The sequence below is a fragment of the Barbus barbus genome (assembly GCF_936440315.1).
Source record: "Barbus barbus genome assembly, chromosome: 30".
Classification (NCBI taxonomy): domain Eukaryota; kingdom Metazoa; phylum Chordata; class Actinopteri; order Cypriniformes; family Cyprinidae; genus Barbus; species Barbus barbus.
In genome coordinates, this window is record NC_136758.1 from 6,264,318 (window position 1) to 6,336,406 (window position 72,089).

At 37.6% G+C, this 72,089-nt stretch overlaps 3 protein-coding genes across 4 annotated transcripts; 2 read left to right on the plus strand and 1 right to left on the minus strand.

The window, feature by feature from the left end:
* Nucleotides 1–1,439: 1,439 nt before the first annotated feature.
* On the plus strand, nt 1,440–28,433 carry LOC306850307 (uncharacterized protein). The gene is made up of 5 exons (XM_079385873.1): nt 1,440–2,053; nt 15,273–15,354; nt 18,213–18,688; nt 20,952–21,005; nt 26,672–28,433. Exons 1-5 carry the CDS (start codon nt 1,985–1,987, stop codon nt 26,795–26,797), a joined length of 807 nt encoding a protein of 268 aa, XP_079241999.1. The 5' UTR covers nt 1,440–1,984; the 3' UTR covers nt 26,798–28,433.
* Nucleotides 28,434–33,795: 5,362 nt separating this feature from the next.
* LOC306850158 (kanadaptin-like) lies at nt 33,796–42,578 on the minus strand. 2 transcript variants are annotated; one of them, XM_079385623.1, is made up of 14 exons: nt 41,791–42,578; nt 41,043–41,238; nt 40,829–40,957; nt 40,694–40,754; nt 40,284–40,423; nt 39,773–39,933; nt 39,613–39,682; nt 39,328–39,520; nt 37,721–37,820; nt 37,422–37,611; nt 37,068–37,166; nt 36,800–36,870; nt 36,208–36,277; nt 33,796–34,819 (listed from the first exon to the last, which is right to left on the minus strand). In XM_079385623.1, exons 1-14 carry the CDS (start codon nt 42,547–42,549, stop codon nt 34,770–34,772), a joined length of 2,289 nt encoding a protein of 762 aa, XP_079241749.1. In that variant the 5' UTR covers nt 42,550–42,578; the 3' UTR covers nt 33,796–34,769. The 2 variants fall into 2 exon arrangements, with proteins under 2 accessions (XP_079241749.1, XP_079241748.1); XM_079385622.1 differs by having other exon boundaries at nt 37,721–37,823.
* Nucleotides 42,579–42,752: 174 nt separating this feature from the next.
* Nucleotides 42,753–50,801, plus strand: LOC306850159 (STAGA complex 65 subunit gamma-like). Its single transcript, XM_079385624.1, has 5 exons — nt 42,753–42,884; nt 43,369–43,836; nt 44,794–45,118; nt 45,234–45,465; nt 49,879–50,801. The coding sequence occupies exons 2-5, from the start codon at nt 43,406–43,408 to the stop codon at nt 50,139–50,141; spliced, it is 1,251 nt and encodes a 416-aa protein (XP_079241750.1). The 5' UTR covers nt 42,753–42,884; nt 43,369–43,405; the 3' UTR covers nt 50,142–50,801.
* The last annotated feature ends 21,288 nt before the right edge of the window (nt 50,802–72,089 follow it).

Genomic DNA, 72,089 nt, shown 5'->3' on the forward strand with positions numbered 1-72,089 from the left:
GGCGCTGCGCAGAATGATCAGTGTTTGACATCAAAGCACCGCGAGAGCGATTGAAAGCATAAGGATCCATCGGCTCTCTTATCGCTCTTGCGGTGCTTTGATGATCTTTCTGCGCAGCGCCGCTTCAAGTCGAACACACCTAATAGCTCTTCTAACTAACAAGATGACAAAAGCCACGTGCAACGCATTCATTTTTAAAAAGACAGTGCTCTCTAGTGGCCATATTGTGCTCCTACATTTTCTTCTTCATGTGGAACTGACACAGAAGCCTTATAACAAAACATGGCATGAACGAGTGAATGAATGAATGAACAACAAACCAATAATAATAATAAAAATAAATAAAAAATAAATATATATATCTATTGAGTTATTATATATATATATATATATATATATATATATATATATATATATATATATATATATATATATATATATTTATTTATTTATTTATTTATATATAATAACTTCTGAATAGGGTTCCTTGCATTTTTATTTATTTATTTATTTTTGTTGATATGTCATATAACATCTTTTAACAGCAGACCTATACACTTCAGGCAAAATATAATATTTACAAAAGTCATAAATGCAAGAAGCAGACTATAACAAAGCATAACTATAGAGACAAAAAGCAAATACACAATGCTAAGAGAGACACAATGCTTAGCATATTACTATTTTAACTATTATTTATTATTATTATTATCTTTACTGTTTACATCTTCATTTACATTCAAACAACATTTCCAAAAATACTCTATATGTATTTATGTATTTTCCAATTCACCAATGGCAATGCAAATTCCTTGCAAGAGTGACTTACTCAGTCAATAAGTGAATTTAGATTTATATCTGAATTTTGATTCTTACTTGTCTAATTAATTCATATCTGTGTGTGTTGTAGGTGGAGTTAAAGCAGCTGTCATTTAATAATAAAAGGTGATGCGACATGAACTTTCTCAGCATGTTTTATACTGTCAATACTGTTAATGATGTGATAACATCTAGCTTATGTGAATATTATATAAGGCTAAATTATATATAATAGGCTAAAACAGCTATGACATAATATCTGTATGTAGCTTTATCAAAACTGGTTTGTCTTATAAATTAAACTAAATCTGTGTGAATTTTAGAGATAATTTAGCTTCTAACAACACAATAGAACAGCTTCACATCAAGAAAATTATTCGTATTTGTACAGTACGATGCACAATTATGAAAATAAATAAAAAATAATATGAAAAAAATAAATAAAACCTCACTTAAAATAAAATATCCATTCAATTAGGTATGCTCTATTTGTGTTTCCTAGGAAAAGCGTCGCACTTGACCCCAAACCATTGAAACTCTTCATATCCCTTTAAGATGTTACTGTCCCGCCTCCTTTTAGAACGCAATGACATCATCGGTTTAAGCAGCCAATAGGAGTCGAGCATGAGCTAGAGCGAGTAGTATGTGTAATGCGCAAACGTATGTGTGTATCCGTGAGTGTGTGCGTGTATGAGTGCGATTGAGATTCTATAGACTTTTTTTTATTATTATATACACTTCAGCTTCATCGTCCATCTGTCGTTTGGAGTAAGGTTAACATTGATTTTACCCATCTGGATTTTAAAAACGTTTTTTGAGGAAGAATGTCACTGTCGCTGATCAATTCAACACAATGCAGGAATTAAATAGTTCTATTTAATTAAATTACCTTCATCAGAGTAATAGAGCAAGTTATGAGACTTTTCTTATATGAACTTGTTCCTTCTGCACGGAGATCTGCTGTTGTTTAGGCACTGGGAACTCATGATCGTTGTTTATTTGTGTTTTAGCATGAGTTTGTTTGCATGGAGCTGAACATCTCAGAATAGACTCCTTGACTGTTCTTAGAAAGACTTGATCAATCCAGAGTTTGTGTATCAGATATGAATCTGTAATCTGAAGAAGTGATCTTAAACAAAGCTGAGAACAACCAAGGAAAGACAGAATGCTTAAGACCCTTACTAAAAAACTAAGAAGACACTCTCTAAATGAGATTCATCCTTTTCAACTAAAGGTAAGTCAGTATATAACTATATCACATAAAACATGCATGTGTTAAAAAAAGACTTGACTGGATGAACAGTAATGCTAAATATTTGTAGGCCATTAAATATGCATATTTATACAATATAACTATATCACGTTCAAATAAAAGTAGATTTATAAAAAAAGAAACAAAAACTGGTCATACTTTGATACAGTGTTAATGTTACACAAAGAAGTACTGAATGAAATCACACATTATTCTTACCTTTGTCATAATTTACAGTAACATACAGTATATTACAGTATGTAACAATATCTTTATTGTAATGTGAAAGTGTTACCATAAAGCACTTTGTCTTATGACTGCCGTATTGTCCTACATTGGATTGCAGACGGTATTTAGCATGCACATGTCTCAGTGTACTACTATATATTTGTTTAAGCTCAAGCTGGATTTGTTGCATGGAATAGGTTTCAAACCTTCCCACTCTTTCAGACTCCTGTGCATATTTATTCAAGTGATCACACACACATACACTTGAAACTGGATGAAAAATATCCTCAGAGACTATTCAAAAACTATATGTGAATGAAAAACCTTTATTTGAAGGAATAAACTAAAGAGCCAGATGACCTCGTGAGTTAAAAGTTTTAGCAGGAGAAAGCATGATGGCATCTGGCTTACGCCATCTTGAAGAACCGTCTTAAAGTAATACAACACCTTTCTGGAATCCATAATTACTTCACATACTGGACCTAATGCTGGTTCTCTGTTAATGCCACATTGTTACAAAGTCATAAATGCATCACGTAAGCCTTTTGTAGAAGCATTTGTCCGTATGCTCCTTGTTTGAGCACATGGTGTGATGTTCCACAAAGATGTAGCCTAAAGCTTGTATGAGTTTATTTCAAGAAAGAGTCCACTCCATGGATCACCACATGGTAGTTTCCACATTTTCCCTATTACACTTTCAGTTGATTGATGTGTACGACTGCTTGTTCCAGTTTCATTATTTGTCATGAGAGGTGTACCCTACAGACATTGTTTGAGCTCTTTGCTGGCAGATGAGTTGTTATCTCTTCAAAGGGAGGTAATGTGGCAGGAGCAAGATGGAAATTTACTTTAACACTGATGATGAATGAAATTGGAGAGGCCACTACAAAGGTGTGACCATTTAGGACAATTGAAAAAGTGGGAATATACATTTAATGTTGTAGACATGTTGTTACAAATCTGTATGATTTACTTTCTGAGGCCATATTGTTGTGTAAGCTATACCTTTAACTTAAGCTCCTGGTGTTATTGTGCAAGATTCATTAGTCCCGGTTATTCCAGACACAAAAAAATAATTAGTTCTGCCTTTGAAATGATTTTTCGCACCGTGGGAACCTTTTCATAGTACCCGAACTAATTGTGGAACTACCCACTTTTTGGCGTGTTCGCACCACAGGAACTAGGAACGGTTTTAGTTCTAGGAAGGGTCGCTAACAGTGACGTAAGTGTACGCTGATTTCCCAAACGCACGCGAAACACCGGATACCCGTCAGGTTTAAAAAGCCATGTAAACATATTTACTCCACGAACATGGAAAACAACGATAACAGCATTTGTCTGCAGTGTTGTGTTCTTTTCTCAGCTTCGATGATATTTAACACTGCAAGTTGTCATCGAAATTTGAACTCTTAGCCCAACTTTTTCCTCTTGCAATTGCGTAAATTGTGTTTACATTCCATCTTATCACGAAGCCCACGACACACCACTAAAACAGCTCTGATCACCACGTCCTCCATTCACCGGTTATTGACATTTGTTAATGCCACGACATGGTACAAAAAGACATCGCTGTCGGCCGCTTCTGCTACCGCCAACGCAACCAGGAAAACAGCCCGAGGGAGAAACTGGTTCTCTAGGAACTACGCTGCTGACTAAAGTTCTAAATCAGGAACTAAGTTCTGGAACTACGTGGTGTGAAAGCCCCTATATAGGCCACATGGGCTTGTTATTGAGAAATGGCTGTTTAGGTGTAGTTTTAGTCTACTAATAATAGAAGTAGTAGAGACCAGACATGAAACTCTCACATAAAGGAAGATGGGAAGTCGTTTTGACTACTCTGTGCCAAAGACTGTTATTCCTGTATCAATGGACACATGTCCTGATCTCAGCTTGACCCTTTGGCTTACACTAATAAATACAATTACGGTGGTTGGAGTGTGGCCTTCTGCTAGAAACATTTTTGGCATTGCTGGGTTGCTGAAGGAAGCCGTGTGTGTATAATTGTCTGTATTTGTCATGTTTGAGTAGATCTAGTAGACCACTGAGAAGCTTTGGAAGAAATTTGAGGATCTTCATGGCAGTGTTCCCCAGATACAAGCCAGAGGAAGAATGACCTTTTCACAAGAATGACCGTTATGATTTCAGTATTTAAATTTTGAGCACTGTGTTGCAACTTTTGACCTGCACACAACTCGCTGTCCACTGTAACACTTTAGCATGATACTCCATGATATGGAGAGGCTTTATTAAATTAAAAATACAGAAGTAGAATTCAAATGTTAGTTAAATGAAACAACACTGTACAAGAAGGACATAAACAGATCTATACTAACCCAGAAGCTAGAGTTGCCCAGAAATCTCCTTCATGCATGAACAGACACACACACAGAGCTGCAGTCATGGCCCCCGAGGGCTGGTGTGTTTGTTTGAGTCTTGAAACACTGTTTATTGTGTGTCTTCCTGTGTTTGAGTGTGTCCTGTGTCATAGCCTTTCACTTGATCCCCTTTTGATTGGCTTGTTCTTGTCCGCTTGTGTAAAAATTTAAAAACGCAGCTGTGAGTGTGGCTATTTTATTTTTTTTCCTTGTGTGATTTTAAATTGACCACAGAGGACTTGGCCTAAACACTCCCATGGTTAGCAGACTGCTTTATGTTACAAAAGTGCCTTTGCAAGTCTTGCAAGACTCTGTTGGAACTTTATCAGCACTTTATCAGATTCGTTTATTCATTCATTTGCATCTACAAAACATTAGATTTCCGACCTACATAAATTTGTTGTGTTTGCACACAAGCCAAAAAGGTCATTGACTTTATGTCAGTTGTGCAGGCTTAATGTAAATTGTCATGAAATGTAAGGACAATTGGCTGGATTCACACGTTCACCTAAATCTTACTGCCAAACCATGAAGAGTTTGTCAAATGTTTGCGTTTCTATAAGCCAGGAGGGGAAAGACTGGAAATGCTAGCTCAATGCCATTTACATGTTGGCCAAACACTTATTCTAGCAGCCAGGCTAAAGAAAGTTGTATACTTGGCATGGTTTTAGAGAAAAAAAAAGTATTTGGCAACACTAAGTAAATGTGACGTTATGAATTTGTACCACATTTATGCTGTAATAGCATTTTTAGCTTCCTGCTCGAGGAATTTCCACTTACTCAGTATGTAGTATGGTTAGCCAAAGGCAGAAATGCAAATGCACTTTGGCTTCTTGGGCTGCAGTAAATTTTATAGTCCTTTAACATAATTGGTAGCTTATGTCTGCAAAGCATGCATGTCATTGTAATTAAAAAAACATTATCAGATATTTTCACCAAGCAGTTGTATTATTGCCTCATTGATTCCTGCTGTTAGTTTTGTTTTTTAATTGCAGCAAAGCTTATTTCAACATTGATAGTTCTGCTATTGCACTGGGTGCAAATGTGAAACATGCACGGTTGTGGCTGGTAGTGATTAGGCACTTTCTGCTGGACATTGTTAGCAAGTTGGTCAGAATTCAGCTGTGCTTGGTTATAAATATTATCAGGGAATGCTGAGACTTGTGAAACCCTCAGTGTTATAGTAGAAAGCACATGAAACATGCATAAAAAGCTGTTTGTTACATGTTTTTATAGTTGAAGTTGAAAATTAAACATTGTGAAAAGATTTGTTAAAGTGGTCACCCAAAAATGAAAATAGCAAAATACCTTCAAGGAACAAGACCTTTACTTAATATCCTAATGATTTTTGGCATAAAAGAAAAATTGATAATTTTGACCCATACAATGTATTTTTTTTGCTATTGCGACAAACATACATGTGCTACTTAAGACCAGGGTCCAGGGTCATATATAAGATATATTGAGAAATATCTATTTGTCCATACATTGAAAATCAGTGGGCTCCAATATTGTTTGGTTCCCAGCATTCTTCAAAATATTTCTGCATAAGAAAGAAAGTTCTGTAGCTTTGGATTGACATGAAGGTAGGTAATGCAAATTTTTCAACTATCTCGTTTAAGTTTGGCTGATGTAATGAAAATGTCAGTCAACTGAGGGCAAGCAGACATTATTATTATTTTAATGTACTGAAATGGAATCTGATTTTGTGTTGCTTTATGAGACTCCGGTATGTCTGCATGCATATGAGTGTTAAGTACAGTACGGAAGGAGCGGGGTGGTGCGTTACAATGGTTACACTTAGTCATTTGCTGTCTGTGGAACACGTACGATCTACACCCATAGATGTGCACACAAACACACAGAATGGCCATGATTACAGGACCAATCACCATCCTAAAGTGTTTAGCAGATGGCTTAGTTAGAACTCATGGCTGTGACACACATGCTGACGCCCAGTATGCAACTCTCACCTACCGCCCACTACACAGCATACTGCTTTGACATCACAGACATCATTAAAACCCTCAGAGGGACTCTCTCTTTGAGAACTCTGAAGGAAAACGGGCCAGGACCATTAATTTAGCTATCAACATTAAAAGGTTTTCATGGTTTAAAACATTTTAGGTGCATAGTGAGAGAATTGGGCCCTGTTCCAAACCTTGTGAAGTCCAAGAGGCTGTAGGGTGTCCCATTTGTCATTTGATTATTCAGAAGGGTGATCAGAAGCACCATCTTTTATGCTGCACTGCATTCTTTTCTGATGTCTGCACAGTTGCAGACATCATGGTGGACTACACCCAACAGTGTAGTCCACAAGGGCAATTTAGGGCAAGTTGTGGTCTCCATGGGTTGTGGACCCTACGTACTTACTATACTACTCATTAGGTCATTCAAAGTAACACTTGCATATTTTCTGGGTGAAATATATTTTAATATCTATCTGAGACATCTCTGGACTGCTGTTGATTACCATAGGAAATGCCTTGTTTATGAAGATAAATAAAAAATGTGTTTACAGCAATGCACTTGGAATAGAATCAGTGGAAGCCTAGCAGGCAAATACGTGGGGGATTTATAAACACAAATGTGACCCTTATATTTTTGCTGACACCGATTAATACTTTGGTTAAGGCAATTGAGCTATAAAGTTAATTTAGTTGACTTGGAGCAATTTCTGGTTATGCCTTAATAGCTTTATCAATTCCAGATGACCTTGTCAGGATATCAATGAACGGTTAACACTCTCTTTTCCTGATACAAATATAGTCCCACCCCAAATTCATTTCATTGCTTGAGCCAATATTGCTGTGTTGGGCTGAGCCAACCCTAACCTCAAACCTAAACATAACTGTGACTGGGGCATATGCAGATCATATGAAAATGTACAAATGACATTGTTAGAATTCGTAGGGTTTTGCCACCAATTCGCCAAAACTTAAAATAGTTACAAACTGCCATTAGATGATTTTGCCATCTGGTTTGTTTTGATAGAGTTTTTGGTCTACAAATGGTTTACTTGTAGTTTTATCTGCATTTTAAGCTGTGATGGTGAAAGTATTTTATTAAAATTACACATTTCACCTTTAGCAGCTGAAATAAAGGTCAACGGTAACCAATCAGAGCACCTCTCATTACGGGCCACGGCAAAATCAGGACCTATTGACGTGTTCCAGGACACACAATGAATGGAATTTACAGCATTGTTACTTTATTGCGCTGGTATGTGCATTGTTTTTTTCTGTTTTAGGACATGCCTAGGTGCCCTCATAATGACGTTAAGACTGTCATGTCATTGACCTTTGAGCATTATCACACTAACAGCTCATTTGTGCGCCAACAGCTTTCTGAGGTGATATCATATTCATACACACCCTCTGCAAAGCTTGTAATCCATGACCGTCGTCACTGACCCTAATCTACCCCACACATTCAAATGCGAATAGCCAATGCTAATCCAGAAGGCCATGACAGCGGTGGCACCTCCCTGCCTCTCTCATTCCCAGACTGTTTTGCAGGATGGTACTGTAGACCCTGAGGCTACAGGGCAGCTGATTATGTTACATATACAAACACATTGACAACCCTACAATTTATGAGCTCAAACAGGGCCGGAGGATACAGAGAGTAAACCATAAACTATGCAAACAGCTCTGCCTGCAAGAGCAGTGCATTGTGGTCAGCATCAAACCCTCATGCAAATGCGGTTTTGTTGCATATGTTAATGCAAAAGGATTGTGCTGGTTTATGCTGCAGGAAATGTATGGGATCAATTTTAAACCAGATAACCCGCCTGTCAGGGATTCCAAAAACACTTTATGTATTAAATCATACAGTTTTAAATCATATACTTCTCTATAATGAGGGATTATTGAATTCAAAGCCAAGGAAAGCATGCCTTAAAGGGATAGTTCACCCAAAAATGAAAATTTGATGTTTATATGCTTACCCCCAAAGGCATCCAAGATGTAGGTGAACACACAGTAGAACACAAACAAAGATTTTTAACAAACTGTTGCAGTCTGTCAGCCCTATAATGGCAGTCAATGGGCCTCTCCGGTTTGAGAAAAAAAACATACACAGACAAAACCAAATTAAACCCAGCGGCTCGTGACGATATATTGAGGTCTAAAGACATGAAACGATCTGTCTGTGCAAGAAACTGAACAATATGGTGTTTTACCTCTGATCCACCACACTGTCCAACTGTCCTGAGCGCGTTCACAACAGCCGGTGCGTGACCCGTCTTTATCTTCTTGCTTTATGGCGGATCGCAGACTTATTACCGCCACCTATCTCTCAAATGGATCATTGACACTCCTAATTGAGATTGTAGATAGAGTGTCACTGGTCCATTTGAAAGATTGGTTCACGGTAATGCACTTATGAGATAAAAAACTTTGTTTGTATTCTACTGAAGAAACAAAGTCACCTACATCTTGGATGTCCTTGGGGTAAGCAAAACATCAAATTTTCATTTTTGGGTGAACTATCCCTTTAAGGGAAATTTCCATGCTAAATTCATTACAACGAATGGAGTTAATGTTTCTTGGAATGTTTTTAGCTTTTTTGTCATTTTTTATATGTTTAATATTAGACTACAGTCTGTTATCCCTGACAACAACATTACTAAACATATGGGTTTTTTTTGGGACATGGTACCATTCTATTCTTTAAAGTATATTTCAGTGTTATGTCAATTCCATGAATATGGTAAACATTCAGCACCATGAGTTAAGTACCATCACCATGGCACTGTCAAACTTTGTAGTATTGATATGAAGTATAACTTTTCATCTTTTTTTTCAAATTGTACTTCATATTGATAAAAGTTATGTATTCCCACAGATGAAGGAAAGGTATAATCCATGTGTAAGCAAATCAGTTCAGGTCCACTGCTTAAGACATGCAAATGCAGAGAGAACCGTCACCCGTGTGATTCACACCTACATGAGTACAGCTCCCCTGCAGAAAGGCATGCATTTTTGTTAATGTTGGTTTGATTTAACATACTTATGTTTCAACATGTACATTGAAAAGAACTGCTACAAATGGGTGTTTACCAACCTCATGTCACCCCAAACAAAAATGTGGCCCTGTACTGTGGTGCTCATATCATATAAAGTTACAAAGAAAATCATTCAAGCACATTAACATTCCTGTGTTATTCACCTGCCCTACCAAATTTGTATGTCAGTTGTTCAGATAAATAACCAGTCACTGGATGAATGTGCTACCTGTTGAAGTTTTAATTTATGCCATTGAGGCAAAGTTAAATAGTGACCATGATGGAGAACTGAAGTCTTTTCTATTCAACTTTATTTTCAGCGTGCTTAAGCGATATTACTTAATTGATATTTACGGCTCTAAAATCGAAACATTTAAAGTTAACGACTTCCATAAACATCCTGCTCTTATCCTAATCCTTAAGGTTAGAACTTGGTGAAAGCAATGTAATGGATGAGAGACATTCATTCAAACCTACTTCTTTTTAAATTTAAAATCATATTTTGAATAGCTTTTAAAGGTATTTAAAACATACTGTCGTAGTGTGAGGCAATATGCTATCTCATGTATCTTCAATCTTCAAAGCCAGTGGCATGTGAGCACTGGCCTCCTTTGAACTACATGTTGATACTGCCTAAACAATTATTTGAGAAAAAACAGGCTGTACTTTCATTTCGGTCCAAAACCATAGTGAATAGCTTAAATGGGTAATTTTACCCTGATGCTGATGATTTTGACAATAGCTCTGTTAACATATCTTTACTTAAACACATGCGTACCATAATCCCCTGTGAATATGTTGTCATCCCATCTGGGGGCAGTTCCCTGGGAAACAGGCCTCATGCAGTGCTGCAGTATTTAGTTCAGTCACTCCGCTGTGTGTATGCATGTTTGTTTGTATGTAGGGTTCCATTACTAGCCAAAATAATATGTCAGATCACCATTTAGGCTACCTTAAAAGACATTACCTTCTGCCTTAGACTCAGTATACATAGAGCCTGTTTTTTTCTGTTGAAAACACTACTGGAACTGCTTTTTCCTTTTTGAGCAGCTTTTTGTGTCTACACCCATGAGATCCTATCACAGCTATTCAGTGCAGGCAAAGAACCAGAAGTCGACTTAGTATCAGTAGTGTTTTCCCTCTTGACACTGAAGCGAGTTGAAACGAGGCTGGATGTATAAGAACGCTCCCAGGATCTATTGATTTGCTGCCACCATTAAGCCAAGGTCACTTGCCAGCTTCTTGTAGCGCTGGTATTGTGTCACCCTCTGCCTATTTGAGAGAGCTTCGACACAAGGAGGCCAGTGTGTACGGTTGAGGCTATGCTTTTTCAGTTCATAGTCATATTTGCTTTATTGGAATGGTAAAACGGCTTACATAACCAAACCATTAATAAACATTTGGTCATTATCACAAAGTAAACTCCTCCAGAGTGATGCAAGATCACAGTGTCAAGGTTGATTTCTCAATATTGACAGGCTGACTGCATTTATACACAAAAGAAGTCTGTATATACACTGAACAAAATTATAAACGCAACACTTTTGTTTTTGCCCCCATTGTTCATGAGCTGAGCTCAAAGATCTAAGACTTTTTCTATGTACACAAAAGGCTTATTTCTCTCAAATATTGTTCACAAATCTATCGAAATCTGTCTTAGTGGGCACTTATCCTTTGCCGAGATAATCCATCCACCTCACAGGTGTGGCATATCAAGATGCTGATTAGACAGCATTATTATTGCACAGGTGTGCCTTAGGCTGACCACAATAAAAGGCCACTCTAAAATGTGCAGTTTTATCACACAGCACAATGCCACAGATGTCACAAGTTTTGAGGGAGCGTGCAATTGGCATGCTGACTGCTGGAATGTCCGCCAGAGCTGTTGCCCGTGAATTGAATGTTCATTTCTCTACCATAAGCCGTCTCCAAAGGCGTTTCAGAGAATTTGGCAGTACATCCAACCGGCCTCACAACCGCAGACCACGTGTAACCACACTAGCCCAGGACCTCCACATCCAGCATCTTCACTTCCAAGATCGTCTGAGACCAGCCACCCAGACAGCTGCTGCAACAATCGGTTTGCATAACCAAAGAATTTCTGCACAAACTGTCAGAAACCGTCTCAGGGAAGCTCATCTGCATGCTTGTCATGCTCATCGGGGTCTCGACCTGACTGCAGTTCGTCGTCGTAACCGACTTTAGTGGGCAAATGCTCACATTCGATGGTGTCTGGCACTTTGGAGAGGTGTTCTCTTCACGAATGAATCCCGGTTTTCACTGTACAGGGCAGATGGCAGATGGGTTTGCTGATGTCATCGTTGTGGATCGAGTGGCCCATGGTGGCGGTGGGGTTATGGTATGGGCAGGCATACGTTATGGACAACGAACACAGGTGCATTTTATTGATGGCGTTTTGAATGCACAGAGATACTGTGACGAGATCCTGAGGCCCATTGTTGTGCCATTCATCCACGACCATCACCTCATGTTGCAGCATGATAATGCACAGCCCCATGTTGCAAGGATCTGTAAACAATTCCTGGAAGCTGAAAACATTCCAGTTCTTGCATGGCCAGCATACTCACTGGACATGTCACCCATTGAGCATGTTTGGGATGCTCTGGATCGGCGTATACGACATCGTGTTCCAGTTCCTGCAAATATCCAGCAACTTCGCACAGCCATTGAAGAGGAATTGACAACCTGATTAACTCTATGCAAAGGAGATGTGTTGCACTGCGAGAGGAAAATGGTGGTCACACCAGATACTGACTGGTTTTCGGACCTGCCCGGACCCCACAAATACAGTAAAACTGCACATTTTAGAGTGGCCTTTTATTGTGGTCAGCCTAAGGCACACGGGTGCAATAATCATGCTGTCTAATCAGCATCTTGATATGCCACACCTGTGAGGTGGATGGGTTATCTCGGCAAAGGAGAAGTGCTCACTAACACAGATTTAGACAAATTTGTGAACAATATTTGAGAGAAATAGGCCTTTTGTGTACATAGAAAAAGTCTTAGATCTTTGAGTTCAGCTCATGAAAAATGGGGGTAAAAACAAAAGTGTTGCGTTTATAATTTTGTTCAGTGTAATTGAAGTCTGTATATAAAAGAAGTCTTGTATATAATTACATTCAGAAACAGGTTTTCTGGTGTTGTTTACGTGCATTTCATTTTTTTTTTTTTGTTCCCGTGATTGCTCTTTTTTTGGGGAATGCAACCTTGCAGTAGGAAGAAGAATCTGCAAAGACATGGTCATGGAGATATTATATTAATAGCTATCTCACAATACAGTATTATTACTCTTGAGATGTATTATCATTCAAAACTTTGATATTTTGCAATCTTTACACAATTGTTTCTCATTCTCATTTCTCAAGGAGGCCTCTGCCTTCTTTGTAGATCGAGCCAGATAAATAGTTTTAGTTTTGACAATAGGCACCTCGGTATAAATTACTGTAGGGAATAGCATACCTTGGTTTAGCTCTTTTATCATAGCATGAAAACAGCAGTCTATTGTGCTGGATGGTGTCGTGAACTGTATAGGTAACGCAAGTTGTACACTCACAATGTGTCGTAACCATTTTTTTTTTTTTTTTTTTTAGAATAGATTGTGTTGCCTTTTCACATAGTGGTCAGTTACACTTTTCCAAAGAAAAATAGCTGGGATTTCACTTGAAAGGATAGGAGGATATCTTGTTTGGCGTCCACTAACAAAAAAAATAACAAATCCAACAACTTCAATAATAGATTTGAAAATACAGTACATTATTTAGCCTTTTTATTTGTTGAATATATGTCCGGTTATGTTATTGAAAGACTGCGCTTTAGTAACCATATATCGCAAAGAAACATGTCTGAGCAGTTATTACAGTAAACCAGCCTAGTTATGTATGGGTTTCCTGAACTAACCCACTAACTAATCAATTTGGAAAATACATTTTCTACTGCAGATTCTCTCCTCTCAGTGTGCAATACTCGTAATTCGATTCTGTACAAACAGAATTTTCAGGCATGATATTTATACAACCAAACTCATTCCAGGAAAGTTCTGGTTGCAACAAAACCAAACTAAACAGCTATTTTTTTCTCCTAGTGGGATTGATTTGTGTATTCTGTACATACATGGAACAATAAGGGCATTCACTCTGTATTTATTTGTATGGTTATCACCCCTAAAACTACTAATGGGCAGTAGTTACGTAATATTAAGTAATACGTAATACTAAATGAAAACCTAGAGTACTGCTTCTTACAACCGAGGATGGTGTCTGGCAGGGGTTTTGGTGGTGAGGAATGGTAATTTATGGTGAATTTGAGATTTGAGACAGACTGGATTTCACTGAGTGGAAATGGCTCTTCTGGGGGCCCTGAGCTGCCATGAGATCCTAGTGCATGTGAGAAAGAGTGACACATTTGAGTCATTCAGTTTCTCTCACTGTTTGCTTAGTGAAAGGCGAAAGAGATGAGAAGAGAAGTGGGGTGTGTGTGTGTGTGTGTGTGTGTGTACTTGAGAACAGATGGCAGCTGGTTAGCTGGGCTTGGACAAGGTAATTACCGTGCACTGTGTTACTTAACTCTTTACTGCTGCAGTCTGTTGGGTTTTCTCTCTGTTCCATTCTCTCATTTGCTGATAGACTTTTAATCAGTTTTGCTCTTAAAATAATCTTGTCGAAATGAATTTACAATGGGACACAGCTAAGCTGTCATAGCAATTGGTGTTGTGGTTTTGGGTGTGCCTCTTGTTTTTACTTCTCTTAACCTCATGCGCTGTTTCTTCTTTTTACACTTTCGGATCTTTATTCCAACTTTACTGAGAATGTATTTTTCCATTTTATCACACATTCTAATCTAATCACACCTCTCATCTCAGTTGAGGTGTAGATTAGTGAATGGTTAGTGCTGATTTCTAAGGCAAGCATTACTGAAAATATTGCTCATACTGGGTATTAAACTTTGATATATCACATTATTTGTGCTATGTGTGGCATGATTCATGTAGATTATAAAGGTGTTCTATTATAGTTTTAAACAATCAGTCTTCAGGTTTTCAGCAGGCAAATGACAAAACGGGACAAAAAAAAAAATCCCATAGACTTGCATATCAAGGGAGCAGACTTGGGAACATGCTAGCAACCGAAGCATAACATGCTAAAAACACTCAATACCTTAGCAACCACATTGCATTGCTCTGGCAAACATCCATATCGCTCTTGCATTATTGAAGGCATGGGTAATCATCACACTCAATTTCTTTAGAAATTGCAAGAAGTTTCTTTGGTAAATTGACAATCCCTTTTTTAGGTTGGATTGTTTGCAAGAAACATTCAGCACTTTCTCCATATGCTTGCTTCACCCTTTGTAATATTAAACGGTTTCCTAAGAAGTTGCCTAAGTGTTAGTCACTGGTCTTGTCATGATAGCAAATGATAAGCAATGCTTTTATGTTATTAAACTAGAATGCAGACGCTTGAAAAACTGCTTCCATTTGCCTGTGTGAGCCATAGGACATGACAGTATGAGTATTCTTGTTTGTATCATGGTGATTCAGGATTGTCTGACCTTTGCTTTGCTTTTGAAACAGATTTCCTACCATGGCAGTGAGGAAGGGGGGGAGAGTGAAGACTCAGAAGGCGAAAACCAAGAGCTGGCACAGATTGACAGAGGTATGTGCTTTTTGCCACATGCATATCAATATGCTTATGCTTATGCAATATGCATATGCTTCAACAACTAATTGTACATAGATAATACATAGAATAACACATTTACATAAGTTACTGTTATGTTTCTAAAAGCAAGGTTTTGAAACCTGAAAGTAAGTTACTAAAGTGTCCTACATTAAAAGGATACTCCACCCAAATATGAAATTTCTCTCATCATTTACTCACCCTCATCCTGTCTCAGATATATATGACTTTCTTTCTTAAGTGGATCACAAAATTAGATTTTTAGAAAAATAATTCACCTCTGCAAGTCCATAAAATGCAAGTGGAGGGGTCCCTCAAAGTTGACGCTTCAAATCCATGCAAAATGAGCATGACAATTATCCATAAGATCACTTTACAGTTGATCTGAAGTGAAAAGATAGGTGTTGGTATGTGTAAGAAAAATACTAATGTTTTAAGAGTAAATAATGAGAGAATTTTCATTTTGGGGTGGACTATCATGTCAATATGCATATCAGTCAAACTGACTGCAACAGAAGGTGAGCATCAATCATTAGCATCAAGCCTTTTCTAAATGAAACAAAATTAAAACCCTTAATGCAGTTCAACCAGTGCTAATTTTACGTCTATAGTAGTGGAATAACTAAAAAATGTGTACATGCATGGGATCAGCATTAGAAGAGAAGTAATGGTTAGAGTAGAGCCTTATTATGTCGAATAATCAACAGATTAAATGAGTATCAAAATAGTTATTAGTTCAACCCGATAGTCTGTCACATACATAAACTTTGAACTTGTAGGTTAAAAACCCCAAGGCATAAACTTTATTTGGAGTCTATAGAAAGACCACGTGCATTTTAATCATACTCTGCTTGTACCTGCTGTACTCTCTGCCAGCAAAGAACAATGAAAATTGGTTTGGTCTAATCTAGTATGGTTTGGTGTATCGTAGTTTGAATTTAATTCAACTGAGCAGTGACTCAATACAGTTGTGGTCAGAATTATTGGAACCCTTGGTAAATATGATCAAAGAAGACTGTGAAAATTAACCTGCTTTGTTAATCCTTTTGATCTTTTATTTAAAAAATTCACAAAAAGCTAACCTTTCATTGGATAATAAGAATTTAAAATGGGGGGAAATATCATTATGAAATAAATGTTTTTCTCTGATACACATTGGTCACAATTAACGACACCTTTTTATTCAATACTTTTTGAAACCTCCATTTGCCAGTTTAACAGCTCTAAATGTTCTCCTATAATGCCTGATGAGGTTAGAGAACACCTGACAAGAGATCAGAGACCATTCCTTCATCCAGAATCACTCCAGATCCTTTAGATTCACAGCTCCATGTTGGTGCTTCTTCTCTTCAGTTCACCTCACTCATTTTCTACAGAGTTCAGGTCAGAGGACTGGAATGGCCAGCAGAAGCTTGGTTGTGTGCTCAGTGACCCATTTTTGTGTTGTTTTTGAGGTTTGTGTTTGGATTATTGTACGGTTGGAAGATCCAAACATGGCCCATTATAAGATTTCTAATAGAATCAGTCACTTATTGATTTTTTATCTGTTGGTATTTGATAGAATCCATGATGCCATGTGTCTGAACAAGATGTCCAGGACCTCCAGCAGAAATATAGGCCCACAACATCACAAATACAGCAGTATATTTCATTGTACACATGGGGTACTTTTTATCCCTGTGTTCACCAAACCCATCTTGAGTGTTTGCTGCTAAAAAGCTCATTTTTTAGTTTCATCTGACCATAGAAGCCAGTCCCATTTGAAGTTCCAGTCCTGTCTGATAACTGAATATGCTGGAGATTGTTTTTGGATGAGCTAGGAGAATTTTTCTTGAAATCCTCCCAAACAACATGTGGTGATGTAGGGGCTGTTTGACAATTTTTTTTAAAGGTTTTCTGACCCCGAGACTCAACTATTTTCTGCAATTCTCCAGCTGTGATCCTTGAAGAGTCTTTAGCCACTCAAACGCTCCTTCTCACCGTGCATTAGGACGATATAGACACACGTCCTCTTCCATGCAGTTTCATTACATTTTCTGTTGATTGGAAATTCTTAATTATTGCCCTGATGGTGGAAATGGGGATTTTCACTGCTCTAGCTCTTTTCTTAAAGCCACTTCACTAATTTGTGAAGCTCAATTATCTTTTGCTGCACATCAGAAATATATTCTTTGTTTTTTCTCATTGTGATGGATGATTAAGGGAATTTGGGCTTTGTTTTCCCTCCTATTTATATTTCTGTGAAACAGGAAGCCATGGCTGGATAATTTCATGTTCATAATCACCCTAGAGTGCTCAAAATTGTGAATATGAATGGGAGTATACTTCAGAGATATTTTACTCTTAAGAATTTCTAGGGGTGCAATAATTGTGTCCAACGTGTGTTTGAGAAAAACATTTATTTCATAATGATATTTCCCCCCATTTTAAATTCTTATTATCCAATGAAAGGTTAGCTTTTTGTGAATTTTTTAAATAAAAGATCAAAAGGATTAACAAAGCAGGTTAATTTTCACAGTCTTCTTTGATCATATTTACCAAGGGTTTCAATAATTCTGACCACAACTGTATGGCATCTACCAAAGAAGCGAAGACAGTGGAGCTTAGGTGATCCACCTTGTGATGCAGTTTGATACTGCAGTTCAGTATTAATGCAGACTAGCAACTATCCTCTAGCAATTTCATGTTTATCAGTGTGAACAACTCCTTAAGGAACAAGACATTGTGCTCTTGAGCAAGACACGCAAAACCAAGATGCTTCATAGGATTATCCCTATATTAAGTTTATTTTAAGTGCTAAATGACATCCTTCTGCTATATTACACCCCTTGCAGAGCGTCGACGAAACTGCGCCTTGACTCCTCTAGCTACTAACCAGCAGCACAATCAGGGCATTCTTTCTCCCGCCCACTTACGCCGTCTCCGTTTACTCCTGGACCCAATCTTGGACCATCACAGTTCTGAAGAGGAGCTGGAGCGCATCGCAGGAGCCACTGGGGCTGAGGGGGGGCGAAAGTGGCACAGACATGGAGACATGAGCAGTGCCTCTAGTGACGAGGAGGTGAAGGACCTGTGTGGGCCAAATGAATCGTCGGCTGGACCTCGTTTGAGCGCCACATCTCCCAGCCCTGTTCTCTTCAGCTCCTCTCCTCCTCGAGCTCTCAAGCCTTCCCACACCCCTGCCCGCCTTCCTGTCCGGCCCATCATTCTCAGCCACTTTGAACCACCTTCCATGCCTTACTGGCGGCACCGGCCCACTTACACAGGGGAACCAGGTCGCCCCAGCTTGGACCTGGAGAAAATGCAGCAGGTAAGAGACACTCATTTTCCCTGAAGTTCTTACTTGGCCAACAAGAAACTTTGTGATTTTGCAAGAGATGACATCACCATCTTTTGTTGGTCCTTGAGCATCATATTCTATAAACAGTAGTAGTTTTAACCCTATATGCTCAACCTTCCCTTGAAGGAACACTCCACTTTTTTTTTGGAAATAGGCTCATTGTACAACTCCCCAAGAGTTAAACAGTTGAGTTTTACCATTTTTGTATCCATTCAGCCGATCTCTGTGTCTGGCGGTAGCACTTTTAGCTTAGCTTAGCATAGATCATTGAATCTGATCAGACTGCATTTTGCAGAAGTTTAGATTTTAAATGATAAAACAATAGTTACTTTTCTATTAAGGTGAAACTATGTGAACTCTTTTTGTTTCTCCAAAAGTATGGGAAACTCTGGTTACTCTGCTAGGAAACCCTTATGATTTTGAGGGGAATTGACTACATATAACCATCAAAAAGACCTTAGGACCAGTCACTGTTAAAGTTAGTTCTTCTTAAATACTTTAATTCCAAAGACCATCTTCTGATGTAAAATCTCTTCAGAATACTGTTTCAGAAAACAGTTCTTGTTGACTCAATGGCTGAGTTTGAAAACAATGCAGGACAAATGCACACAACTATACTTACTCAGACAACTCCATGTGCTCCAGGGCTTTGTGCCCGCCACCTCCAGAGAGAAAGAGAGGATGACAGATGTCAGCCCCCCTCCCTTAATTTAAACAAAGGCCCAATAGAGTGAATCTCCGAGTGAATGAAAGAGCAAAGTAGGACAAGTAAACCTAGTAGTTTTGTCTTCAGGTGTTCAAATATACAGGCCAGATTGTGTAGAGTGGAAAAAAAGATACTTGGAGACAGAAAGAGCAAAAAGGCGAGAACAGAGAGAGAGGAGCCGAATGAAGATGGCTGGGAGGACCATATGACTCTTGGAGAGCACTGTGTGTGTGTTTGGTCAAGTGGAATGGGAGGTGTTGATGGAAAAACAATATGGGAGACTATTCAAGTTAGCTGCTAAAAGACCATTTTGCTTTAATTTTTAAAATCAGATCTGTTTTTAACCACAGAATAGCAAGTCTTACTAAGCCTTATCAGCATCATTGCCTGAAGTTGTAAACGTGAAATAATCCACGTCCATCCTCACTCTTCTACGTATCGCACATTTAATGATATACGACAGCTGTTATGTTAATATGTTGTGCTACATTTGGCCAAGATTCGTGTTAGTTTTTCATTATTAATCCTTACTAGCTAATCCTTTCCTGCACATATGCAGTTACTTATATCTCAAATGTAGGGGTCCAGCTATTGTTTGAGTGAAATGAATGGTTTGTCTGACAGATGTCTAAATGCTGCCCTCCATGGTTGAGTGAGCTTGACAAACATTATCTCCTTATTTGGGAACTTTGAAATGAGGCCGAGCTCGTTTCAAACTCCACTTGGGCTTTAACCATGGCTGCCTTCCAGTCACGCAGATCTGGACAAATTTGACAATTCCTGGGTTGTTGTTTTTTTTTCCTGGGATTTTCCCTTTTTTTTTGCAGTATGTTCATGCTGATTTTTTTTTCCCCCATACAACAAAACCATTCAGAGTGAATGAGATTTGAAGTTCAAGACAAGCAGTAATTTAAATCTACTTTTAAACTGCCTTTAGACCATTAATAGTCCTGGTCCTTAGTGTAGCCTGAACATTCTTCTAAACATCCCCTTTTTTGTTCTACAAGAGAAAGATTGTCACACAGTTTGAAATGAGGGTAAATAATAATGTAGAAATTTTCATTCATTGCAGGGGTTTTTTAATCATAAAAGTCTTGTATGAGGATCACTCATTGTTTTCAGTGTAATGAACAGCTTAGACTCCTGAGTCCTAAGTACACTGTTTTTAAAATGAACTGTAAAGAAACAGAGTTAACCTCTGATCTTGAGTCACCAGGCTTCAATTTAGCACTGACAGTAGAGTTCTGGGTAAGGAAAGCAAACAGATTTCCATGGTTGTCCTGAGGGGGCGGCTCACAGGATGTTTTGCTTTGTTACATAAAAGCGTCATTAGTTTTGGTAGCCACAGTGGCCCAGAGCTTCCAGGGCTCTTCCAGAACAGCTCAAGGGCAAAAAAGCAGTAAATGTTTATACTTAAAATATGAAAACCTGTTCCTCCTTGTGCTGTTGTGTGGAGTTTGGCTTTGTATAGACTTACGGAATGTTTGTCATCTAACCACCATTTCTCCTTTCTGCTTTTTGTTTCAGAAAATGCTTCTAAAAAAGAACTGTGGAGGGAAAACGAGGACTATCAAGATTAGGGTGAGTGCGTCAAAAAGAAAAAAAAGTAGCCCCTCAAAAAAGTATTCAGTTAAACCGAAGTGTCATCTGTTATAAAGAATGATTGCATAAGCACACTTTTCAAAAAGCTGACAAAGAATATGTGTGCAATTTAAAAAAATATATATATTTGACAATTATCTGGTTCTCAAACCTTGTTCATAATTAAATATGGATAAAAAGTAAAAAAATACAGACAGATAGATAGGTCTAGATAAACTGTAGTAGTATGATTTCTTTGAATGAGAGTGGTTAGATTGCTTTATAAAACGCTGACATGTGAGCATGCCTTGTTTCGGCGGTGCACTGGAGCATGGCCAAAGTGCACCCGCTGACCCTCATAGCCATGGCCGTGGACCCCGGGTGTTTCTTTGGCACTCGTCACACTGGTCCAGAAGGCCCGAGCTCAATGATGCCAGTGTGTGACGTCATTATGAGCTCGGCACCTTTTGGACTGCAGAACAGTGACTCCTGCTTGCCTCCTCCTGCCATGCATGGCACAGGAACTGGAACACTCTTGGGCAACCCTGGCTGCAGACCAGGCTGCTGGAGTCAGAGAAATGAATTAGAAACACAATCTGTGTCACCTCTTAGGGGCCCCTTTCAGAAGAAGAAAAAAAAGTGGTAATACCTTTTGTATTCTTCGAGATACCTTTCTGTAACGTTTAAATACCACAGCATTCTCATATTCACAGAATGTTACCGCGCTAAAATGTTATAATAAAATTTGTAAATAATAATAATAAATTATTGTCGCTTCCTGAAATGCAGATTTACTTGAATGTTCTATTTTCAAAATAATTGCTGCGTAATTGTCTTTCTCTCTACTGAACATCCAGAAACCTCCATTTCATCTGTAGGAGATTGGATGACCGTTTTTATTAGATTAATGGAAAGAGGTGAGGAGAGGAGCTAGGGATGAAAAGAGAGAGGGAGAAGGAAGTGTGTGTGTTAGGATGAAGTCATTTTCCATTTATAGAGTGCCGGCTGTTGCAGGATCTACAGTCATAGAGAGAAAGATGTTCATCGCTTCACTCCTCCGCTTTGTTGTTGTTTTCAACTTTCTTTCGCTCTTCCCACTCTCTTTTCCTTTGCCTTTTGTCCTTGATTGTTGACTCTATATTGTCATATTATTATGGATATCTATTTGATCAGACACGCTCAAAAAAAATCCTCCTTGGGTGCCCACATCTTCTGTTCCATTCAGGCTCTCGATTTCTTTTCCTTCTCCACCACTTTCGCCCGAAGCTTATTATAGTTTAGTGTTTTCAAATTACTTTAATATTATTTTCAAATTTTAATTTCAATATAATTTTAGAAGCTTTTAGCAACGGTCGATGAATGATTTGAGAATTCAGCATAACATGAGTCAGTTATTCACATCTTTAAAAAAAAGCATAACCTTTTGTATTTAAAGTCTTTAATGTGAATGCAACAATGCAATCTGCCAAATATTCCACAAAAAAACATGCTTTTACACCAGTGATGTTCAGTGTACTTCTAAAATGAGGAGGCAAAGTCCCATTTCTCATTTTACCTTTTTTAGTCCAGTATACATTTGTGTTTGTGTTGATGTTGATGTTAAAGGCACATGGGAAAGCATGGGACGACATACCTTATGCTTGGAACAAGCAATCAACACCATGATACATTTGTATGGTTATATCAACATACTTTTGCTGCAAGATATGCTGGGATGGACTCTAGCACTCCCTGTGACCCTACTAGGATTATAGGTTTTAAAAAAATGTATGAATATTAACATCGTAGTTATTAGTCACATCAAAGTCTAATAATGTGATTTTCCGCACCGCAATAACTGATCATTATTCAGTAAATCTTTGAAAAACGTGGAATGATGGTCACGGCTCAGTTAAAATGAACGGTGCACCTATGTGCCTAAGAAATTGCTATTGAAAAAACTAAACAAAAACAGGCTTATCCTCTATCCATTGATATTTTCAAGCCAATTTGTAGACTTGCGAAAATTATAACCTTATCACTTTCATAGGGTCTCAAACTAAACATAGTGCTAAGTAGACATGGATTCCTCTCACACAACATCTGTTCTGTATTTCGGCTTGAAAATTAAACCACTGCCATGGATGTCAGTGTTGGATAGTGTCACATAGTGATTTACACACCATTTAATCTTTTCTTGTTGATTCTCAAGCACAGCCAGTGGAAAACAAGACACACACTGATGGTTGTGATGATACAGAAACGGAACCATTTGAGACTATATTTTAGCTTTTAAACAACGTTACATTCTTACAGGGCAGCCTTATTGTGGCAGTGATGCTTCAAGATTGGTAAAACTGTGTCCAAAACCACACATGCTATATAGAAGGCAGAACAAAGTATGCTTGAGGAGTAGTATGTCTGAATCTTTGGTTTTCATGTCTTCTCCCAAACTAGGCCTGACAATTCTCCATGTGAAGATAGTATAGATGGATATGATCAATTTGAGCTGTAAAACAGTTCTACGAAAGGCAAGTGTCATTGTTCAGCTCCATTTAGGTTATTTTTATTAGTTTTTAAAATTAGATAACTGTGTCAATGTCTCAAAGGGAAGTTGTAAATAAAACATTGGGGAAAAAATACTATTTCAATGTTTCTACTTCAGAATTTGACATTTAATTCAGTGTTACTTGCCACTTGTTTAAATTATGAAAATGTACTAGCGGTTTCTGAGTGAATATTGTTTCAGCACAATTTTTTTTTCAGTGTACAAGCAGAAAAAGATGATAGTGTCATTGAATTGCAAAGTTAGTGACATTTTCCAACTCTATTCTCATCTGATTGAGAATAAATCAATAATATTATTGATTATTAATGGTCATTTATACACCTAAACCCCTAAGTCACACTTTTGTTTTATTTTATTTTAATATCTCATTCATTTCAGTTTGTGAAAATGTATTTCAATCAATAGTTTTTTTTGTCTTTTAGTTCTAATATACAAAAGTAACCCTATAATAATCAGTATTGGGCAAGCTACTTGGAAAATCTAGTCAGCTAAGCTAGCAGTTACTCTACGTTAAATGAAGCTTCACTACACTGTATGTATGCACCTGTATTTGCATGGGTATGCTCAATTTAGCCCAACCGCTGTAAACCATAAAGAAGAGGAAGTCACCGTCATACCCAAGTACTACTGTTGGGTACACAGGTGTGTGTATGATGGTGGCACCACTTACAGTATCAGTAACCCTTAGCAGTTGTATTTCCAGTTTGAGCTTGAGCTTCAGAAATGTTTGGGAAAATGGACGCTACTGCACTACTTGATCAACAAAAGAGCTTTGTTAGTGAAAAGCTGTTTGATTCAGAAAATAGCGTCGCTACCACCACGCTATTGGGAAGTGTAGTTAAACTAGTAATGTACTACTTGTAACGACAGTACTGCCCAACGCTGATAATAATAATTCTCTTCCACTCACTCTCCACTTTCTGTCCATTCCCAACTGCACATGTAGTGGTTGGGCCCCTCGTTTTATCTCAGAGCCCCTGTCTCTCTGCTGGCCATGCTCCAGGTGAGCGCTAGAGATGGAGAGGGAAGCGGCTATCTGGGGGCCTGTTTGGGAAGAGGGAAAATCATCATGGGGGTTTGAGGTCTGGGACATGACCAAAGAGCATGAGGGCTCAGAAACATGAAAGCAATGAACCAAAGAAGGAGAGAGAAAAAAGTCATTGGTGGATGAAGCCAGAGAAGACAAACCGTCTCATCGCCTGGATGAGTTTTGGTCCAAACTTGTTGACAAGACAGATGTCAGGGGTTGAGGGGTTAATTCTTTCCCATGTATAAGGGGTATAGTGTGTCGTATAATGTTTTAAAAACATTATGTGGTCTTGAAATGTACTTGGAAAGTACTTGTTATATTAGTTTATAACAATTAGTCTTCCTACAATTTCATGTATTTGTCAGCCTAGGCCTGCAGAGCTATTTAAACTTAAAAATAAAGAACTGTATTTGATAGTTTGTCATTTGCTGTTAGGAATGCATTGATGAAACCAGTTTAAAATGATTAAACATAGAACATTGCTTCCTGAAGGGAGATTCATGGAAAACAGCTGCATACAGCAAGTAAATGGAATTATGTAGCACTGCAATGAAACCCTGAGGCCTCCTTTTTATTTTGATGAAGTGTTGATCTGGCCCCTTGATAGATTGAAAACCTCAAACAGAGTGGCTATTTGACAGGAAAAGAGCTTAACTTTGTGGTACATGCCTATATATCTTTGTGAGTTGTGCAATTTTAAGCCAGGCTAGATTTAGCTGGCCATATGTGAAACGTATTAACTACTTCTTTTATTCCCAAGACAGGAACTCCTCCTTTCTCTGGGTTTTTCAGGTTTTGCTCATTTGGTTTTACTCGGGTTTTGTTTTAAAGATCATTTTGGTCATGTAAGCCAGTGATGATACCCTAGAGGAACATTTTAGACAAAGTTCACCATGTTAACTGTAGTACATGCAAGTTAAAGTTGGATGGAGTTCAACATACAAAAATGGCCAGAAAACAGTTTTAGTTAGTGGCTTAAAATTAATGCATTATTTGTTCACGTATTTGCATGATTAGTCAAATTTAATCTTTTTACTTTATATCGGTTACATCCAAATTTCGAATTGTAATACTGAAACAAAATCAGTATGGAATATCTAGAATGTCACATCTTTAATAACATAATAATAATAAATGAATTATGCATAAATTAATGAATAAAAATGCAAAATGCGTTTCCTGTTCTACTGGAAATGCAGTCTGGAACAATGATATTTGTTGTATTGCAAGTGAATTCAACATTATTCCACCAAACATCTGTAAGACTTGGATTGAAAATCCAAGATCATGCAGATCTATTGAACAACTACATATACAACTCAGATAAAAGAACAGGGTCAGTTAAATGGGTGTGGATATGATTACAGTAAAGAGACAGATGCCAGAGACATCTAGCATACAAGCAAAGTGATGATGGTTGGGCTGACAGTTAGGCAAATTGATTGGAATGGACTGCTTATGCAAAAATTGCTAGTATAGCATTCTTCCATAGCAAATGAGGTAGTAGTAATATTTCTAATAAGCATCAATTAAAAGTAATTACACTGTGTGTGTGTGTGTGTGCACATGTATTGTGTGTGTGTATATATATATATATATATATATATATATATATATATATATATGTATATATATATGTATATATATATGTGTGTATATATGTAATATATGCATATTTGCAAAATCTATTTAAGATAAAGTTATGATATCTATGTATAGTTGATCAACAGATCTCCATGATTTTGATCAATTCTATCCAAGTTTACCTGGATTTGCAGATTTTCGGTGTGGGATAATGCTGAATGCACATTCATTGAAGTGTAACATATCCTCAATATTTAATTTTGTGGTTAATTTTCTCACAAATTACACTGCATTGGACTGGAAGCATTCTTGCAAACGCCACCCTCAGCTCCGACCAACACAAAGTGGTGCTCAAGCGCACCCTTCTGAATCATAAAAAGACAAAGAGTAGCCCTTAAAGTCTTTGTATTACTTCATGGCCACTCACTAATAAATCAAATCCAGTTTTGATGTATTGCAGTTGCCATTATACCCTTTTTTTTGTTTCTTGTGGTTTCCTCACAGAACCTGAGTGGTGGTCGTCACGCCCCCCGATACTCCTACGATCCATCCATCTTCGCTTTCCGCCCTCTGAGCAACGCTCCACCCTGCAGCCCCCTGCTCCCTGCCGAGGAACCTCCATGTGCTTGAGGGAAAGGACTGGAAACTCGCAGAGACGAAACATCACACATTTGTGGACCAAAAATTCCCAACATAAAGACAATGTATGTTTGCATTGCTTTTATTTTGCAGGATATTAGTGTGAACAAAGGCCCCGTGATAAGGCCTGTTGACAAAACAGGAAGTGTGATCAGGGCCAGAATGTAGGAGAGGAATGAGGAGACGGCAACCTTTTGCCTTTAGCCGTCTCATCCTCTCTCTATCTCTCAGGAAACCCACTTAGAACTTATTATAATGACAAGGTCATGACCACTGCGCTATTATAAAACCACAACCAAATGGTTTGGTCTCTCAGATGTGTTTAACAGGAGTGAGGAGAGATTGGTCAGTGGTTTGTAGATAACGTCTCATGATTGGGCCACATGGTTATGTTGAGACCATTGGATTTGAGAGTAAAATGTAAGACCACATTTAGTTTGCAGTTGGTTTACACAGCAAAATATGATGAGAAACAATCAGTTTGATGCCAGAATAGGCCTTAATTATTTTTTGATAAGAGTTTTTCGATCTATAAACAGTGTAAACCGGAAAGCTAACAATCAGATACAATGACAGCACAGTCCAGATATTCCAAGTCATTGTTCAACATCAGATGTTATGTAAGTCTGACCATAACAATGTATCAGTAATCAGAGCTGATTATCTGATGTGCATTCCAAAGTAATTAAATCTTAAGCGAAGAACGAGAAAAAAAAACAAAAAAAACACTATACTAGATTCTTTCAACATCATATATTAAACGTGCGCCTTACTATGTAGCATACTCAGTACTATGTACCTAAATACAATGAGTTTCACCATCAATATCTACCATCGATATCTATTTAAACGCACCAGGGATGAAATCATACACACAGTGGCTGAATTGAATACTAGCGTACTGCATCCTGCAAAATACACATTGTATACTGTGTACTATTTTAAAAAATATATTGTGAAACAGGATACATTATATTTACAACAAATGTTTTCAAAACAGTTTGTTGTTTAAATGGGGAAAAAAGGTTAGTTTGCAGTAATTAATTTCTGGAAAAAAATTCAATCACACTGGAAATAGAAGGTTAAGTCGAACGGTGTACTGTGAGATATAGTATTTTCCAGAAAATGTGGATACTGTTCACACTATACTACAACATACAGCAGAAATAGTAAGATGAGTATGCTAGTATACCATTCCAAACATAGCCTATGTGTTATCCTTCTGATGTGTAGAAATTAAGTACAGAACTTGACATGTGATCTTAAATATGGACAGCAGGAATCCTATCCATGCAGTATATTTAAGAACCGATCCTTCTGAGGATTTTGATTGTGGATGTAATGTATTTAGCAGCATACTTCAATACTTTTTACTGAATGTAAACTGCAGTTGTAACCCGTGTAAGGGTCAATAAGCTAGGCCAACCAGAGGGTGAACAATAAGGACAATTATTCGTAGTTGTTGCATAAGTTTCACCTAGGTGTTAACGTGTATCTATGTGAAACAAATACAATATTTTTGAAATATAGCTATTGGGGCATATAGTGCAGTACATGCTTGCAACGTGAAAATTTGTCCTTTTCTGTCTCTATGCCTCAAATGAGGGGAATAAATATTTCTTCCCAGTTTGTGTCTTGTTACTTGAAATACTCAAATATATATACAGTATAATATATAATTTTTAATGGTCATGATATGCAAGTAGGCTAAAGAAAAAGAAATGTATATATACAGACACACACATATATACAGTGGTGTGAAAAAGTGTTGGCCCCCTTCCTAATTTTTTATTTTTTGCATGTTTGTCACACTTTAATGTTTCAGATCATCACACAAATTTAAATATTAGTCAAAGATAACACAAGTAAACACAACATGCAGTTTTTGAGTGAAGTTTTTTATTATGAAGGGAAAACAATATCCAAACCCACATGGCCCTGTGTGAAAAAGTGCTTGCTCACTAAACCTAATAACTGGTTGGGACACCCTTAACAGCAACAACTGCAATCAAGCGTTTGCGATAACTTGCAACGAATCTGTTACAGCGCTGTGGAGGAATTTTGTCCCACTCATCTTGGCAGAATTGTTGTAATTCAGCCACATTGGAGGGTTTTCGAGCATGAACTGCCTTTTTAAGGTCATGTCACAGCATCTCAATAGGATTCAGGTCAGGACTTTGACTAGGTCACTCCAAAGTCTTCATTTTGTTTTTCTTCAGCAATTCAGAGGTGGATTTGCTGGTGTGTGTTGGATCATTGTCCTGCTGCAGAACCCAAGTTGATGGCCGGACATTGTCCTTCAGGATTTTTTGGTAGACAGCTGAATTCATGGTTCCATTTATCACAGCAAGTCTTCCAGGTCCTGAAGCAGCAAAACAGCCCCAGACCATCACACTACCACCACCATATTTTACTGTTGGTATGATGCTCTTTTTCTGAAATGCTGTGTTACTATTACGCCAGATGTAATGGGACACACACCTTCCAAAAAGTTCAACTTTTGTCTCATCAGTCCACAGAGTATTTTCCCAAAAGTCTTGGGGATCATCAAGATGTTTTCTGGCAAAACTGAGACGAGCCTTTATGTTCTTTTTGCTCAGCAGCGGTTTTCGTCTTGGAACTCTGCCATGCAGGCCATTTTTGCCCAGTCTCTTTCTTATGGTGGAGTCATGAACACTGACCTTAACTGAGGCAAGTGAGGCCTGCAGTTCTTTAGATGTTGTTGTGGGGTCTCTTGTGACCTCTTGGATGAGTCGTCGCTGCGCTCTTGGGGTAATTTTGGTCGGCCGGCCACTCCTGGGAAGGTTCACCACTGTTCCATGTTTTCTCCATTCGCTCTCACTGTGGTTCGCTGGAGTCCCAAAGCTTTATAAATAGCTTTATAACCTTTTCCAGACTGATAGATCTCAATTACTTTCTTTCTCATTTGTTCTGAATTTCTTTGGATCTCAACATGATGTGTAGCTTTTGAGGATCTTTTGGTCTACTTCACTTTGTCAGGCAGGTCCTATTTAAGTGATTTCTTGAGTGCGAACAGGTGTGGCAGTAATCAGGCCTGAGTGTGGCTATAGAAACTGAACTCAGCCGTGATAAACCACAGTTATGTTTTAACGGGGGGCAAGCACTTTTTCACACAGGGCCATGTGGGTTTGGATTTTGTTTTCCCTTCATAAAAAAACCCATTCATTTAAAAACTGCATGTTGTGCTACTTGTTATCTTTTGATTAATATTTAAATTTGTTTGATGATCTGAAACATTAAAGTGTGACAAACATGCAAAAAAATAAAAAATCAGGAAGGAGGCCAACAATTTTTCACACCGGCATAGGCAGTGTCCTCATAAACCACCCTCATATTGTAATACCTCTGTCATACCCATGTCATTAAACAAATTTGTGTCCTCATAAACCACATAAACATGCACGCACACACACACACACATACACGCGCACACGTGTATATATATATATATATATATATATATATATATATATACACACATATAGTTTGTTTGTTTTTTGATTGTTTGTTTTTATTTTTTAATTATTTAGATACAGGGCTTAATGACTGACCAAAACAAAGTTATTTTGTAGAAGTAGTTTTATCTTTTTAATAAAAATGTGATTTCATAAAGAGTTTTTTTTTTTTTTTTTTTTTAAGCTTTCAAATCGTTAACTTATTTTGGCATAGTACCGGTTTAAATGCTGTAAATTTCTGGCCACAAAAAGGTTTGAAATTTTGGGAATGTGTAAATAAAGCGATTCAACTGCACAATATGTTCCCAAATGGGCAACTATGAGATGCTATACTTGTATATAATATTTCATAATATTACTTTTACTTTTATTTGACAATTTCAGTTGTATTTATTTATTTTACAATTGTGCAGCCCCATTTATTTATTTTTATTAATTACTTAACTTTTCACTAACTTGTTAACCCCCTTTTGGAAACCTTGCCTCAATGCGAATGATGCATAAGTAAGGGACATCTAAATGTTTGTCTCATTTTACCCTGATTACATAAACATGCCTCACAAAAGCCACTTTCCACTCACTCTCATGAGAGTTGTTTTTTGATGTAATAAGATGTTTGTGTGAAGGTTGTTATTTTTTGCTGTGAATGTGCGTGTGCCGGGCGATAAGTGAGTCTGCCAACAATGCAGGTTCCATATCCACCCTAAAGGAGCATTCTCATTCCAGCGTAGGCTGATTCCATAGGCCTATCTGTGCCAGATCCCAAACAGAGCAATAAGCTGTGTGTTTGTGTTCAGGGAACCAGAGAGTGACGTCAGTGCCCAGCTATGATGAGGGGCTAAAGGAAGTAAGCCAGGAATGAAGACATCAAGATGGGTGTGTGCAGCCTGATTAGAAGATACTCCAGAATAATATGGTTCAATCAGATGCCTTTCAAATCCAGTTTCCTGTAGAATAAGCAGTATGTACACATTTAGTTTGGAATTTGGAATGGGTATAGTTAGCAAATGGCACATGCGTAAAACACCATGTAAAGTGATCTAAAGCAGTTGTGTTGCAAAAAGCATTTGCAAACCCCATTCAATTCAGTGCTTTAAACATTAGCATGTTTTGTCAGCTGAACAGTTGGCCTGTTGACCACATTGAACTCTTATGTCTCACAACTTTCTGGGAAAAACAACAAGAAGATCTTAAACATCTTTGAATATAGTCTGATAAACTTGCTTATAACATTTTCCATACAGCAATATATAATGCACAGTTTAGGAATATGTATTGTTTTGCATTTTATTTTATATTTGAGGCTTCAAATACCATAGTATATTACAAAATGTACTTGAGGCTACATTACATTTTGGCTAAATGCAAAATTTATTTAAAAAAAAATATTTTTGCACAAAAAAAAAGCATAAAAATAACTAAAGTTTAAGTAACGATTACAGTCAGGTCCATTTATATTTGGACACAGGCACAATATTTATTACTTTAGCTGCTGACCAAAACATATTCGAGTTACAGTTATATAATATGGGCTTAAAGTGCACACTGAGCTTTAATTTGAGAGTATTCTCATCACAATTGGAGGAAAGGTTAAGGAATTACAGCTCTTTAATATGTACCTCCCCCCTTTAGGAAGTCGTGGCCTAATGGTTAGAGAGTCGGACTCATAATCCGAAGGTTGCGGGTTCGAGTCTCCGGCCGCCAGAGATTGTAGGTGGGGGGAGTGAATGTCCAGCGCTCTCTCCACCCTCAATAATACCACGACTGAGGTGCCCTTGAGCAAGGCACCGAACCCCCAACTGCTCCCCGGGCGCCGCAGCATTGGCTGCCCACTGCTCCGGGTGTGTGTTCACGGTGTATGTGTGTTCACTGCTGTGTGTGTGCACTTTGGATGGGTTAAATGCAGAGCACGAATTCCGAGTATGGGTCACCATACTTGGCTGAATGTCACTTCACTTCACTTCTTCTTCACTTCTTTACAAGGGACCATAAGTAATTGGACAGTTGACTCAAAAGTTATTTCATGGACAGATGTGGGCTACTCCTTCGTTATTTCTACATCAGTTAAGCAGGTCAAAGGTCTGGAGTTGATTCTAAGTGTGCCATTTGCATTTGGAAGCTGTTGCTGTGAACCCACATTATACAGCCAAAGGAGCTCTTCATGCAGGTGAAACAGACAATTGGACTTCAAAAATAAAACAAATCCATCAAAGAGATAGCAGGAACATTACGAGTGGCCAAATCAGAGTGACATGACCCAAAGCATACAACATCATCTGTGAAACATGGTGGAGCGGTGTGAAGGCATGAGCATGCATGGCTTCCAGTGGCACTGGGTTACTGGTGTTTAGTGATAATGTGACAGAGGACAGAAGCAGCCAGATGAATTCTGAAGTGTATAGGGATATACTTTCTGTCCAGACTCAGCCAAATGCAGCAAAGTCGAATGGGCGGTGCTTTACAGTACAAATGGACGATGGCCCAAAACATACTGCAGAAGCAACCCAGGAGTTTTTGAAGGTAAAAAAAGTGGAATATTCTGCAATGGCCAAGTCAATCTCCTGATCTCAACTCGATTGAGCATGCATTTCACTTGCTGAAGTCAAAAATAAAGGCAGAAAGACCCACAAACAAACAACAACTGAAGTCAGATTCAGTAAAGGCCTGGCAAAGCATCACAAAGGAAGAAACCCAGTCTCTGGTGATGTCCATGAGTTCCAGACTTAAGGCAGTCATTGCCTTATTGCATTAATCATATATTTACATTTAGTCATTTAGCAGACACTTTTATCCAAAGCGACTTACAAATGATGACAATGGAAGCAATCAAAATCAACAAAAGAGCAATGATATGCAAGTGCTATAAGTCTCATTTAGCTTAACGCAGTACATGTAGGACGTTTTTTTTTTTAAATTGTATAATTAATAAAAAGAAAACAATAGACAAATAGAGCTGGCTAGTGTTAGAGGCCTTTTTTGCATATATTATTTATTATTATTCTTAATTAATAATAGATAATTAAGAGATAATGTAAAAATGTTATAACGTCATTTAAGTATTTATTGGGTTTGGTGCTGCTTCATTTTGCCAGTGGGTTAAACTGAGTGTATCCAGAGACATGCCTGAACATGCCTTAAATGTTGCCTTGAACATGTTTTTTTTTTCTTAAATTAACAAGCTTGTAACAATATTACTTACAATATATATATATATATATATATATTTTAAATGTACTTTATAAGAATCAGAAAAGATTTGACAAAAGAAAGAAAAGATGTACCACGACCTGAAGAGCAACATTTTTAGAAGTACACTAAAGGGCTTTTTACTTGCTAAAAATATAAACTATCATTCATAAGGCATGTAAATTGTGTACAACAGGTTTTTCAGAAAGCATTTGATCTTTTTGATAATTTAGAGGCCATAGAAATTTGCTTAGCAAATATGATAAAGTAGGCTTTACAGGGATATAACTTAAAATACCCCAAACACTCAACACAAGACCCCAAGTTGATGAGACACAGCGTAAATATTTATTTTACAAAATAAGTAACAAAATACACATTCATGGTCTCCAAACAATGGAGAATTCAAAAGCACTGAAAGGGTTGGATAAACAGAGACCAGTGCGTAGTAGTGAATGTGGGGGGCCTAATCCATCCTTGGACACACCAACACACACACATCACCAACACTGAGTCACTCTTCATTAATATCAAGAGAAGTGAATCCACACATAAATAATGTACATGGAGCTCACTCTCACTCCCTTTCTTGCAAACACACACACACACATACACACACAGACTGATTCATTAACAGCTTGCTCCAAATCCTAGAATGCCAAGCAAGCGTCCAGATGGCTGGTAAAGCCGCCTCTCTCTGAGGAGGCATCGTTAGCAGTCAACAGAACCGTGTCCAACAGGAGCTCTCGCTACTCGCGTCCATACGGAGCGTGGCCACTCAGCCAAACCGAGGAGGGAGTCGCCGTTGTTCCGAGAATGACCCAGAACAGCGGATTGAGTGGTCAATGAGCTTACTTAAGCCTGTTAAAATGATCCCAGAACAGCAAGCTGTGGGTAGAAATTGGTCAACAACAGAAGTGCTTAAACATAAGTGGACTGACATTACAATGGCATGATGCATTTGAAGAAAATATAACGTCAAATGGAATACATTTCAAATTACAGCCGAACAGAAATTCCAAAATATTAAGAAATGATATTGTTTGCCCATGAAAACAACCCTGAAAATAATAATCTCTCCCCTTAAAGGGTTACTCCGCCCCAAAAATGAAAATTGTCATTAAAACAGGGCAAAAGAAAGTGAAAATCAGTCACAGGACCAAACAGTTTCCATTAACAAGTGCTAGAAACGTCTTAATTAATCAAAAAGTTCACTGTTTGGAAATCTTCCCAAGGGCTAAGATGAACATTTGGGCTGATCCCATTCCTGATCCAGAGAGGATGGTCTTTCCTTCCTGTATTCAGTATCCATATTTATCGTTCAGATGTGTCCGACCATCACCTGTCTGACCTGTTTAAATCAGACACATGGATTTTAAAAATTATCTCTGTGTTTCACCTGCTAAACACCTCTGGTTAACGACAACATGAAATGGCAATTACAAAGCATTTATTTGACTTTCATAATGAGAAGGATTTTCAAGTCAAAGAGAAAATGTAATGCAAACTAATCTTTTTTTTTTAAATGCATCAAGGACATTTCCTAAGGTAAATGGGAGAAATTTCAATTTTTATGTATAGATATTTATATACAAATGGATTAGCCAGCAATAAATTTCAAAGACAACAGCTAAAGAGGACAGATCGTACTGAAAATATACATTTCAATTCAATTGTAATGTTCTTCACGCCATCATCAATAATGCTAAGGCGTTGCAAAAAGAATTATGGGTAATGGGCAATCATTTAATAATGTCTAAAGTCTCCAATAATCTGAAAGTCTCTAAAATATGCTATCATTTAAAGGTTTGGGGTCATTTTATATATTTGAAAAAAGTCTCAGGGTCACCGAGGCTGCATTTATTTAATTAAATATACGGTGAAAGAGTGTGATTGTGAAATACTATTTTTTTTTTTCAAAAAAGAACCATCTTCTATTTTAATATATATTTAGAAGTAATTTATTACTGTGATGCAAAGCTGCATTTTCAGCATCATTACTCCAGTCCTCTGCTCCATTAGATTTCAGTCTAATATGCAGATTTGGTGCTCAAGAAATATTTGTGGATACTTTTTTAAATAGTCTTTACTGTCCCTTTTGATAAACATAATTTCTTGTTAAATAAAATTATAAATTTCTTTAATAAATTAATAAATCTTCCTGACCCCAAGCTTTTGAACAGTATTGTACATTGAGCAAAAATTCTTTCAAAAGCAGATTAAAGAAGATATTATGTAAGACATCAAGTCTTTATCTTTTGATAAAGTCATAGATAGCCATATGACTAATACAGAATAGTAACAAGGACCATTTGTTAGCTTAACATGATTACAACTTAACCAACAAAAATGGATTCTGGCAGAAACTGGATCTCCCGCTCTCTTTTTTTCTAAGAAACAGAGAACCTTATCTTGTAATAACCTCCTGACTTCAAAATAAATTCCTTGGCTTGGAATTAATGTGTTTTCCCATAATGCAACTTCTCTAATCCTCTAAAATGTCAGAACGTTGTTTGAAGTGTCCTAAGATCAAAAGCTAACACTCACTGAAAATAATGTTTAGCATTCAGTGAAAGCCTGCAAATTGAGATTAAAGGGTTCGGTGCCATGAATGCTTGATTTCTGATGCATATTTCTGACTGTGCAAAGGAACAAGCAGTTGTTTAGGGTTTTGTTTAACAGTACAGGCAGAACTTAACTATATCACAGCCATCGGGGTGAAGAGAGGCAGCTATTTACCTGATGGAGGAACCCAAATGCAGTAGTCGGGGTCGTCTTCTGGGTACTGCTTAGACATGGTCACAGGAGGCTAGAAATAAAGGCAGAAATGTATAAATATCAGAGCACATGAAAACTAATTCTAGAACCCTACTGTGAGTTACGGACACATTGTACTGTACATGTTCAGATCCATACAGGTGATCCCAAAAGTATTATCACACTTAAGGATCACAAGTGTTCTACCTAGCAGAGTGACCTTGAAAAATCAATACAATAATATTTCACAAAAGAACCGTTTTGTATTTTGTGTCCAAAAAGTGTTCTAGCTAGCAGAGCTACCATATTTGCCACGGACATATCTTGTTTGACAACTACAAAATATCTAAATACTTTTGTCTTAATTTAGAACAGTATATCAGTAGTTTTATAACTAAATATTCTTGTGTTAACTTTAAAATAAATGCCACTTTTCTTACATTTTTATTTATTATTTTATTTCTGTAGGTCCAAACCTCAAATGGTTTATCACTTTTGTTACATAATCATTGTGTACATATCTTAAGAAGAGCTGTTTACATGCATCATAATTATTTCCTGCTACAATACTTACCCTGCTTGGGCCAATCATTTTCTTCTTTGTATTTGTTTTTGGAATATTTGAGACACTGTTGTCAATTTCCTCTGTTGGGATATGAATCATAATGAAAAACAAAGTGCATTGTCACTTTCTTTATCCACTTAAAGGTAAAGTTAGAAGCACTGATTGTAACAACATCAATGGACTAATGGAAGAAAGATGTTTTAAAACAGTCACACTTCACATTTCATAGAAATTAAGCCACAGAATACACAAAACCATACACAGAATGTGACTCTACCTTTTGGACGAGAGGCTCTTTTCTCTTGAAGATGGGGAGACTTCTGTTTTTCATGAGATGCTACTATCTTAGCAGGCTGGTCCTCATGGTCTCCTTTAGCTAGACACAAAGAAATATTTTAGATAACATCTCTTAACTATGATTACAGGCTAATATTATGGATGAGATTTTATCCAAAGTGGTATTTAAGTAAAAGTAGACTCTGTGTAGCACAACAATGCCGTCTTGTGTTCGGAAATAGAATTACACTACTCTGGGAATATTGTATTACAAACTATTTTGAAATTCCTAACAAAGATTTTTCCCCCACAGCACTTTTAAGGCAGTGGTTGGTTATTTTTGTAAATGTCTAACCATTAGGGCGGTCTGTCTGAGTTTCAGCTCTGTCTGCACTGGAGTGTTCAACCTCCACATCACCATCTGTGACCGCATCCTCGGTCTTGTTTTTTTCCTCCTCCTCTTCTTCCTCTTCCTCACCACCAGAGGGCATTTCTTTCATGTTGAAGAGCTCAGGGGGCAGATTTGTTCGCTTTGGAGGTAACGTCTGCACATTTAGGTGAAAGAGAGAGAGAGAGAACTCATTACAGTGCCTAAGAATGACATATATATTACAGTTATATATATTATTCCTACATGAATTTAAAAAGACTCACTCCTATAGTTCCAGTCTTCAGTTTGAATTTACTCCCTCCTTTCATGGCTCCAAACATAGGCAGAGATAACTTCTTAGGTTTCTCAGTGTCCGTGGACTGACTACTAGATCAGTATTTAAAAACAAAATCACATTAATCATAAAAACCTTCAGTTTTTTATTTTTTTCTGGATTCAGTTTCTAGTTTAACTACATTTTAATAATCAACTTTGGACAATCAGTTGAATTAATACAATTTTAACAATATAAGAATTTATTAAAATTAGTGACCAATGTAATGTCTTTTCTTTTTTCCAGAAATTCAGTGTTGTCCGTTTTAATTTTTTACATTTAATTTAAATTTAATATAAAAAAAAATGTTGGTGATCTAATTAATGCATAAAACATTAACAATTTAATTAATATAAAATTAAATTTGAACAATTCCTTTCATTTTATGGCAAACAAAGTGCTTGTTAAATTAAAACATACAAACAAATTGGTGATATTTCTTAAAAACTAATGAACAATTAATGATCCACTTGAAGATCATCTTGGGACATTTTGGCTTTACTTTTCAACAGTGGAAGAAAGAGGACATGTGTTCATGTCATCCATTAAAAAAAAAACCCAAAGCATAATGTTTCCACCTCCATGTTTGACAGTGGGGATGGTGTTCTTGGGGTCATAGGCAGCATTCCTCCTCCTCCAATCACGGCGAGTTGAGTTGATGCCAAAGAGCTGGATTTTGATCTCATCTGACCACAACACTTTCCCCCAGTTCTCCTCTGAATCATTAGCAAACTTCAGACATGTACATGTGCTTTCTTGAGCAGGGGGACCTTGAGGGTGCTGCAGGATTTCAATCCTTCATGGCGTAGCCAATTGTTTTCTTGGTGACTATGGTCCCAGCTGCCTTGAGATCATTGACAAGATCCTCCCGTGTAGTTCTGGGCTGATTCCTCACCGTTCTCATGATCATTGAAACTCCACGAGGTGAGATCTTGCATGGAGCCCCAGACCGAGGGAGATTGACAGTTGTTTTGTGTTTCTTCCTTTTGCGAATAATCACACCAACTGTGGTCACCTTCTCACCAAGCTGCTTGGCGATGGTCTTGTAGCCCATTCCAGGCTTGTGTAGGTCTACAATCTTGTCCCTGACATCCTTGGACAGCTCTTTGGTCTTGGCCATGGTGGAGAGTTTGGAATCTGATCGATTGATTGCTTCTGTGGACAGGTGTCTTTTATACAGGTAACAAGCTGAGATTAGGAGCACTCCCTTTAAGAGAGTGCTCCTAATCTCAGCTCCTTACCTGTATAAAAGACACCTGGGTGCCAGAAATCTTGCTGATCGATAGGGGATCAAATACTTATTTCACTCATTAAAATGCAAATCAATTTATAACTTTTAAATGTTTAAAATTATAGACTGATTTCTTTGTTCTTTGTTGATGAGGGATACAGAGATCTTCAACAGACTGCAGTAGTCAATTAGAAAGCACATCTTTTGTACATTATCAACTGTGCACATGTTTTTAAACCCTTAATAAATTGGTTTCTAAATTGTCTAAAATGAAATGCGTGTTATATTCAAATGACCAGCTGATCTGGAGGGAACACTGAGCTCACCTGCTGGGCTGTAATGAAGGCAGCTGGGTGGGTTTGGCCAGGTCTGCTAGCTTGCGCAGTCTCTGACCTTCCTTCTTCAACTCGGCTACATGTAAATGTAGCTTCTTTCTCTCCACTCCATCCAGAGCCACCTCGCTGCGTACAGCGCTCATGAAAGCATCTAGAGGGTCCTCTGTTGAAGAACTGGAGACTCCTGAAGAATGACAACAAACATGAAGTGCAAGCTTACACATGGTGAAATATGGAGGGATTTATAAAAAAGGACAGAGACTTTCAGCACCGTACCTTTCCCAGAAGAACTGAGCCTTTTCTCAGTCTCAGCCAGCTCTTTTTCAACCTCAGCCAGTTTGGCTAGCTAGGAAATAATACATATTACATCAATACCAGGTATAGCACACACAGGGGCATGGATAATCACCAAGGAAATATGATGCTGGTTTCGTACCAGTGACTCATACGTATCGGGACGCTCCTGAATCTTTCCAGCCTTCTTCATGCGTTCAGTCCGCTTCTTCTCTACCACTCCTGTCCGGTCAAGAAACGGGTCATCATCACTGTCATAAAAATCTTCATCTTCCCAGTTCTTCTTCTTGCGTTTGCGGGACACTGTAAAGAGACAAAACCAGAAAGGACTATAAATACCTGGAAAAATAAATAAATAAATACAAAAAACAAAAAGAAGAATGTTCCTGAATTATTATTATTACTGACTGAATAATTTTGCTGTTACAACAAAACATTATTATTAAAGAGACTAACAACATCTGAAATCCAGTCACTTACTGTTACAAAAATTCCACCCAAAATACAACAAATATATACACACACACACACAAAATGGCCAAAAAAGTTAACATGGTCATTTTTTAAGGGTTTAAATGATCTGACAGCTCCAGTCATAAATCTGGATCTCAATAAAGCTTTTGGTATTGATTGTTTGATGTCTGTCTACCTACCTGCCTCCTGTCTCAGAAGACCACGGGCCTCCAGAATGCGGCAGGCCTCTAAGCAGCATTGAATGGCCGCTTCTTTCTTTTTCCCTGGGTGGGTCACTTCAGCCACTAGCTGCTTGCCCATAGCATCATCCACTGGCAACCTAAAAGACACAGAAATCAAACACGATCAAAACACGCGTAAACATTACCATGTCTGCATTTGTGATTGGAGAAACGACAAACAGCAAGCACTACTGCTCAAAACTCGCGTTTGAATTGTCAGTGGCAAATTCAATCTTATCTATGCACAAACAGCTTGTAACACTCCAAAGAGAAAGGAAAACTTGAAATAGCATCATATGACCCCTTTAAATTGCTATAAAAAAAAGGGGCAAATGTGGTTTGGCTGCAAACAGAGATTAAGTGCTTACTTAATTCTGCAGAGCCAGGTACCATGGCCTTTTTCTTCATAATCAAACTCTAGTTCTTCTCCTGAAATTGAAATAAACAGTTAAAAGCACATGATTTCAAGATTTCATGATTCAGTATCTTCACATTTATTTTACCTTCTCTGTCATAAAAGCCCTGTAATGCCTTTTTAGGATCTTTTAAGTATGCTGCTTCCTGATCCTCTTGAAATTCTGTGGCAAATGGATTCTCCTCATTCTCATCCTCTTCTGGCACTGCCTCTTCATCTAAGAAAAAAAAACACAATGTGTAAGTTCACTGAGAGCAGGTAGATACAATGGATTGAGGATCATCTGTTGTTGTCTTTGTTACCAATTCCCCAAGAGCAGCCAGTATCCTCGGAGGAGCTTCTCGTTGTAGCACTGGCTTCACTGTCCTCTTTCTCTTCCTCCTCATCTGAGCCATCACCCATCATCCTCTTCTCCAGCTCTTCTCTCTGTTTTCTAGCACGCTCTCTGAGCTCTGTCACCGTCAGTTCAGATTCTGCTTCTTCATCAAACTCTGGACCCTGAGAAAAGAGGGAATTCGGGATAATCAAAGCTAGCTCAAGCAATAATACTGAAGAGCATGAGATAAATATATTTACGAGGTCTAATTCAAATCATAAAAGGGGAAACATATTGATTACGTTATTTACATAATAAAAAATATTGAATTATTGTATTTAAGGATCAACCAATCTTTAGTTAATGTACATTCTGAATTGCATCAACTGCTGGACAACATCTCTAAATGTATTTATTGTAAATAAAACAGATTGTTGGAGTATGTTTAACCAGAAGAAGAAGAACAATTCAGTCTTTTTTCTACAAAATTTCATGTTTAACTGAATATGTTACTTGTAATTAATTGTGAAATTTATGAGCAACTTCTGAGTGAAAATTGTTTTAGTAACTTTGAATTGGTAACCACAGTTTCTAGTGAAATACCATTGTTACTACAGCTATTAAAGCCACAAAATGTACCATGTTTTATGGACAAGTACCAAGGTGCATTTCAGTGATTTCTTCTATCAGGTAGTAACATGACCATATATATGCTACTCTTAATAAATACATACCTGCAAAATAAAGAGTCTTGTGCTTCCTCCAAACTTCAGAACATGTCCCACTCGTAGCCTTATGTATGTTTTAGGGGGTATTTTGTTCTTATTCACAAACGTCCCATGAGTGCTCCCCAGATCATAGGCATAGAAGCCCTTCTCCTCTCCTAAGACCCCGTCCTGCCCAGCTCTGCCCCGGTACTGCACCACGGCGTGATAGCGGGAGATGGACGGATGCTCCAGAGACACATCACACACCGGCAACCGACCCACCACAAAGTAACTTCTCTGGGTCAGCGGGACCGCATCTAGGATCGCCCCGTTTTTCAGCAGCTCAAACGAGTAGCTGATGTCGGGAACAGATCCCCACGGGGGCTCGGTGTACGGGACCGGAGGAAATTTACCCGCCGGGGGGAGCTTGGGTCGGATGTCTTTTGGTTTGGGCTGGACCGTCTGTGCCTCTGATCTCTCGGATGATGGATGGGACGGGTCTGTTGGAGTGTCTGTGGGTTTTGCAGATGGCTGCTGGTGTTTAGTATCAACATCTGTGTCTTTATTCTCTGATCCGCTGCTGTTTAATTCCTCTGCGAATTTCTTGCTTGAGTTTGATCCTCCTGATTTCTTCACAGTGAGAGATGGAGCCGGTTTCTTAAAAGGATCATCTGTGTTTTCATTAGTGTTGGTGATGTCCTGTTTAGGATCACTGCTTTGACCGTTCTCAGGGTCCGAGCTCTTCTCAGTTTCCATCTGTTCTTCGCTGCATTCAGACTCCATCATGCGTTCACTACACCATATGCTGTGTTTGGTGTAACACTTTAATCATTCCGATCCCGTAGTCTACAATTTGTAATTAAGATTGATCTTATTTATTTTATATCAAGACATGTATAAACATATGGATGCATAGTAATTATTTGCAATGCATATTATGGTTTTAACATTTTAAAGTTTTTATATCTTATCTCTGGTGTCTAGGAACTATTTACATTTGCCACGGAAACATTTTAGTGTTGTACCACACAGCCGCTCGTAGTTAATAGTTCGTTTTGTCGAAATTATACATATTGCTTTATTTTGCTATTATTCGCCTTTATGATCATCTGCTCAAAAAGGTAACTTACACTAAGCGATTTGTTATGATAATTATGATGGTGATTATGCTTTATGAGTGCCACATTAAACACTGGGCGTCTTATATTGTGTAGTGAATGTAGAAGTTCAGATTTAAGTCTATAAATACATAAAAGCATGAATGTTTGCAAAAATAAAATCTACTTTTTATATGCATTTTATAGTATATTAGTACATTTCAACCAAGAAGTAAGTGTACTCTTAAGTACTGAAATGAAATCTCATCTTTCAAAATTATAATAAAGAAATCATATCGAGTTATATTTTGAATCATATTTGGATCATATAAATCATATTGTTGGGGCCATTTTTGTATCATATTTATTTCTTTATTTTTTACCATTTTAATCAGTATAAAGACTGACATGATATTTGAGTTCATAACTGCTATATGTGCATCAAGTGACAGGAGATATGATTTTTCACAGAAATGTCAGTTTGAGCAGTGTATTCTGTGGTTTTCAGATTCAAAAGAAACACTGAGTGACAGCACTGTGTGAAGATGATGCGTTATTGGGGCGAGCTCCCAGTGGCTTCGGCTCCTTCGGGCCGCAGTTCTTTTGACCTTCTGCAGCGTGAGTTCCGCCAGGTGGAGATGCAGGACCCTCCCTTGCACCAACCTTCTGCACAGCGTCCACGTCCCACCACCATGCTGGATATCCCCTCTGAGCCCTGCAGCCTCACGATCCACACTGTGCAGCTGAGCCAGCATGCTCGTCGTCTCCGGGGTCTCATTGCTGCTGCCCAGCAAGGCCAGCAACCCCTGTCCACATTATTAGATGCTCAGAGTGTCTTCAAACCTGAGGATGGGGATACTCTACCTCCCCGGCCTGCCACACCAACTGTACCTGATGATCTGCTTCCACTGGATAGTAAAGCTCCTCGACAGCCATTCCAACTACGCCATAGTGACCCAGAGAGCGACTTCTACAAGTATGTCAATAGATCATCATGCATCTCGGTCATTGTTTGTCCTATCTATTATTAATTTATTCAAAAAATACATGAAAATTCCAGTCATTCGTACAGTGACCTGAACACACCTCTTCTAGGATCAGAAAATTTTTAATTTCTGAATTAAAATTGATTTTGATATTTTATGGGAGCATAAAAAAAAGAAATGTACATATGTCTTAATATCATAATGAAGTTCATTATTGAGAGGACCCCTGCAGTCCCCCACGACTCAGTTAGTAAGTTTGACCTTTCTCTGATGAATCAAGCAAGGTTATTTCAGGTTGTAAACTGTCATGTGATATAACTAGTACTATATACTGTGATGTAACTACCCAAAACTTTCTTTTTTTCTTTCTTTCTAAATCAGGGGTGCCCAAACTTGGTCCTGGAGGGCCGGCGTCCTGCAGAGTTTAGATCCAACCCCAGTTAGACACACCTGAACCAGCCAGTCAAGCTCTTACTAGGCATACTAGAAACTTCCCAGCAGGTTGTTGAGGCAAGTTAGAGCTAAACTCTGCAGGACACTGGCCCTCCAGGACCGAGTTTGGGCACCCCTGATCTAAATAGTGATTCCATTTTTATAAAATACGACATTACTTTTAACTTGATGGTTACACAACATTGCATTTTTAGACTCGTATAGCTAGATTAAACTAGATTCTTTATCATTGTCTATCTGTAAGGGCTATTATTAACCTTGAACTTCAAAGATTTTTTAAAATGTTTAAGGATTTGTCAAGCCAACATTTAAATTTGTCTCGATGAACCTTTTCTCTAGATACAATATCATCAGATACAGTCAATAAATTTAAACCTGAGCATTTGAAATGCATCCTCTTTTAAATTTATATAAAAAACCTCCACATTATATTGTCCTGTAATTCCTATTTTTCACTTTTTTTTTTCAATTTCTCCACATCTCCCTTCTTTTAGAGGTAAAGGTGAGCCAGTCACTGAGTTGAGCGGGCCGTCCTGCCGCCAGCTTCTGTACCAGTCGGTTGCCACAGTGCTTGCTCACGTGGGATTCGAGTCGGCGAATGAGAGCGTGCTGGAGACTTTGACTGACCTGGTCCACGAACATTACCTGCGGATCACCAAGTTGCTGCGCGTGGCTGTTGACAGGGAGGCCTGCCAGGGCTCTACACCCTTCCCTGACGTGGTGGAACAGGTATTCCATGAGGTGGGCATTGGCAGCGTCCTAGCTCTGCAGCGCTTCTGGCAGGTCCGCATTAAAGATTACCACAGCTACATGCTGCAGGTGAGAGATCTCCAATGTTATGTCAGCTTCAATATCCACAGGACTGCATGTGTACCTTTTATTTTACATTGTGTTTGCTATGGCATTGACTGACTAGTGTGGTCTTGGACTGTAGGTCAGTAAGGAGCTCTCAGAAGAGTATGAGAGACTCGTGAATCCAGAAAAAGCTCTGGAGGATTCCAAACCCTTGAAGGTTAAAGAGGAGAGTGAAACTGCGGTCCCTTTGAGCAAGGAGCCAGAAGCGGATCTGGCCTCAGGTGACCAGGCCCTTCCCAACGGTGTTCTGGGCACATCCAATGAAAGACTGGCTGGGGGACTGGAAGAGGGGCATTCCCCTCACACATCAGGTACCTCATTCAGTTGTGAAGGATCCTAATTAGTGCTCAATCAAGACAAGTTGAAATGCTATGAAGAAATGTAATTTAAAACATCCTATGCAATTCATTAATTTCTTTATCCATTTATTTTATTCTTTTAATTGTAATATAATAATAATTAGTATTAATTGGGGAATAAATAGTTTATTTTCCTTTTAATTCTTGTTCAGTCATGGTTTCTTTTACCCTTAGAATTCTGTTTTTGCTACTGTACCTTTAAGATTTCCTGAATAGAAAAAAAGGTCTGTTTAATTCAATAATTTTCACAGTAATTTCATTATTTGCAGTATATATTTTTGGTCACATTTTAATTTTGGGACCACTTCTCACTATTAACTAACTATTTACTATGACTTTTGCCTCAATAAACTCAGTAAATAACCGTTAGTAAGGTATTTGTTATGCTTAGGTACTGGGTAAATTAAGGGATGTAGAATATGTTCAGTATGCAGAATAAGGCATTAATATGTGCTTTATAAGTACTAATAAACAGCTAGTATGCTTGTAATGTACATGCTAATAAACATCTAGTTAATACTGAGAATTGGTCACCAAACTAAAGTGTTACCATATTTTTTCTACCACATTTTCTGTGGACACCCAAGCACTGCCTTGTGCCTCCCATTGAGGACCCAGTTTGAAAACCCTTGGTCTAAATTACTGTAACATTTTCAAAGTCCACATATAATTACAAAGTAATGAGTTGCAATACAACCTGGGTGTTTGGACTCACAGGGCGATTCTTGCTCTGCATTCACAAATTTGTAACTTTTTGATAAGAATTGTTGAATGCAGGCATCCAGCCATGTGTTGAGCCTTTTTTCTACTGTTTGTTGTACTGTCTGTTCTGCCAGACGCTTGGGAGTGAGCAGCACACCATAAATCAACAACAGACTTTAGAAAAATGTTGTCCTTTGATCTGTCCACAACAGCTCCTAAATCAACATGTGAATTGGGCACAATAACAAGAATGCTGCTCACTGCAGGCAGTTTGATGTCCGGCTGTGATTGTCCATGATTTATTGTGGAAGGAGGTGAATTTGCTACACAAGCAGCTGTATTGGTGATGAGCTGAGACAAAACTTCTTAGAGAAAGTTTACCATATAGGCACAGCATGCTGTCTGCACAAATACTTATTATTCAGGCGATTCTGGTAACCATGTTGAGCGCATCTACATACAGAGAGTTATTTTAGGGCTGTCAAGTGTAAAGCAATAATCTCGAATTTGCTCAAATTTACATATGAATACAGTAGTGGTCAGAATTATTGGCACCCTTGGTAAATATGATCAAAGAAGGCAGTGAAAATTACTCTGCATTAATCTGTTAATCTTTTTGATCTTTTATTTAAAAAAATCACAAAAATCTAACCTTTCATTGGATAATAAGAATTTAAAATGGGGAATGTCATTATGAAATGTTTTTCTCAAATACATGTTGGACACAATTATTGGCACCCCTAGAAATTCTTATAAGTAAAATATCTCTGAAGTATATTCCCATTCATATTCACAATTTTGAGCACTCCAGGGTGATTATGAACATGAAATTATCCAGCCATGGCTTCCTGTTTCACAGAAATATAAATAGGAGGGAAAACAAAGGCCAAATTCTCGTAATCATCCATCACAATGAGAAAAACCAAAGAATATATTTCTGATGTGCAGCAAAAGATAATTGAGCTTCACGAATTAGTGAAGTGGCTTTAAGAAAAGAGCTAGAGCAGTGAAAATTCCCATTTCCACCATCAGAGCAATCATTAAGAATTTCCAATCAACATAAAATGTTACGAAACTGCCTGGAAGAGGACGTGTGTCTATATCGTCCAAACGCATGGTGAGGAGGAGAGTTTGAGTGGCTAAAGACTCTCCAAGGACCACAGCTGGAGAATTGCAGAAAATAGTTGAGTCTAAAATCACCTACATCACCACATGTTGTCTGGGAGGGCTTCAAGAAAAATTCTCCTAGCTCATCCAAAAACAAACTCCAGCATATTCAGCTATCAGACACGACTGGAGCTTCAAATGGGACTGGCTTCTATAGTTAGATGAAAATTAAATGAGCTTTTTAGCAGCAAACATTCAAAGTGGGTTTGGTGAACACAGGGATAAAAAGTACCCCGTGTGTGTGTATAATGAAATATACTGTTGTATTTTTGATGTTTAAAAATTTAGAGCTGTTAAACTGGCAAATGGAGGTTTCAAAAAGTTGAATAAAAGGGTACCGTTAATTGTGGCCAGTGTGTATTAGAGAAAAACATTTATTTCATAATGATATTTCCCCCCATTTTAAATTCTTATTATCCAATGAAAGGTTCGATTTTTGTGATTTTTTTTTAAAATAAAAGATCAAAAGAATTAACAATGCAGATTAATTTTCACAGCTGCCTTTGATCATATTTACCAAGGGTGCCAATAATTCTGACCACTACTGTATATATATTTTTTTCGTTTCCATATGTAGTTCCTGAATAATAAATAAATTTTGTTTTTACAACTAGCGTGCAGCAGTCAACTGTAGGCCTTTTCATTATTACCAGTGTATTTCACTCATTAATAATATTCTTACTTATACAGTTTCAATTTGTGTTTATCCTTGACTAGACTCATTTAACCATATCTGCTTTGATTTTTAAGCTATGTTTTATCTTTATCTCTGGCTAAATGTCTGCTATACACCTCTGTGTGAGCAGCCACTGTGTCTTCAGATCAGATTCAGTTTGGTTAAAGCTTTGGTTTGGTAAAGTAATTCAGTTGAATTGGAAGACTGTATTGCATAAATGAATAAAAGTGCAATAAGCTGTGAAAGAGAACTCAACTCACTACTATGTTCATGTAAATACACTTGGTTGTCTTAAAGGGAATGCAAACATTTTTTATGAATATTAATGAATAAGATCTGTGCATTTGATCTCAGTGACAGCAACAAAAAAAGACAAAACTACTCTGCTCTCATGACTGAATAAATGTAATAAGAATCAGTGTTTTAAATCATCCAGTGAAGACTAAGTAGTGTTTTAATGATATTTGATTACTTTACATTTGAAGTGTAAGGGCTTTTTCTTTTAATCGTTGTTCTGTTTTTTTTTTTTGTTTTTTTTTTTTGTCATATTGGTTGTCACTTGTTTTTTTTTCTTTTCTTTTATTTCTAAATGTTTAATTGTCTTTAATAATTGCTTTAGATCTTTTTTTTATTTGCATTAGTTTTTGCAGTCTTTTTGATATCATTACAGTATCTCACAGAAGTGAGTACACCCTTCACATTTTTTAAAAATATTTTATTATATCTTTTTATGTGACAACACTGAAGAAATGACACTTTGCTACAATGTAAAGTAGTTAGTGTACAGCTTGTATAAGTGTAAATTTGCTGTCCCCTCAAAATAACTCAACACACAGCCATTAATGTCTAAACCACTGGCCACAAAAGTGAGTACATCCCTTAGTGAAAATGTCCAAATTGGGCCCAATTAGCCATTTTCTCTCATGTGACTCGTTAGTGTTAGTGTTCAGGTGTGAATGGGGAGCAGGTGTGTTAAATTTGGTGTTTTCGCTCTCACTCTCTCATACTGGTTACTGGAAGTTCAACATGGCACCTCATGGCAAAGAACTCTCTGAGGATCTGAAAAAAAGAATTGTTGCTCTACATAAAGATGGCGTAGGCTATAAGAAGATTGGCAAGACCCTGAAACTGATTGCCAAGACCCCTGAAGACCATACAGCGGTTTAACAGGACACGTTCCACTCAGTACAGGCCTCGCCATGGTCGACCAAAGAAGTTGAGTGCACGTGCTCAGCGTCATATCCAGAGGTTGTGTTTGGGAAATAGACATATGAGTGCTGCCAGCATTGCTGCAGAGGTTAAAGGGGTGGAGGGTCAGCCTGTCAGTGTTCAGACCATATGTCTAAAGAAGCTGAGGGTAAAGGTGATGGACTGGCCAAGCATGTCTCTAGATCTAAACCCTATTGAGCATCTGCGGGGCATCCTCAAACGGAAGGTGAAGGAGCGCAAGGTCTCTAACATCCACCAGCTCTGTGATGTCGTCATGGAGTGGAAGAGGACTCCAGTGGAAACCTGTGAAGCTCTGATGAACTCCAAGCCCAAGAGGGCTAAGACAGTGCTGGAAAATAAAGGTGGCCACACAAAATATTGACACTTTGGGCCCAATTTCGACATTTTCACTTAGGGCTGTACTCACTTTTGTGGCCAGCGGTTTAGACATTAATAGCTGTGTGTTGAGTTATTTTGAGGGGACAGCAAATTTACACTGTGATACAAGCTGTACACTCACTACTTTAACATTGCATAATGGCCAGAATTAAAGACAAGCATGATTAAAATTTTTGCAATAATCCATATTATTATTATTTTTTCTTCAAAAGGAGCAGCAGGGAACAACTCTCCCTTGTGGCATTTAGCCCAGGTGAAGATGGAACCACAGGACAGTGAGGAGGGCCAGGTATCAGGTCATGGGGTTCTGGGCAGCGATGTCTTTGAAGAGGGTCCCATGTCCACCATGAGTGAGGCTGGCATCCCTCCATCTCCTGGTGGTTCAGAAGGAAGTTACACGTCCCATTCACCAGATTCTCTCATGGGCACATCCCCTTTCACTCAGCGGCCAAAGAAACGGATGAGAAAAATATAGTGGGTTTGTCGTCTAAATAAAGAGACTGAAAGCACTTCCACTGTCATTGTGATGCATAATGTTAGCTTCTGTTGAGACTAGATGTCTTATTTTTGAATGGAAATTTTTTGTGAAATTAAATGAAACCGACAAATAAAGTGCGAGTTTGAATGCTCCCCAAGCAAATGGCAGACGGTCACTCCCAATTATTGAGCGGGACAATTACTTGTTTGCTGTGGTAAAATTAGCATCTGTTTATTGTAACGAAACAATGGAGGGAGCACAACATGGGGAGTAATTATAGACTGATGTCTGCTTCAAAACACACAGGGACATCAATCAAGGAGTAATGGCAAATTAATTACAGCATGCATAATTCTGCATGTTAAATAAGCAGGCCATTTCATTACCTGTACACTCCCAGGTGTCACGGTGGAGGTATTGTCTCCTTGCCACCTGCACCAAAACTGTTTTCCTAAACACATACTGGTTGAGTGTAAATTTAGCCCCTCACACTCACCAGGTAGCAGTGCATTCTGAGACTCGATCAAGAGGAACCGAGACTGGATAGCTATCACTCTGCATCCTTAAAAGTGTCCTCTTCAAGGGCGTTTTTTTTCAGTTAGTCAAAAAAAGCATGCGTCTCATGAAATATCAAAAGAAATAAAACTTTGCGAACAGAGTTCTATTTGTAGCTGCATTGTGACATTATTTTCACGATGAAATATCACATGTTTCTGTAAAGTGCCTGGGCATCTACTTTTGATTTTATTTGTAATTCTCATTGTTCTTGATATTTCGCGTTATATTTTTTATTATTGTAGTACTGTATTTACAGTACTTGCAATATCATGATATTTTTTCACATAATGATCATTTGAGCCACCCCTAATATGGAGTTAAAAATTTTCTTGCAGACACATTTTAAGTGGTGCATTTGGAACAAGTTTGATACAACACATTACATGTATACATAAATTCTTGTAATTTTGATAATGAAAAATATTTACAAATTGTTACATTTTTTATATATATATATATATATTAAATGACTGGACATGATTTTGTTGACAGGTTTTGATAGAATCATCCTAAAAATTAGTTGGAGTGTGTGACCTTCTAAACTAACAAATAAGAGGTTTTGAAATTGATTCTTTCCACAGCTATGGTTTTTTTAAATGAATAAAACCCCATTTATGAATCTGTTTGTGAGAATTGTTTGGAATGCACTTTATTTTTTATTTTTCTTAACTTCTTAGTAAACTGCAGACAAAGTACTACGTCCTTGTGCTCATTACATTTGTCTCCAAAGACCTTTCTTTGTTCCAACCTCATCTTCAGTTTAATTGGATGTTGTTGCCAGCTTCTGTTTTGGAGACAGAAACAGCAGAGGGCAGTACTGCATCACACGGTCACATTTTTATCCACTTCCACGATTCCACCCTCATTCCAGGTGTTCGATATTCCACTGGGCTGTGTCTGCTTTTATTGAGCATCCTGCTCTTTGAACAAGCTATATTTGAGCACAGAGAGTAATCCATTTTACCCATCTCTAGTGGCAGTTGTGATTTCCTTTCACTAAATGGAAACATGTTCAGAACTCCAGCAGATAATTATACCTACGAGGCTTGAACATGCTTACAAATATATATGCTTGTGAGTGAAGTTTGGCTTTTACCTGTGTAAACGGTAATTTCAATGTTGTGGGAGATGTTACCTGTCCTGCAGCCAGCAAATTTAAACATACAGATCAAAGTTCAGTTTGTAGTTCAGATGAATTTACACCATTTGTGTAAATGTTCAGGCTTGCAAATGATTCAGGGTTTTAAATGTTTCAATTTCCTTTACCTTTTCTCAAGCAGTTACTTTGTATATAATGATAAGCCCCGCCTTCTAAACAGAAGCATTGCATTTACTTGAGTATTGTACTTAAGTACACTTTTTGAGTATCTTTACTTGAGTATTATTTTTTCAGGAAACTTGTGACTTTAACTTCACTACATTTGAAAGACAAATATTGCACTTTTCACTCCACTACATTTCTATCAAGATCCTCGAAGTAGAAAGTCGTTATGCAGCAGCTTTGAAAGTCAGTGAGTGATTTTTTTTTTCTTTTCGAAAATGTGATTTTTTGACAGCATATCAGTAATCACTCTTGTCGGGTTATGTAAAGTGATTTCCCAGCATTTTTTTAACACTGACCAGTTGCAAATGTGATATGTTTTTGCAACGATTCAATATTGAGAAGTTTATATTGTGGTATGTATAAGACAAAATATTGTCTGATTTTGCAAAATTGTGTAAACGAAAATATTACGCATAAAGCCAAAGAACAACTGTTGTGCATCTCCTAACAAAACACAATAGGTGTTTGACTTGAAGCAGCACTGCACAGATGTTCTGTGTATGACATCAACGTACCGCAAGAGCTATGATGTCAAATAAATCTTGCTGTTTTGCTTTTTTGTTAAAGCAGTGTTGCTGTTGTAAAGTTATACAGCTACAGTTGTGTTGCTGGGTTTTAAAGCAGGTTTGATTTTATTTTTTATCAATCTGTATTTACAGCATTTTCACTGTCCACTCGGTTCAAATGTGGATGAATGGCTACATGTAGATTTGTGCACACACTGTCAGAGCTGTGAGAGATCACTACCATTCTGCTTTTGTGGGGGTGGGCAGGAGTGTTAATTTTATTTTAATTTGTTTTATTTCTATAAGTTTTTAACATCCAAAAAGCTCTTTATTCCAAAGATACTACAAGTTAGTTGGTGTAATGCATTGTGTAATGCAAGTTGCTTCAGCGGTATTGCAAGTATTACATGCAACAATAATAAAACGGTGCATTGACATAAAAAAGGAAATTTACTTTTGGTTCTTGAGTACTTTTAAATGCAAGTACTTCTGTACTTTTACTTAAGTAATGGATTTGTGTACTTTGTCCACCTCTACTTAATAAAACAGCCACTCACCAATAGAGTGTCAGATTCCGAAAGTCAAAACTTTGGAAATTGATGTTTAATGATAAAAACCTCATAAAACCTACAGTGTGTTCAACCACAGACCTGCTGTGAGTTCTGAGGTTGAACTAATTTTTAAAATAGGTGTGTTTAACTGAATTAATCACAAAAATCTACATCACCCATGAAAATGTACAGAAAATTCCACCAATCAGAGAGTCCCGATAAGTAAATCAAGCCAAAAGAGCTTGCAGGGAATGGTCAGTGATGCACTGCATATGAGGTAATCAAGTCAGTCTTGCTATGCTGTAAAATACTTATTTTATGATTTTATACTTATTTGTATATTTTGCAATAAACTTAAAATATATTGATTGATATTATATTGAAAAAAATATTCTGGAACAAACGCTCTCTCAAGAAGTGGGTGGGCACTAATATACTGTATAGTTAATTCATAGAAGCATGCTTAGGACTACACATGCTCATTGGACCAACTTCATGTCCCAAGGTTTTGTTGGGGATTTGAAAATTGTTCATCATAATCATAATCGTACACTCTAAAAAATGCTGGGTTAAATACAGCCCAGTGCTGGGTGAAATATGGACAAACCCAGCAATTGGGTTGTTTTGACCCAGCGGTTGGGTTAAATGTTTATCCCAACCTTCTGGGTAGTTCAAAACAACCCAATTGCTGGGTTTGTCCATATTTTACCCAGCACTGGGCTGTATTTAACCCAGCATTTTTTAGAGTGTAAATGTGGTGTATGGTGCTTTTAAGGCATGTAAACACCTTAATCACATTGTTACTGCTCTGCAAAAAGTGTGCATGTCCACGAATGACGTGTGTTGTTCTTTATAAATGAACTCTGTGACATTCGTAAATTGGGCCTCCTCTCTGAATTACCAAACTGTCAACACAACTCGCTGCACAGTTTGCTCCTTATCTTCATTAAAGTCCCTTTAATGCAATACATTTCACCTGGTGGCCATCTTTGAAACACCTCTTGTCCATCTATTTCAGTCATGCAAGTAGAGCTCCTATCTTTGAAAGGAAAACATCAAACTCTCCAAAGCTGTTCACCAAGCTTATGATAAAATGTCATATTTGAAATCACCAATGAAATGTTGGAATACGCAAAAAAAGAGTAGCGTCTTTGAATATATAAAGTCCGCATTCAGAGACGGTGCCAGGAGCTCAAGGGCAGCATAGACAAGTCCAGTTGCAGCTGCAAAATTCCCACTATTATGGAAGTATTCCCTCCTTAAGACCACATTAGCAAGTTAGCAAGTCATGGTGGCAAACACTCAACTCTCATCTCTCATTTTTGCCAAAACACTCAATTCATAACTATTTTAGGTTTCTCAAAACTGGTTCACACGAATTTGTTCAGATTTAAGGGTGGGGTTTGGAGTGTACCTTCATACTTGCTTTCTTCTAAAAAAACTATATTTTTATACAAATCACATCGTACACATTCATACATTCATTGGGCTGTGCACACTTCAAATGAAATGTGTCACTCTTGCTGTTTAATTGCTCAAAGGATTTTCATTGGCTTCTTTTGTGGAGCTGCATTGTATTTGAAGGGCGGTATCACTACCCTTAACCTTTAAACGAATATATGAGAAACGTTCGTTTGTGCTGACAAAAGGTCATACTGCATTGAGTATTTCTGCCTTCTCATTGAACTGTGCACCGTAACTGAGTTCCTCCCCAGCTAGTATTTCTAGACAGATAATCAAAACCGCAGGAAAGCAGTAGGCTAATAGTAAGTTGCTGATGCATAAGAACTTTTAGCAGCACCAGAGTTCTCATTTAAAATGGTTGATTTTATGTGGCCATTATGACCGGGGTCCAAAGGCTATTGCAGTTTTCTTTCTCAGTGAAGTTGCAGAGTTGATTCAATTTGCTTAGCGACTATAGTTTTTTCATCATTTTCCCAATGAACTTGAAGACCCGATACTCCATTACATTAAGGCTTCCATATTTACTCAAAATTCTGCTAGTACAATTTCTTATCCCCCCACCCCCTCACCCCCTTAGGAACCACTTTAAATGGCCAAACACTGAATAACAACCATATGATTTGCCCTCTCACATGAAAAGGTTACCTCCAGCTCAATGGAATACATTACTGTGTCTCCCACTGTGAGGAAACGTGCACAGAGTTTTTATCTGATCCATAGATTACCTCCATTTAAAACTAAGAGTTTAGAGTCGCTCCTGAAGATCCTCTCTACAGATCTTCAAAAATCCATGTCAGTCTCCACCTCTACAGAATTATAATGGCTTTAGTGTGAAACTACATTCGCAATATGGATAATTCATCGCTTTCAGTGGCCGCTTGACATGAAGTGCAGACATTTCGAGCTTGGCTCAATCATTGGGGTAAATTGAGTGACTTAAGATTTCTATTATGTGATTAGTAGAGCGGGAAAGTGCTAGTGTACATTGCATTGAAATTTCTCGGGCTGTTCGTATTTTGTGGGGAGAGTGAATAATTGAAATGCATGCCTTGCAATTTTACCTCGCAAATAACACTTGGGTGTTAAAACTGAAATAGTCAGTGTGTCAGATGTTATTTGGTTCAAATAAGGCCAGACTCATAATACATGAATCGTTTTCTTGGCTTGTTTGTGAGCAGTAAGTTAATGCAGATCATCAAAACCAAAATAATATTTATGTGGTAACCCTTTAGTTCAGGGACCAATTCTCACTGTTAACTAGTTTAACTTGTTTTGTTTGTTTTTTTTTTTTTTAACTAGCATATTGGCTGTTTAATAGTACTCATAAAGCAAATATTAATGCCTTATTCTGCATAACCATATTTTAGATCAATTATTCCTACCCCATCTAAACTTAAAAACTACCTTACTAACTCTAAATACTAACTATTAATATTAGTAGTTTAGCAAATTGGGAGTTTATTGAGGCAAAATCATGGTTAATAGATAGTTAATAGTAAGAACTGAGAGAACAGAATTCCAATATTCCTGGTGTGGAGATTCAATCTAACATTTTTGGTCAGCAGGATGTCAGTATGATTTAAAAATAGTTTATGATATTTGTACAAAGTGTGAGCATTTTTCACCATTGAGCAGGATAGACTGCAGTGGACTTTGTGTACAACAGGCCCATCAGATGGGACAAAGAACAGAGGTGTAGGAGGTAAATGCCATATATCTGTTGTGTTTGTGGGTCAAATGATCACAGAACATCCCTTTTTTCTAATTTTCTTTCCTTCCTCCAAGATCAATAGGCAAAGAAGAATGTATTTCTCCATCATTGACCTTCTTTGTTGTTGCCAATATGGTGCACAGTACAAAATTAATGTGGCACTTTTTTTGAGCACAGGTTCACTGGTCATGGAAACTGACTGTTAAAATGTGGGAATACTGGCAGAGCCATAGTAAATATTTGCAAAGTCAAGGCAATATGTTTGGGCGCAAAACTTAATGAAACAGAAGTAAATACAACAGTTATAATTTACTGGTAAATAAAATAAAGAATACCTGTGTGATGCAATTAACCTTAGTTTCTTTTGAAAAGTGCTGTGGACAACATATGGAGGCTAAAATTGGTTACAGATGATGGATTTCAGCATTCAATAAGAATAGCAAAATCCATAGATTCCCTTTGGTTTTTAACTCGATTGCCTAGTTTCCATTGGGTGTTTTAATGACACACGCTGTATAATTAAGTAACAGCTAAAAAGATACAGAAAACTCATTATCCACTTAAGAAAATCCTAGTGGAAAAAAGCCTCAAGATTTGATGAGTTGCTTATTATGAATAACAAATGAACAGTCATGTGGATTCTGACAGGACTAGGGACACGGCTGTTTCTCCGCAGAGCAGCGCCGTTTTTCAGTCCACCTGCTTTTGTAGGCTGGAAAAGAAGCCTCATCTGATCAGTTGTAACCATGGTTACCGCTTTTCCTGCTCCACTGTTTTGAACTATGATAATGATGGATACGATCCAAATGAATCCATTGGAATTTCTAAATGCCTGCCAAGATGAGGATTTATGATTCATGGAGAGGCCACAATGCACGATATGTAGTTAAAGGACCGGAGCACTTTACCAGTTACACAGATATTTGCATAAGATATGTTTGGGTCTCCTGCTTCTCAGATGTGTCTCTTGAGAAAAATATCCTAATAATCTTATACATTTCAATAATGTCCTAAACTGTGCACCCATTTGTCAAGATTCCAAAGAACCCAGATAGCATACGGATGTGGGCCACTTAAGGCAATGATACGGCACTGCTGGCCTTCTTATGGCCTGTACAAAATTGATGTAAGCCTGAAGTGGCCCTCATGTAAAATAGCAAAAATGGCCCAAATGTATCAAATCACATGTGGGCCTCTGTAGGCAAAGATGTGGTATTTACGGCAATGTGTAATCTGAATGTGACCCTAAAGTGGCCCATGTGGTAAATAGTAAATATGGCCCAAAATAGTGCAAACCAAATGTGGTCCACCTTTGGCAAAAATGTGGCACTATCGACAAAGGCTAATCAGGCTGTAAATCAAATGTGGTCCACATATGTTTCAGCAAATGTGGCCCAGGTATATTAAACCTTATCTGGGCCAGTTTTGGCAAAGATATGGCACAGTGAGCACTGGCTACTACCGTAGCTGTAGTTCACCGACAAGATAGGCAATATCGCGTTCGCAGACGAATCGCCTTCGATTATGAACACGAAATTGCCTAGCTTGTCAGTGAATTACGGTTCTGTGTAGTAATTCCAGCTCCATTTGAAAGCAGGTGATGGCGATTAACTACTAATCAAGAAACCGGTTTTACTGACTAGATGCGCATGATAATCGAATTCGATTAATCGCACAGCTCTAGTATGTGGGCCAGATGAAAGTGTCAGGTGTGGGCCTGATCTGGGCCTCAGGAATTTAGCTATCTGGGAATGTTATCCACATTCCTTTTACAGCTCTAATGTATTAAAAAAAGAAACCATTACAGTTTTAAGCAAAGTTGATAGTGATACCACTGCAAACTCCATTAAATTGCCTCAGCAATAACATTTTCAAAGGCAAGGCAATATGTACTCCTAACATTTAGACTGAAAATAAACCATGCACTGAAAAAAAATGTTAACCTAAATTGTAACCTCTGAATTAACTGGTTTTATGCTTAATGTCTAAATAATATCCCTAAATCAACCTAAAAGCAATAATTTATACCACCAAAAACTACTTTATATGGGTTGAATAAGGCAGCAATATCAATTGCATTTTATTTTACAGTACATGTACTACAAGTACTTAATGTACTTACCTAAGAAATTATTTGGTAATAAAACAACATGGGTTAAAGATAGGGGTAGGTTCAAGGTTAGTACCCAGTTATTGTAATCACTATAATAAGCACATAGTATGTACATGTGGAACAGGACTGTAAAATAAATTGCAACCAAAAAACTTGCAGCATGCAAGGCTGATTTGACAGAAACACTATATTGTTTAGTTTTCTAAAGCAAAGTCTAATGTCGCATAGAGGTATTTTATCATTTTTACCATATTGGCTTTACATGATGACTTCTTTTCTGATACATTCATTGGAAAAAAGAATTATGATTCATCATGGTTTGTTTGACAGTATGGTCCTTGAGGTATTTTCAACCACTTGTTTAAGGTTCTCTTCAGTAAGAGTCTACTCTGGAAGACTGAAAAGGGTAGTACGTTTGCTGCAGAAATGTTATTTTCAGATTTCACGGAAATTGCTTGGTGTCTTTTGAGCTGTTCAGGCAAAGTGTGTTCACTATGAAAAAGTTAAATAAATAGCAGAAATTTTACCAACATCCAATATAATATGTTATTGATTGATTGATTGACTGCATAAAAACAATTTAGCATGGCAATTTTAGATCAAAATAACCCAATATTTTTGGATGACAATAAAGCTTCACTACATTCTTCATCTATTTGTGGAAAATGTCTAAACCTACAGGAAGCATCAAACATAAAATGCAAATACACCAGAAAATATCTATCTCAAAGAGACAAATGTGCAAAATAATTGGTGTACTATTATTAAAATGTTGTAATATGCAGGCTCTTCACAGGAGCAAACCTGAAGCCATGTAATATTACCAGCAATGGGTAAGTGATGGTAAAACTTATTATGATGCTATGCAACTAACTAGCTAATAAGGTTACTCAGACTAGTAAACGTAGTGTAATGAATATCTTCCTTTATTCGTATGGTGTCCGAGATAATATTTTTAGGCTCACTTCAAAGACCGTGACATTTTCTCTCAAAGGCACTGTAAACCTAGTTGTCATGACAATCAGAGCAAGGCTTTGTACATGAATGAATAATCAGCTTTTGAGCGGGTGAATAATCCTACAATCATGATTCCTGTGTACATACATTTATGCCACCTCTGTGCCACAAACCAATTGAATAATAATAAAAGAAAATCTACTCACTCAATTGGATTATACGATGAGAAATAAAAAAACAATCTTTATTAGTTAAAGGGATACCCAAAACTGAAAATTCTGTCATTGTTTACTCGCCCTCAAATTGATCCAAACTTGTCCGAGTTTCTTTCTTCTGTTGAGCAAAAAAAGTATTTTTCAGTTAACAGTAGCCATTGACTGCTATACTATGGAACAAAATACTATAGCTACTATCACCATTCTTCAACATACAGTATCTTCTTCTGCGTTCAAAAGAAGAAAGAAATTCATACAGGTTTGGAACAAATGGGTGTTCATTTTTGGGTGAACCATTAAATAAGTAATTTTCAAACAAATTATGGGGTATTTCATTAGTATTACTGAACATAAAAAGAGTACATGCAATTTTTTGCTGTATATATTGTAATGTATTGAGTGTTTGAGCATGTTTTCTACAAAGGTCTTCAGAAAACAACAACAGACATTCCTCTACAAGCAGTGCAGAAGTAACTACATTATTTACCATGAGTAACTCTCGTGAACTAATGGTTAGAGAGTTGGACTTGTAAGCCAAGGGTCACGGGTTTGAGTCTCGGTGCCGGCAGGGATTGTCGGTGGGGGGAGTGAACGACCAGCGCTCTCTTCCACCCTCAATTCCACGACTGAGGTGAGACCCTTGAGCAAGGCACTGAACCCCCAACTGCTTCCCGGGCGTGCAGCAAAAAATGGCTGCACACTGCTCTGTGTGCGCACACTTGGTTGAGTTAAATGCAGAGCACTAATTCCAGGTGTGGGGCACGATACATGGCCACACACCACGTCCTTACCTTTCCACAGCATTTTTTAATCTTAACCTAAGGCAATCTCAACATCTACTATTAGTTTTTTTCCCAAGATCAAAATCTTAAAATTAGCTAATACACTGTGCACTAACATGAGCATGAATTTATTTTTTTTTTTATTAACTAACATTTACAATAGTTAATAAATGCATCTAAATATATTGCTCAATGTTAGATGCTAGATCGTATTAATGCATTAACAAAAGAGACCTTATTGTAAAGAGTTTTCTGTAAAAATAATAAGTAAGCTTCACCTTACCGTATTAAATAGGTAGTACAAATGTGAATTACTAATACAAATGGAAAATGAAAAGAAAAAAGAAAAGGCATGTATCATTCTTGGGTTAGGCTACAAACACTTGCTCACACGTCAGCGATTTTGAACATATTTTGATAATGGCTGGAAGGAAGTTTTTATTCTTAACTGAAAAAGAAGAAACATAATACTTGAAATTGATTTTTAGATGAAAAAGCAAAACGATGTCCATTTTCTTAAAGTAACAGAATGATGCACAATGTTACACATAAATATAGTAAAAATGGTCTTCTCAGTGCTCGAAGACATCCTGATTGAAAGATGGGGGGCAGGGCTTTACTCCGATAGCCTGTGGGCAGAAAATATGCTTGACTCTATTGATTCTGGAATGAACATGCTGAAGCATTTTCACAGAAAGAGAAGGGGCAGATAGGCCAAAGGTGGAGACTATCAATCATTATTGGACCCAATATATGCTGTGCAGTCTTAACTACTAGTTGTAGGTCCTTCCTGTTAGAGGTGGAGCAGCAAAGGTGAACCACAATCCCTCTGTGGATGTGTGTATTCACACCGATTGAAACCTCTTGAGAAAATGCAGCTTGTGCCTTCTTCAAAAAGGAGAGATCATCAATTATATGAATCTCCTGTTGAATATGTATGGAGAATGTCTTGAATAGTTCCACCTCTGACTTCTAAACAACCATATTAGCATTTCCTGAAAGAAATACCAGTGCTTGCAAGGTACAAAAAAAAAAAAAAAAAAAAAGTAGTGGTAAAAAATTACATATTCCATATTCAACAAGAGTCTTGGTTTCATTCGGCTGCAGAAATGAATGAACAGACAGTCATTTGTGGTGTAAATAGTTAAATATATATGAATAAAACAACAATATTCACAGTTCACTTTTTAAATATATTAATGAAAAAAAAGTCACCTTTATTTATATAGCGCTTTTAACAATACAGATTGTGTCAAAGCAGCTAACAGTATCAAATTAGAGGTTAGAGTGTCAGTAATTAGATTAAACACTCAATTTACAGTTAAAGGCATTTCATTATTGAATTCAGAGATGTCATGTCTAGCTCAGTTTAGTTTAAATAGTATCTGTGAAATCAAATTGACGATAATCGCTAAAAAATCAAGTGTCCCCAACTGAGCAAGCCAGAGGCGACAGCGGCAAGGAACCAAAACTCCCTCTGTGACAGAATGGAGAAGAAAACCTTGGGAGAAACCAGGCTCAGTCGGGGGGCCAGTTCTCCTCTGGCCAGACGAAACCCACAGTTCAATTTCAACCCCAGCCATGTCAGATTGTGTAAAGGGCTTATTTGATTCCCGTGGTCTTGTCCTGATGGGCATTTTAATTTATCATTTAACCTATTCATCATGTTTGTGTTTTATTCATTATTTGAAGTTTTTCATTTATATGATTTATTCATTTGCTATAATGCATTTATTGTTTCATGTTCTATTTTTATCATATATATTTGTTTATTACAATTTTAATTTATAGTTTAATTCATTTAATATATTTCTGTTGTATATATATGTGGTCCTGGTCAAGACAATCTCCTGAACTCCAAACTGAATGTCAGAATGGGAAAGAAAGGTGATTTAAGCAATTTTGAGCGTGGCATGGTTGTTGGTGCCAGACGGGCCGGTCTGAGTATTTCACAATCTGCTCAGTTACTGGGATTTTCACGCACAACCATTTCTAGGGTTTACAAAGAATGGTGTGAAAAACATCCAGTATGCGGCAGTCCTGTGGGCGAAAATGCCTTGTTGATGCTAGAGGTCAGAGGAGAATGGGCCGACTGATTCAAGCTGATAGAAGAGCAACTTTGACTGAAATAACCACTCGTTACAACCGAGGTATGCAGCAAAGCATTTGTGAAGCCACAACACGCACAACCTTGAGGCGGATGGGCTACAACAGCAAAAGACCCCACCGGGTACCACTTATCTCCACTATAAATAGGAAAAAGAGGCTACAATTTGCACGAGCTCACCAAAATTGGACGGTTGAAGACTGGAAAAATGTTGCCTGGTCTGATGAGTCTCGATTTCTGTTGAGACATTCAGATGGTAGAGTCAGAATTTGGCGTAAACAGAATGAGAACATGGATCCATCATGCCTTGTTACCACTGTGCAGGTTGGTGGTGTAATGGTGTGGGGGATGTTTTCTTGGCACACTTTAGGCCCCTTAGTGCCAATTGGGCATCGTTTAAATGCCACGGCCTACCTGAGCATTGTTTCTGACCATGTCCATCCCTTTATGACCACCATGTACCCATCCTCTGATGGCTACTTCCAGCAGGATAATGCACCATGTCACAAAGCTCGAATCATTTCAAATTGGTTTCTTGAACATGACAATGAGTTCACTGTACTAAAATGGCCCCCAGAGTCACCAGATCTCAACCCAATAGAGCATCTTTGGGATGTGGTGGAACGGGAGCTTCGTGCCCTGGATGTGCATCCCTCAAATCTCCATCAACTGCAAGATGCTATCTTATCAATATGGGCCAACATTTCTAAAGAATGCTTTCAGCACCTTGTTGAATCAATGCCACGTAGAATTAAGGCAGTTCTGAAGGCGAAAGGGGGTCAAACACAGTATTAGTATGGTGTTCCTAATAATCCTTTAGGTGAGTGTATATATAAATAAATATATATATATATATATATATATATATATATATATATATATATATATATATATATATATACTGTATATATATATATATATATATATATACTGTATATATATATATATATATATATACACATACATACACACACACACACACACACATATATATATATATACATACAGGTGCATCTGAATAAATTAGAATGTCGTGGAAAAGTTAATTTATTTCAGTAATTTAACTCAAATTGTGAAACTCGTGTATTAAATAAATTCAATGCACACAGACTGAAGTAGTTTAAGTCTTTGGTTCTTTTAATTGTGATGATTTAGGCTCACATTTAACAAAAACCCACCAATTCACTAGCTCAACAAATTAGAATACTTCATAAGACCAATAAAAAAATTCATTTTTAGTGAATTATTGGCCTTCTGGAAAGTATGTTCATTTACTGTATATGTACTCAATACTTGGTAGGGGCTCCTTTTACTTTAATTACTGCCTCAATTCGGCGTGGCATGGAGTTGATCAGTTTGTGGCACTGCTGAGGTGGTATGGAAGCCCAGGTTGCTTTGATAGCAGCCTTCAGGTTATCTGCATTGTTGGGTCTGGTGTCTCTGATCTTCCTCTTGACAATACCCCATAGATTCTCTATGGGGTTCAGGTCAGGCGAGTTTTCTGGCCAATCAAGCACAGTAACACAGTAGTCATTGAACCAGCTTTTGGTACCTTTGGCAGTGTGAGCAGGTGCCAAGTCCTGCTGGAAAATGAAATCGGCATCTCCATAAAGCTTGTTAGCAGAAGGAAGCATGAAGTGCTCTAAAAGTTCCTGGTAGATGGCTGCATTGACTGTGGACTTCAGAAAACACAGTGGACCAACACCAGCAGATGACATGGCAGCCCAAATCATCACTGACTGTGGAAACTTCACACTGGACTTAAAGTAACATGGATTCTGTGCCTCTCCACTCTTCCTCCAGACTCTGGGACCTTGATTTCCAAATGAAATGCAAAATTTACTTTCATCTGAAAAGAGTACTTTGAACCACTGAGAAACAGTCCAGTTATTTTTCTCCACAGCCCAGGTAAGACGCTTCTGACGTTGTCTCTGGTTCAGAAGTGGCTTGGTAGCCATTTTCCTGAAGACGTCTGAGCGTGGTGACTCTTGATGCACTGACTCCAGCTTCAGTCCACTCCTTGTGAAGCTCTCCCAAGTGTTTGAATCAGCTTTGCTTGACAGTATTCTCAAGCTTGCAGTCATCTCTGTTGCTTGTGCACATTTTCCTACCCAAATTCTTCCTTCCAGTCAACTTTGCATTTAATATGCTTTGATACAGCACTCTGTAAACAGCCACTCCTTTCAGTAATGACCCTCTGTGACTTACCCTCTTTGTGGAGGGCGTCAATGTTCATCTTCTGGATCATTGCCAAGTCAGCAGTCTTCCCCATTATTGTGGTTTCAAAGAACAAGAGATACCCGAAATGTATACTGTAGGGATGGTCATTAATGGAAACTTATACTGTAGGGATGGTCATTAATTGAAACTCAAATGTAATTTGAATGTCAAATTGTAGTTTTTTGAGATACTGATTTTTGACTTTCATGAGCTGTAAGCTCTAATCATCAAAATTAAAACAAAAAAAAACTTTTTAAATGTTTTACTTTACATGCAATGAATCTAAAATATATGAAAGTTTCACTTTTTGAAATAACTTACAAGAAAAAATTAACTTTTTCACGACATTCTAATTTATTGAGATGCACTTGTAATCATAGTTTTCTTAAAACTGGTGTATCTGTTACGGCACTGTCTGTATTTGGTATCTAAAAGGTGACCGAGGGTCGGACCCATGTCAGGAATACAATAACAGTGGTACTCATTCAACCTGGCTTTAATTAATATGCATTTGTTTTGTAATAATTCAGCTGAATCATTATATTATAAAATGTTATATTTCAAGGGAGGACAGTTGAAGATTGAACTTTGTTCTTATTCATTTTTAACTGTGGTTCTCATGATAGTCGTATAAGACACGTAAAAACCAACACACCATATGTATCCACTAACATTTATATATATTTTTTTAGGTTTATAGTACCATTAGTTGCTATATGTTAAACTATGAAGTTTTTATCAGTGGCCTCTGCTCTGTGTGAATGAATTGTTCTGTTTCAGTGATTTGCTACAGCTCAACCTTGACGGGAAAAGGTTGCTAATGTATGTATGTGCAGGGGTTGTTTAGGAATGTGAACAGTCTAGGAGAATCAACAGCTGCCCAGATGAGAAGTGCCCTCACAAGATTTATGACTCACCCAAAAGTCTTCCTGTCAGCTTTTAAATCTAATGGTGATCCCTCCGACGATGCTGGTATTCAGATTTAAGCCTCTTAAGGAAATGCAGGTTATGCCTTCTTCAAAAAAAGGGAGGTCATCAACGGTATGAATCCCCAAAAACCTGTTGAATATGTATAATGTGTTAAATACCTCCACCTCTGGCTTCTAAACAACTTTATTTGCATTTCCTGGAAATAGCAGTACTTGCAAGGCAGGAAAAGAATAGGGACAAAGTTTTATATAAAACTCAGTTTGCATCTTGATTTCATTTGTCTGCACACATGAATAAACATGGTCACACACTATAAAAAGTGATGCTGACTTAACTTTAAGAAATTGAAGAAACCTGTTGTCTTAAAATTATTAAGTAAATCATAGTTGAAAAAAAAAGTTGTGACAATTGACAATTCACTTAACTTATAATTTTTTATTATTTAATAATTTTAAGGCAATGGGTTTCCTCAATGTTTTTTTAAGTTAAGGCAACTTATCACTTTTTACAGTGATAAGAAGCCTATTTATGAAATATTGTGTGTCATCAAGCAGCACGCAGACTCAACCAGAGTAAAACAAGCAAAGTTTCACAAAAGTAAAATATTTCATTGTTTTTGGGGCAAATATCGGCATTCTTTAAATGCCGAATTTGGGGGCTGTAGCTAACTGCTGTAATCACTGTAAAAAAAAAAAAATATGTTGTTTCATCTTAAAATAATTTGTTACCCCACTGACTTAAAAATTTTTATTTAGTCAACTAAAATATTCCAGTTGTCACTTAAATTAACATTGAGTATCTTAAAATTTCAAGTTGACTAAACTACAAATTTTAAGTCAGCAGGGTAACAAATTAGTTTAAGTTGAAACAACTTTTTGAAACATTTTTTTACAGTGTATATATGGTCACATATTTATGAAATAATATCAGTTATAAATTGGTATGCATATATGACAACGATGTAATTAGAATTGTAAAGTATACTTAAATTTTATAAATTTAAAACAAATTTTAAAGATATAAAAATAGATAAAAAAAAAAAAAAAAAAATTCTGAAGTTGGAGCGCGTTGAGCTCTTTCGGCCACCGTATCATGTACATTCCCATGCCAATCCCTCCGAGAGTTGTCATGACAGAACTGCAGTTACATGAAGGAAATTGCCAAATTTATTATTATGAATAATGTATCGCACCATATCTCAGATGTAATGTCATTAAAATGTTTAAACCTTGTACAGTATTATTATTATTGTTTATAGTGAACAATAATGATAATAATTCTATTATTGTATATGATTATCAGTAATATGTTTGGGGCAATGTGATGTGAGGGGCAATTTTAGCGAATCGTCCGGGTATTGTAGCGATAGACCATTTGAAGCTCCTCGTAAGTTCGCAATTTTGTAATCTAATGAGCTTTTTTAGTCAGCCAATGGATGATGAAAAATACATAAACGTGAGCATAATATGTACATATTTTCTTATAGTAGAGAAAACTTTTGTTGTTTTGTTGAATGAACTATATACACTGGCCTCCAAAAGTTTGGAAACGTCCTAGAAAAGTGGGGTTTTGGACAATATTGGCATGAATCCTTTTTAATTTGTGATAATTTTGCACTGATAAGGCACAACACAAACTACGAAAACATATTTTATGACATAAACAGTTTATACATAGAAAAAAATAAAATGTTGGATTCATCAAAATATCCACCATTAGCAGCTATTACAGCTCTGCATAATCTGGGCATCCGAGCTGTCAGTTTATTCAAACATTGACTTTGAATTGGCAATCAATTGTTGAAGCTACAGTATTAAGGTGTGCTGACCCAAAAATCTTTGAAAAACCTGGGCCAAGTTTAAACCAGTAACCAGGCATCACAGCTGGCAAAGGGGCATGTCTGACTTTGACATGTATATATTGCCAGTATTATGTTTTATTGCTGGTCTTCAATGATAATGTCAAGTTACTTTAATGTATTTGCACCAAAAAATGATAAGGATTTATGCTGATATCGTCCAAAACCACATTTTGCCAGGGGTGTTTCCAAACTTTTGGAGGGCAGTATATGTATTGCTTTTCTCTTGTCCTTTATTTTTATGGATTCTATGCAAATAATAATTGATTATCATTAGATTCTTTAATCTTTATAGCTAGAGCAGCACTAATTCCATCATTTAATTACAATCCTGCCTTAACTGGTGAGAAATTAGATTGTTGATTAATTACACAATCCCTTAATAGTTAATGATCCAATCACAGCTATGAAAAGCACTGCCCAATTTATACTATTAGTCTGTTAATATTCAGCCCTCATTTAATTAATTCACTTTAAATAAAGTGATATGCTTTTAATTGCTAAAAGCCTTGATTGCTAATAGACTGTTTAGGGACACTATCTTAATGACTATGGTTTGACATTTCTCTGAGCAAAGCTTATTTTATATTCATGAAACCACAAGGTTAGTCAGCTGAGGCTGAAATCTCTTTCCCGCTCTGGTTCATTTGTGGTTAACATTTTGTAAAGCATATGATATCTCTTTGAAGGAACTTTGGGGTTGGTGGAGGTTAGGCAAACAATGTGCTTTAATGTAATTTTTTTGCAGCATTGCTTGCAAAAAGAAGAAACCTATATGAAGATATTATTTATAAATGATATTTTATTCCATATTTGGACCATATCCCATATTAACAAACCACAGGACTGTTTGTCAAGCTTGGTTAAAGCCACATGAAGATTCTTTAAAAAGAATCCAAGAAAATATAACAGCATGCAGGTTTGGAACAGAAATTATACATAAATAATTGCAGCATTTTATTGTTTTAATGACTCATCGTAACCAGTTAATTTCTGACCTGTTCCTTTAAGCTTCTTTAGAATATTCAATCTTATTTTCTCAATCAGACAACTGGTTTAAGACACATTATGAAATGCGTCACATCTGATATGGAGCCCTGAGATCCAGAGATAAAGGCGCTTCTCTGCTCTGTGCTCATTAACTGCAAGCAGGATTCTATAACACTGAGGCATGATGGCCACCTGCTCCTCTCCACTGTCACCACTCTGCAGATTTAATTATCTGAGTAATTGGATGACTTTCATATCACTTGGAAGAATTTTGAGATGCCATTGGAAATGAAGGTATGGGTTTAATCCACATTTCCGTTCAGCTTTCATCAACTTGTGAGGAAAGGGGATTTTCACAAATTGCTATCGGCAGAATTAATGCAGGCTGGGTGTAAAAGGCTGACGAGCCATTTTATTGGAATAGGTTTGGTGGAACCACTCCTAAATCACCATATAATTCTGAAATTACACTTCCTGAAGTTTAACCAAGCTTATTTTAGCTTACTCACAGGCTGCAGTTTAGCTGTCAAATGCAATATTGTTGATGCTCTTTCTTCCTTCGACAACAGCTTCTTTGCAAAATCTGCATTACGCTGACAGTTCTACAATGCAGTCTGTATTGAAATGCGCTACACCAACGGATAGGTTCAGACCGAAATGATCAGGGACCTTGCTAAAATTACTTACCTACATTCAGTCACTCTTTGCTACCACTGGGGTCTCCCTCCGAAAAATATAAAGAGCTGCTACATTCAGCGGCAGAACTTCTTGTTGTTGTGGTTATTTGCTTTTACAAAAACCACAAAAAACATACCTGTAAGTACAAATCACTGTGGTTTCCAGGTGAAATATGCACTGAGTGGCACCACTAGTGAGTTATATTTTTTCTCCAATTTCTGCAATATTTATTGAAATATTTAGATCATTTTATTCTCCTGAAGCAGGTACCATTAGCATCTAGCATCAACAGAAAAAAACAAAAATGGCTACTACATGAACTCCAGTTGTTTTGTGAAAGAAATGCCAAATTTGTCAACACCGTCAGATGTCACCACCATAAGATTTTGTGTTCCAATGATATATCAAAATACTTAAATGTGACTCTTGAATAACAGCTTTATAAACAATAACATACTCACTGTTTGTTGTGAGTCGAACGCACTTTTTTAAACAACCAAAAAATGGCTGTTTTGTTGTCTGTTGAGGAAGTACAGATGTTCCTCTCGTTGATAGCGTAGGAGCGGATCCAGCGAGAGCGTGATGGAGCGACACAGAATTAAAAAGTTTTTCAGGAGTCACGGCAGTAGAGGCGGCGCAACTATAACGACACGTGAATAATCCCGCCCACTCTAAAGCGGTACTAAACTGCAGTGGAAACACAAAACGAGCCGAACTGAGCCGTGTCATGCCGTTCTGAGCCGTGCCGAGCCGAGTCGTACCACACAGTGGAAATCGCCATTACATTCGGGAAGTAACATAAAACGCACGTGACGACAGGCAGGTGACGGCAGTGCGCAAATCGAGTTACCCCTCCCACTTCTGATAGTTTTACTGAGCTTTCTAATCCCGTGCGAATTTGCCATTAATATTACAGACGTCCTGTGGTAAAATTACATTACCCCATCTAACCCTGTAAAACTAATCCCGTCTGAATAGGGCTTTTGAGAGGCAGAGTCTCTCAGAAGTAAAGATGGGGAGAGGCTCTCCAATCTGTGAAAGAGTGCGTAAAAAGATTGTGGAATACTTTGCAATTTGATGTTGAGGAACGTTGTTTTTAAAGGCTTTGCAAATCTCACCATCTACAGTGCATAAAATCATCAAAAGATTCAGAAAAACTGGAGAAATCTCTGTGCGTAAGGGACAAGGCCGGAGAACTTTGTTGGATGCCTTTGGTATTCGGGCCCAGAGACACTGCATCACTCATCAGAATGATTCTGTCATTGACATTACTAAATGGGCCCAGGAATACTTCCAGAAACCACTGTCGGTAAACACAATCCGCCGTGCCATCTGCAGATGCCAACTGAAGCTCTATCATGCAAAAAAGGAAGCCATATGTGAACATGGTCCAGTAGCGCCATCGTGTCCTTTGGGCTAAGGCTCATTTAAAATGGACTGTTTCAAAGTGGAAAAATGTTCTATGGTCGGACGAGTCCAAATTTGACATTCTTGTTGGAAATCACGGTCGCCGTGTCCTCTGGGCTAAAGAGGAGGGAGACCTTCCAGCGTGTTATCAGCATTCAGTTTAAAAGCCAGCATCTCTGATGGTATTGTGGTGCATAAGTGCATAAGGAATGGGCAGCTTGCATGTTTTGGAAGGCACTATGAAAGCCGTAAGGTATATAAAGGTTTTAGAGCAACATATGCTCCCCTCCAGATGACGTGTATTTCAGAAGGACAATGCAAAACCACGTACTGCAGCTATTAAAACAACATGGCTTCATAGTAGAAGAGTCCAGGTGCTGAATTGGCCTGCCTGCAGTCCAGATCTTTCACCTATAGAAAACATTTGGCGCATCATTAAATGAAAAATGCATCAAAGATGACCACAAACTCTTCAGCAGCTGGAAACCGATATAGGCAAGAATGGGACCAAATTCCAACACCAACACTCCAGAAACTCATAACCTCGATGCCCAGATGTCTTCAAACTGTTTTGAAAGGCGCACCTGATGTGCGTGGGTGGTGATGGCGCAGTGGATAAGACACATGCCTTTGGTGTGAGAGACCCGGGTTCGAATCCACTGTGAGACACCAATGTGTCCCTGAGCAAGACACTTAACCCCTAGTTGCTCCAGAGGCGTGCGACCTCTGACATATATAGCAATTGGAAGTCGCTTTGGATAAAAGTGTCAACTAAATGAATAAATGTAAAATGTAAATGTAAAATGAAAAGACGGGGAGATGCTACACCATGGTAAACATGCTCTCGTCCCAACTATTTTGATTGATTGATTGATACTTTATTAATCCCCAAGGGGAAATTCAGATATCCAGTAGCAGCATTAAAAACAGACAACAAAGCATGCATTAAAAAAAAAAAAAAACATAAGGTACTAAATAAAAAACAAACGGGTACATGTAAAATAAACATAAGTGCATAAGTGGGAATACTGGCATTAGATGCTGGGTACCAGCATCAGATGTGCAAATATACAGGAGTGTTTAATTTAAATTTATTATTGTGCAAGAATCTGTAGCGTGCAACAATCACAATGCCCATGTGAATGTAAGTGTTATGTATCCATAGTGTGCAGAAAGAGACGGCAATACTCTCCAATTCTGTGTCCATCAGCCTAAAATGTCCATTAGCAACAGTCTAGTTCAAGTCCTGCTCACAGGGAAGAGTTGAAGAGCCGTATAGCCTGAGGGAAAAACAAATTCACACATACATATATATATACATATATATATATATATATATATATATATATATATATATATATATATATATATATATATATATATATATATATATATATATATTGTGGCGGGAGGAGCAAACGACAGACACAGTGGGCGTGGCGCCAGGCCTCGGAGAGGTTTTTATTAAACAAAAATGGTAAAATAAAGTGTCCAAGGGGGAAAAGTGTCCAAAATAAACAGGGGATCTGGTGTCCTCGTCGTGCTGCGGGGCTTGTGAAGGAGGGCAGTGTTCA

Coding starts and splice junctions, on each gene's coding strand:
- LOC306850307 (XM_079385873.1), top strand. CDS start 1,985: ATGCTTAAGACCCTTACTAAAAAACTAAGAAGACACTCTCTAAATGAG. Junction 15,355..18,212: donor GCTGGCACAGATTGACAGAG/GTATGTGCTTTT, acceptor CACCCCTTGCAG/AGCGTCGACGAAACTGCGCC. Junction 18,689..20,951: donor ACCTGGAGAAAATGCAGCAG/GTAAGAGACACT, acceptor TTTTTGTTTCAG/AAAATGCTTCTAAAAAAGAA.
- LOC306850158 (XM_079385622.1), bottom strand. CDS start 42,549: ATGATGGAGTCTGAATGCAGCGAAGAACAGATGGAAACTGAGAAGAGC. Junction 37,824..39,327: donor CCTTCATTACAGCCCAGCAG/GTGAGCTCAGTG, acceptor ATACTGATCTAG/TAGTCAGTCCACGGACACTG. Junction 37,167..37,421: donor TCAGACAGACCGCCCTAATG/GTTAGACATTTA, acceptor CTTTGTGTCTAG/CTAAAGGAGACCATGAGGAC.
- LOC306850159 (XM_079385624.1), top strand. CDS start 43,406: ATGATGCGTTATTGGGGCGAGCTCCCAGTGGCTTCGGCTCCTTCGGGC. Junction 43,837..44,793: donor CCAGAGAGCGACTTCTACAA/GTATGTCAATAG, acceptor CCCTTCTTTTAG/AGGTAAAGGTGAGCCAGTCA. Junction 45,466..49,878: donor GCATTCCCCTCACACATCAG/GTACCTCATTCA, acceptor TTTCTTCAAAAG/GAGCAGCAGGGAACAACTCT.